Source organism: Hyposmocoma kahamanoa, unplaced genomic scaffold, assembly GCF_003589595.1.
Source record: "Hyposmocoma kahamanoa isolate Upper Pololo Valley unplaced genomic scaffold, ASM358959v1 62, whole genome shotgun sequence".
Classification (NCBI taxonomy): Eukaryota; Metazoa; Arthropoda; class Insecta; order Lepidoptera; family Cosmopterigidae; genus Hyposmocoma; species Hyposmocoma kahamanoa.
In genome coordinates this window covers 5582102-5654190 of record NW_020653850.1, presented here as the reverse complement: position 1 = coordinate 5654190, position 72089 = coordinate 5582102, and the positions used below count along the sequence as shown (strand labels likewise).

Sequence of the window (72089 nt, the reverse complement as noted above, 5' to 3'; positions counted from 1 at the left end):
AACGCGCGGGCTCCTCTGTCGGTTGCTTATCCACCACGTTTCCGAAAGTGATACGCTCGACCTTGTGACGACGCGGAGGCACCTCCACGAAGCCGCTGCGATCCCGACTGTGGTTGATCGCTGTAAACGAGCGCATCGTTTTTGCGACTGTCGACAGCGCGTCGTATATCTCCTCACCCTCATATAGCGAAAACGACTCAATTTCTCGAGGTTCGGTAGTGTCGGTTAAGTTCAGCGGCTTGAAGCGGTCGTGCAGAGCTTCAGCGATTTTTGAAGGCGACTCGGTGCGATCGGCCGTGGGAAAGCCGTCGTTAGACCATATACTTTCGGTGAGAGAAATTAGGCTGCACTTCTCGGCGGACGGATCGGCGAACAAATGATCGGAAGGCGATGATAGCAAATCTTGAAAATCAATTGGCAGGTCTTGGTACTCATCATCTGGCGTGTTTTGGTCCTTAGACCACAATGCCTCAATGCTACGATCAAACTTAGCCTCGAATTTCGCATACAACTCCTCTTCCATTGGTGTGAGAACCCTTGGCTTAAGATCTTCCTTGATGACCCAGTCACTGTCTAGATCAAGGCTATCATCCCAGTCCGGAACTAGGTTTTCGTTCATTTTCATTTTAACTTGCGTTATTTCTTTTATTTCGTCAGTGACTGTATTCTCGCAAGTTCCGTAACCTTCGTCGAGTGCTATAGCACGGATGAACTCCTTGACTGGGTCTTGGGTCTCCATGTCCCAGACTCCCTCATATGTTACCCACTCAGGCAGGCTCTCTTTGCTTTCAAATGATTTGCTGTAGCTGTTGCAGCGCTTCCTGTTCTTCTTTTGACCGTGATAAGAGTTACGACGTTCTTTGCCTGAGTACTTTTTGTTTTTAGGATTCCAATCTTTTGACATTGACAATTCACTTTGCATCTTGATGTTGGCTTCTGGTGCTGTTTTGCGACACCACGCTGGCGGCGGCAGGTAGTACTGCAGCGGAGACTCTTGGCCTTTCTTCAGAGCCGGAAAAGCAGCGTAATATCGTCGAACAGCCTCAGTGTGCTCTAAGGTACACGTGGGCATGCCTACTAGAGCCACGCTTTCGTGATCTTTGATGTCTTGAAGTCTTGTACAGAGTTGACCGACGACAGTGTTAAGATTAGATTCCTGAAACGAAATTAACAACTTTCATTTATTTATTAGGCTCTTACATGAAACTATGGAACTACAAATATAATAAACATTACTTTATTGAGCAACATTAGTTATCTTTTAGAAGATAAGATTGCTTATGAAACTCTGAATACCTATTATACTACATACTCTAAGATATTTAAAAAATGCCGACCAGGACTGACGACACACTTGCGATAGGTTTCTTTAGCGATTACGTATTTCGGGGATAAGACATTCTATTTCAACTTTATTCTTTACGCATTAATAGCCGTTTTAATTTGTCAAAATTTGTGGGATCACCTTTAACAAACTTTGTGCTCCTTGGTCTCTAAATACCACCTATGAGAAAATGTGATAAATGGTAATGTAATCCTATGGCTATGTGTAGCCAATTTTGTTAACATGTTAAACGCTTTATATAAACAAGAAAATTATTTTGGTGAAATAACAATGGCATTACAATGAAATAATAAGTAGAACTTCTATGTAGTACAATCAAAACAAAAACATACTTAACTACTTTATAGTGCAAAATAAATAAGACTGGGGCACATTATATAACAAAGAAGGGCAGAGAATAATGTTTTCAACTAATAATATTTTGTTATTTTGATTATTTCTAATGAAGATGTTATAATAAAGAAATACTATTAGTTTTTTAAACAGATCTTCTCCACAGCCCTCTGATATACTGGGTCCAACAGTTCCCATCAAAACTCAAGCTAAAATTATTAAGTCACAAATGATATGAACTATTCTACTTCAACCAGTAACAAATAGATACTTCCATTTGAAACACACAGCAATATTATACATAAAATTATTATGTAAATAAATAATAGGCAACTGAACAATGGAACAAAGGAGGAACACATACTCTCAAACTAATGTGCATTCAATGTAGGGAACTGAAAAACTTATAAATTGTGCAATATTTCATAGGCAACATACATAAAAAATCTGTATCTAAACAATTATAGTAGCCATTATTTTGAACATCACAAGAGGCACAAATAATTATTGTCCTTATTCTTTTTCAACAAGAAAAAGAAGAATAGACAGTTTCTCCTGTATCGTATAATATGTTCTTGAGTGAGCACAATGGCACTGCCGTTTAATTCATAGATACAGCTTCCTTCACTATATGCAACCTATGAATCAATACACGTAACAGATGCACAGACCTTTTTATAAGGATTCTTATAATGGTTTAAAGTCTTCATTTTGTTCCCACTGACACGGTCTCTTTCCAATGTTATTGAGCACTGCATATCCTCTTGATGCCAGAAAAAACCACAATTAGTTTAAGCAATAACTTTCACTAATTATAAATTGCATATTAATGTGAAAATGATTACTTAATCGTTTTTAAATAATTAGAGTATGTGATATTTGCTACAGCTGGCTCCTTACTCATTTTAGTCAACAACAAACAAAAAGTCAGAATGGATGTCCGAAGGGCAAAGGGGTTAATGACCTGTTTACCCATAATCTTGTCTCGACAGTCTGTGTGAGGTAGTCTTGATATTGGAAATTGCAATTTTATACTATTGTTATTATGTAGAGACTAGAATGATTGCAACTCACCTATGAGAAGTGTGTAGGTATCAGATGACAGAGTGTGGAGTCTGGGATTCTCTGGAAGTGGCAGGCCAGCAGGCGCACGCCTGGCTCCCTCTCTTGTGCTTACGCATCTTGCCCTTGATAGTATCTGTCGCTATCGAACACCAACATTGTGCTCGGAAATCGTAGGTCCATTTTTCAAATGCCTTGGGCCGTGTGATATAAATCGATCCTTTTTTTTGGATGCTTTTTTTACTAATACATCCTTAATTCTTTGGCCAGTTCTTTGCTAGTAGTTTAGTATCTTGTGATGCAGCGTTATTTCGCACTTATATTACATGCAATCGCATTGTCACTAGCTACAACTAAAGACGCACTTAGTGCACCCCTTACTTCTGAAATGCAAAGGAGTTATTTGTGGTTATGTATAACAGCATGTTGAAATGTTTTCAAACAAAGGTCATCGAAATCGCGAAGGCCATAGAACTTAGAAGAAAGCCATGCCCGTCTGTCTCGCCCGCGCTAAATGGGTCGATGGCGCCAAAACGTCATCGACTGATGGTAAGAAATAAATAAATATGTAGCACGGACGCGTAATTTACTATGAATCCGTTCAGCACCGTATCTTTTGTTATCAGGTAACAAAGATTCCGCGCATACCACAAATCTTTTACGAGAATTTTGTACTGAGTCATACTACAAGATTGCTTCGAAACGATGCAATTTCACAATAAGGCGACAGTGTTACATGATGCACTTTCACTGAGGACGCGGGGCGGACTTCCGCGTTGGCTAGTTGAATTAGTATACATCAACAAATAACTCACCTTTTACAGTTTATTGGGGTAAAATTTTCATGTTACAACTTTATACACACACTCCCCACATGAGAAAAAACATGGCAGCCGTAATGAGTGAGTGAGAGTCCAATTTTTATTATTTTGTGCAACTCCGTCAAAAGACAGAAATGACGTCTTTATCAACCAATCACTTGTCTTCGCGTTTCAAAATGTTCAAAGATGGCCGACGGAAAGCCCGTGATTATATTTTTGCGCGTCATGATACGTCGGATATTTCGATCTGTCATTCGATTGGATAACATTAAGAAGCTATGACCAATCAGAGCACTGTTTACTAAACCGGATGTAATACTTTCGCGCCATCTGCTGGCGCGAAATTTAAAAGAAGGGTCAGACCGTAATTTTTTTCCGAGTGGAGACAGCATGGGGTCCTGACGGAACAAAATAGTAGAATACTTTCACATAAGTGTTTAGCGACTGAATAAAAAATATCATCTTATTTATTCCCAAAACTCCAAGTTCAAAAAGTTGTTTCGGTAGCGAATTCTTAACTTGGTGTTATAATTATCATCAGATTCATGTTATGCTTTAATTAGGTCTAGGTCCTAGATTCCAGGATGTCTTTTTTCATGTCTGCAAGCAGCTTTTGCAAGTCTATAGGGTAAATTCTTATGTAACAGTAGTTAGCGGCATTAACATTATTCAGAGGAGACAAAATTAGGCTCAGAGGATAAATGAAACACGGCATTAAATACGATTTTTATATTTATTTCGGCACCTAATGCATCAGTTTGTTTGGTGCGCAGACCACAATCCACATTATTAAAATAACCAATTAACAGTAAAAAACCGTTCCGAAATTTTCTTTACAGGAACATAGACAGCGCAATAGCTATACTGATCGTTTTTAATGTTAAAAATGGTGTACAAACGAAAAGTTTAAGTTGAAATGTACAATATAAACAAAATAATATAAATTAACTATTACACAATGTAATGGTGGTTGTTGATAGCCTAGCTACATTAGATGCGCGACTCAGCGTTGTCTATGGGATAAATTGCACAGAAAATGATATCGTGTCGTGCCAAAGACAATAGTAATAATAACACAATGTTGCATTATCATGCAACAATGTTTTAATACTTAAAACCGTAACCCAAGTATAATCAGACCAAACATCGGGATATTACTAACTGGGTTTACTCAAAAACAAAAGCCGACCTCAACAATTTGTGCAAATATTAACAATAAAAAATAAAACTTACAACTGAATAGCGATCACAGAAATGCATAAATAATAAATCTCTCAAATAAAAACCGGATAAACAACAGAAGAATGAAAAAAAAACAACTTTGTACGGGACCGTAATAAGTATTATTTACATTATACGCGTTTGATTATTCAGTATTACAAAATGCTTATTGTCATTAGGGTTATAAAGTTATAGTAGTAGCGTAATGTCTACATAAGTATGCGTATATGTAGTATTAATAATGAAGTACTTTACACAGCAGCGACATGCCGACGTTCCCGATTTGTTAACAAACCAGAAAGAGCGTAAACTGCTAACGAATTAAAGAGACGAACCGACAAGGGTCAATATTTATTTACACATTAGCTAAGGTATCTATCAATGTGTGTCGGGTCGTTTACTAGACTCTTCTGGTTTGTTGGCGACAATGTCTTCGCTCTTGGGCAGTGGTCGTTGTTCTCCGAACTTCTCAACGGCCTTTTTCATTTCCCGCCTCTTCTGTGCCTCTCGGATTATGTCGAATAAACTCTGAAATAGTTTAGAAATTGTAACAAATCGTACCCTTATTGATAAAGTGATTAAATTCCAAACTTTCTGGGACACTAACAATATGAAAAGTTCGTGGAATTACATATATTTGCCAAGTTTTATTATTTAGTTAGTAGTTTTATTATTTAGTTTTTTATAGTTGCAATCGGTTACTGGAAAGTGCGTGATACCAGTTCATCCCCTACTTTACCACCCTTAGTGGAATATTTCCTTCAAATTTAAATGGGACCAATACTGAAGTTATCTCTTTCCAACAAAAAAATAATCATCAAATCGGTTCACAAATTCACAAATTATCGTTGTACATTAAAAAAAAATTTAAAAACACTAACTAAAATTACAGGTTTGTATTGAATCTACATGAAAAAGTTTTTAATAATTTTGATTTTTTCAATGACTGTGACATTTGTTATAAAATAAATGGACCTGTATAAAATCAATCTCCCTGACTAGCTTAATCATACCGAAATTTTTAAAAATGGACGTAATGTACGTTAATGCTTGTGACGGGTCTTGCTTAGTAGTCAACATATACAACCACATATTTCTTCCCACAGTCGGTAGTAAAACGACGACATGCGATAAACACGACATGTTTTCGTGGCTAGATCCCACAAAGTTCATGTCGTGTACAAGACGATTCTCATCTTTTCTATAGCACACACGTCGAATTTTTAAGCGTGTACACGCACCCTTAGCAAACACCCACGCACAATAAGAGTGTCGAGTTGCGGACACCAACCCGTTACACCATACCATAAAGAGGAAGCAAAGCACTTCGTGGTAATTAGTAGTATACCAATAACATAAGGATAGACTGTTTCAGACTTTCCTGTCAGACGAAATCCTGTGCAACTTTGTTCAGAGACGAATGAACAAATACCCAATGTTACACATACCTTGCCAGAAGTTTCACTAGTCTTGTCCTGTTCCTTGGCGGCTGAAGCGGCTTTGTTCAGCGCCTTTTGAATTTTGCTCTCCACCTCGAGAATTTCTTCCTTGTCCAACAGCTCAATCAGCTCAGACATTTGCTTCTCCGAGAGGTGTACGTGTTCGTTGCCTACTATCTCTAATATCTGTAATGTGGTAAACACCAATGTGATTTTTTTATATATATAACAACGTACAGACAGACAGTCCACCTCAATAAAGGTGGTTAGCAGCCCTATTGAATTATTGCTCCATGATACAATACACACACTTCCCGTCCTTTTCCAATTTAAATATTAAACTACTGACCTTCAAAACATCATCAATTTTGAGTTGACCATCGAAGTCATCATCCAGCCTTCCAAGTACATCTTGAATCAATCTGAGTTTAGCCTCGTCAGGTACTTTCTGAAGGCTCTTTATGGAATGCATCAATTCGTCGATGTGGATTAATTTCTCCTTGGCCTTCTGTGGTTCAGAGCTGGCTTGTTCTAAGGTGGATTTTAGAGCTTTCTCCTTAGATTCTAGTTCGACAAGGGCCGCATCCAATTTGCTTATCATGTTATTCACTGCGCGGTATAACCTGGAAAACATTATTGGTAAATATTAGAGTTAAACAAAATATTGAATAAAAGTTAGAACTGGCTTTTAAAAAATTACTCAAAAATATACATTGGTTACCCGCCACATACAATGATTACTTACGAAGCTATGCCTCATTGATCTATTGGAAACGTTACGGTGGCAAGATACATATGCCTGAAAGCATTATCATCCTTTTGGCTTCACTGTACTTCATGTACAAATAAACTAAAGTCACAATTACAGAATTTTTGTAGAGACCACAGAAATCCATACATAATAATAATATGCCAGACTACACCATAATTGCCTTCAAATTAAGGAATAATAAGAAATAAACATTTATCATTTAGTAGTAGAAGCTGTATAATAAATAACCTTTAGTGTAAAAATTTTGTTCCACAATAGGCACACCCCGGACACACCATACAACAGTCGAAAATTATTTACCTATTACTACTACATTCAGCAAGGCGCTATCTGCACACGCGCAAATGTGTGGGTAACTTTATTAATACCTAATACCCATAACTTTCTTGCATTATTACGTTACGTGATCAGAGTGGCAACATAGCGAAAATGCTAACGCGAATCTGTCATCTATGATTCTACTAATAGAATCCAAAATCCAAATAATTACACATTTTTATTATGTATTTATATCGACATAATATCATATTTTTCATTAATTCACTAACTAGAGAAATATTGAAGATTTATTTAAAAAATATTTTAAAAGCCCTTAAAATGTTATATTTTGGACATGTACATTTAATTAAATAAGGTAACTAATATATTTGAAATTGGGTGTCCAAGTCGATCATCATTATTTAGTTAATAATTAGGTAGATTCACTACTTACGTAATATTTATCGGCAATACAAATTGAAAATTCGAGAACCCTTGTCTACGACGTCATGGCGCCTCATTATATTGATATAATAAATCAGTATTTTTTATACATACATATATTACTCTGCAGTAAATAAATGAAGAAAACAATAACTGAATGAGTCCCAGACATTGACTTACAATTATAGTCCCAGACAACATTTTTTATGCTTACTTCGTTTCATCTTTCGAAAAATGATGATAAACAGCCGTACACAGCACAATTCACGGCCATTATAAATAGTAATGTAAAATAATGTTTTATATTAACGTACAAGTTTCGTAATGAATAAATGAAAACGATATTCAAATATCAAAGCCGTCTTCGCGCGAAAACGGGTCGCCGGCATATCAACCCGAATCTTATTATAGAAGCGTATACGGTAGAAGACAATCCCCTTAAATTAATTAGCAACTTAGTGAAGACGACAGCCACGACAGCCAGTCTGTATTTTTTCTTCATATTAATGTACAGCCACGCTAATGTAAGAGTATCAATTTGACACTCTTGAGACGACAATATATTATCAATAAGTTCTTTGCTCCTAAATTTTCGATACTGTGTACTATAGATGAGATGAACTTCGTTAGAAAAAACAAATTGCATTTGATATACATTTTGCTGTTGCTTATCAACCTGCGTTGAAACTACATAATAAGCCGTTCAACCGAAGTCTAACTTTGATAGATGTATGATCTCATACTAATCGTTTGTCATTAAGTCATTATAAATGTTTGGCGAGAGATAAGATAATGTGATATTGTTGCTAAATGCATAACCGACGCTTGGCGTGGTAAGATAGTAACTGATTATATTTTTACTTCCGCTTTTTTGTGGACTTTCATTAAAATTTGTGCAGTAAATGAGTATAATAAGATTTTCATTGTTTATAATCTGATATGATTATTTTTTATCATTATTCTCTGTATGTTTTTAGTGGTCATTTAGACTTTCCTGCAGAAAAAATATGATAACAAACCACACCGAGCTGAAAAGAAAACGTAGGAAACTTTCCACGTGTTGAAATAAGAGCTAGTAATAAATACCACTTATCACCTATTCCGCTAGTAATCTCCAATGTGTGGTTTGATACAAGATTTAGTTTCGAATAACAACCTGACCTTACACAACCCGTATTTGTATAGGGTAGGCTCTGTCAGTGCCAGCAGCACCTGCAGGAAGAATTCCGGAACAGTACCTAAAAACTAGACAATAAAGGAAATAAATGTAACCATACCTGCGAGCACCCTTAGTCAGCTTAATATCGGCTTGTTTAGTCTTGACAATCTCCTGCATCTCTTCGACATCTTCGCTATACTCCGACAGCTCCGCCTTCAACTCTTGTATACTCTCCTTCTCTAGCAATAAGGACTTCTTTTGCTCAGCTGTAAAAGAAGTTATTTTTTTAATAATAGGCGATAGCTGTAGGTGTCGCAATTACCGTTATTACACTTATTACTTATATTAAAACCGGTATTTCCGGTACTAAACTTAAAATTTCAACTCGCTTATTATCAAATGTAAGCAAATTACACTTCAAATAATAATTATCATGGCGCTGCTCTATTAAATGCCAAAAATAATGTATTGTTTCTGTCTTTCGCATTAACTTTACAAGCGTTACAATACTTTAATCAATATTCAAAAATCAAAATTCCCGTCAATCTAACAAAACAATTCCATCAGGTAGGATTGTACACAAATGTTAGGTCAACTTAAATTAAAAAAGTTCATAAAACGCCAATTCACCTTAGAATAATAAAAATAATATTTCAGGCAATAACACCAGACATGAGGGGTACTCATATTTGGTATAATAGTAACAATATGAACTCTGAAGGCACCACAGTTATTAAACTATATTACCTGAAGAAAATAATTACGTTTTTGTGTAACATTTAAGGCCTTGATGCACACTTGTATTATTCATAGCCTTTGACCTTGAATTAATTATCATGATAGGCAAACACTATTACAATTATGCTTCATGCATTAATTTAGCTGAATTGTACATATAATAATACTGTGCAGGTACCTCTTCTACAATACCATTATAATTAATTAAAGAAAAAATACATAAGGCGATTAGTTGCTTGTTGATTAGTTACAGAGATATATTCTGCCCTATGATAGGCAGTGTACCAATAGAGATGTTAACAGTACCTTTGCGAATATTGCTGCATTTATATTTTAGTATAATTATGATTTTAACGTGAAGCTATATACAGCTTTTAAATCTGGAACTGTTTTTATCATTATTACATTTTAGTTAAGCTAGTGGTGTAAAAATCGTTTTATTTCTGTTTGATAGATATTGTGTACATACATTGATATATAAGATACAAGATAAGCTTATCAATGTATTGGATAAAGTGATCTATTTTAGTGTAGTTCCTAAAGGCAACAAAATGATGATTCTTTATTTGTCTCACTGTACAATTTTATTTGTAATCAAAACCTTAAACGGGAAAGTAAAAAATGATTTTGATTTATATGAATTTTTTATTTTATTTAATGAAACCAAGTGACGGAACGAAAAAGTCGTGCGCCTGGTGGCAAGCGACACGCCTGTCCAGGACAGTTGCAATACCACTCAGAGCGTCAAATCGCAAAGATTTGAGGGGCTCTGTCACCACATGCATCACCTTGAGACATAAGTTGACAAGTCCCATGTGCCTATAATTTCACCAGCACCTTACTCTTAAAAACCGGAAAGCAGTAATGTTTATATAACTGTTTGGCAGCAGAAATAAGCAAGTGGACAGTACTTCTCTGAACGAACTCTTTTATGAGGAGCTCTACTGGTACTAGAATTGTGTTTTGAAAGTGGTCTACAACATCCCCCAGCAGTCCACTCTTGCAAACAAGATGCCCATGGCAGTGAAAAAGAAAAGTGCATGCATGCAACGTTAATGGGATTGGGGTTCCACAAAAGTGGGTTTGTTCAAGCAAGTGGTGACCAAAATTTTGACTATGCCTAAATGGAATTAATCACATTACAGTGATAGTACATATATGTATACAGTCACATAATACTTTTTATAGACACATACATTGCCTATGATGTAATATTTATGTTGTATCCAATTTCTATAACACAAGTGCAATGTGTGATGTTGTGTAATATTTATTATTTAAACATTTCACAACAAACAAAGTTAGATAATGGTAAACTTAACCTGAGTTTTTAAATGTAAACTTAACATGAGTTTTTTTAAAGTTCTCGCTATACAATTAAACAAAGTGAGTAAGCGTAAGAGTAAGTGAGTAAATATTAGGTAATCTGTGGTAGCACTGTCAGCTGTAAAAAAAAACATTTGGAATTGATGTTTTTGTAAAAAAAATATCCATATTAAACAGGCAGGGGGTTTATGCAAAACAGAAAATATTGGCATGTGGTCTACATGACAAAAGTTTGAGTCTATGCTATGAATTAACCCTTGCACGTCTAACAGATAAAAGTAAGTGCCAGGTTACAGTCGACCATGCAGACGGCACAGTAGGCCCAGTACAGGTCAGCAAACTTCAAGTTACCTTGAATGGATGATCTTGAACTTTAGATGGACTGAAGTGAAATGTAAAGATGGATTGGTGCCAATTTCTATAACGTAAGAGCAGCAGTCGTGCCAGACGCTGAGCCGGCGCGTTTGTCAACGATGTCAGTGTCATTTCTACATAATTTTTTGTAAAACACGTCACCTAATGTAGCTAAATAAGTGACGCTATCACTTTGATTTTAAAGGGCATTGACCATGAGTTAATTTTTTAAATCTTAGAATATTGCCTACACTTTTTACATTTAAAGAATGAGAAAATACATACATTTATATAAACAAGAGAAATATATTATTTCTCAATTACAGTGAACAAAACGTGTACAAATTTAATGCAAGAGATTCTGTAGTATTATTTCTGTGGTTAAGCAACAAAATCTTACCCAATTTTTCTAAAGCATCCTCAATAACTTCAATGTCCTTTCCTGATAGGCCATCTTCAGTTTTGGGCTTCGGTGTATCTGTTGTCAGGACAGGGGCAGGGTCTGCCATCAGAGGGACATCATCGAAGATAGGAGCTTTGTCTTTCAGTTCCTCTTTTTCTCGTAGCTTAGCTTCGAGTAACTGCTTCTCCCTTTCGGCTTCTTGCATCTCTTTCTTCTCTTCCTTGATCTTCTCTTGTTCAAGTTTGATCACATCAGCTTTAGCCTGGAAATTATTTCATACATTTTCACATTGTAGTACACATACAAATTCAAAACAGATGAATTGTTATAAACCATTAATATTTTAGTTCCATAATGTGTGTCTATTAAAGGTCAGTCTTGCAGTTAAACAGGAAAAGTAAGTAATACCCATCATACTATGTCTACACTAGGTGGTTATCATCTTGTCATTGAATTCATACATCCTCCTGAATACAAAATATCAATTAGTGTACCCTAAATAAGTAACAGTAGCAGTCAGTAGATATAGAAAATGAACATTTGTGATACTAATGACCTTTTTACTTAATTGCATAGTGGTCAATGGTCTTGAACATCCAAAGGTGCTGATAACTGCTTACAGTATTAAACTCTGTAGAGAATGCACTAGGCAGAAATGGTATCAGAACGATTAGAACTTTACTAGGGCACTGTGGCTTGAATAGGCACTTGTCCAATCTTGGGCAGAGAGAGTGCGTAGAGGGTGTAGATTCTGCTATGAGGCAGAAGAAAATACTATGCAGCTCCTTACCCAATGCTGCCCCTTGATGGGCGTGGAAACTCCATACTCGGAAGGCACAGGCCAAACCAGAGGACATCAAAACAGTTGAAGCCAGGAGAATCCTTCAGTTTTTTAACACTGTTGGTCTTGGCTCATCAATCAATTAGCGGTTCCCGTGATACGCGAGTTACATAGATCCATAATGAAGCCAGCACTAATAATAATAATGTAAAAGAGTGCAATCATACCTTGAAATCAAGTTTGCCTTCTAACTCTCCAATAGCAGCCTTTGTCTGTGTAGCAACTTGTTCAGGCAAAGCAGATATAGTCGCCTTGAGTTTGTAGGTTGTAGGAACATGGTCCGGCACCATAAGCGCTCGTGAGAGTAGCAGTAGTGAGGGTGGCACTTTCTCGTTTAGTGATAAATCCAACCAATTCCTCAGTTCCTTCCTCATTCGCTCCTCAGACACACCATATGCCCTCATACCGCGATTCTTGCATGCCTGCTGCAACTCACTGACGTTTAAACTATCTACACCCTCTTTTGCTATCGTCTTGTCATCTGCTTTCAAGGATCGAAGTTTCATCTTCAAATTAAACCGTAACATAGCACTTGTACCAATAGATGATGTATTCAGTACTCTACACAGTGCAATCAAATGCGGTCTCTGTAAAGAATCCAAGGTAATGTCATCCTCAAACAACTTGGAGAACTTCATAATCTCCTCACTAGTTGCAACATCTCCCGACGTCCTTATTTTATTAAAGAACTGTGAAAACTCCTTAGCAAGTTGTGAATGTCTATTACTTGCTTGAGGAGCCATTTGGTCCAAAGTCTCTTGGAAAAACTTTGCCATTTCAAGTTTCACTTTTAAATGTTGCTTGAGTTTAGCATCCTTTTGATCTTTGCTCTCAAAAGTGGATGGTAACATGTTTGGAAACAGTTTAATAAAAATTGGAAGAGTAAACTCCAAAAATGGGACAATAATGAAGATTATAAATGGTACCATCCTGAATATATCACCTATAGTGGTCACCAACAGTTTGTGCTCCCTACGTGTTAAAGACACTCCTCTCAATATTTTAAATAGAAGAGGGATGGATATCCTTATTTCAAGGACAAATAGTCTAAAGCCATGGTAGTAATGTCTAAGCTCGTCCATGATTCTTTCCTTTAAACTCTTCTTCTGTACTACTTTTTTCACACCCTTTTCTTTTTCCTCTATATCCTTCTTGATGGTTTCAACAGCGGCTTCAACTTTTGACGATGGTTTAAGAGGTTGTTTGTCATTGAAATATTGGCTTGTTGAAAAAACTCTGAAATGGGCCTGGTTGTATAATGTGTAATTGTAGAAAGGCTTCTGAGTGATATCATGGCGTAGTCCGACAGGCTGAGCTGTGTAGTACGATAATGACCTTGACAGGGCTATGTATGGAAAATTTTGATATTGTTTGGTCTCCCACAGCAAGGCTAGAATAGAAAGAAAATATAGATTATAATAATAAAAATGGAACTGACTGCCTAGTTTCTGAAAACAAGGCACTCAATTTCACGGTATTAGTGTGCAATTTTAGTTACACTAAGGAATATTGAACAGGTAAAAATGTTTAATAATGTCAAGTAAGTGCATAAAATCCAAGGCAAGTTTTGTAGGTAAGAAACTAATTCCAGGGAAATATAATGTGAGTGGTTAAACATAACTATTTCTGGTTATTGCAATAAACATTCGGCAAGTTACATCAACCATGTGATGATCGTGGTATTATAAACAAAGGGGCACAGCGCCACAGGTTCACTTTCACATTCACATTTGTGTGATTACGATCAACCAAGCATATCGGTTATTATAAACACCGTTACATAAATAATTTTCACGATGAAGTCATGAAATAATCAATCAAAGATCGTCGATTCTAGGGGTTAGAAATATGAAATGTTTACAGAAACATTAAAGCACTTACTTGATTTTTTTATACACCGATAATTATTCAGTATTAATCTGTTCATCTTGAATGTTACAATGGTTCTCTATCCCGAAAAAAACGGTAAAAAATTTACGAAAACAAAATCAACCTTCTCACACCATGACAGACAGACATGACAAAACGAACCAGGGTTGCCAAACTTTTGCGAAGTTAATTCGCCAATTTATGTGTGTTAAGTAGTCGATATTCGCCCAAGCCATAAAATCCCTAAAAATCAAGGAAAACAATTCTACAATTCTGCTTGCTGCCGAATATAGGGGAATATATATGAACTCTCTTATTTCCCTAATTCCCCACAAGTAGAAATACTCAAACCCCCAAATGAGTTATTTTACAACTCCATTCCTTACAAAATCCCCAATCAAATTTGTAATTCCCCAGACATTTTATTAAGTAGCCTAAAATCGCCTTTTCCTATTTCAAATATAACATAAATATCGCCGAGTCGCCGATCACTTTTTTAGTCGCCGCGCGACCCCTCGAAGTAGCGTAAATGGCGAAAAAGCGCCTGATATGGCAACACAGGTACGAACGACAACGGCTAAGTACAACAACTTAACAGATTAAAAATATTCCCGATTCGATGATGATTGGAAACATGAAACTAGTTGGCAATGGCTAAGAGTATTTTTACACGAAACGACTGGTAGTCTCACGTTATTTATAATAAAATCGTAAAATAATTTTATTCATTTAGTCTGTCAATTAATCGGGACACAAGAATAGAGCGGTTTAAAGATATATAATAACAATATTTGTTATAGATTATTGTAGGTAAATTGGATTACTTAGGTTTTGATCGTAGAAAAGTAACATTTATTATTAGTTAAAATAAAGAATACTACCCATTGAAGATTTTTGGGTGATTTATTAATCTCAGCTTGTTTTGCTGAGTGTAGATTACTTTACATGCCAATTGTCTCGAGACGTAAACCTTGATATACATTGTAATTGCAATATCACTGTCATCGGCCAACTGATAAATTAGATAAAATCTTTAGTAATTATAGTTTTATTCCCCAAAAATCGTATCGTAGCAATATGGTTTATGTCGAGAGCAAACGTCAAAAATAACCCTCAAAACTGGATAAGTCGTCAACAACCTAATTACTGTAATTACTCTGGGCAGCTGTTTTCATTGTCGACTAGCGTGGTGGTGGCGATTACCGCTGCAACGACCCTTGTTTCCCCTTCCGCAACTGCCGAAATTCCGCACGCTTTTTCACATTTGTATCCGTTTCTGTTTCCGCAACTTTTATAACGGACTTTTTATCGGAAGTTTATAATGTTTATAATGGATCATACGTGCGCGCGTATTGCTTGGCGGTGAGGCGCGTGGGTCTTGGTAGTTTTGTATAATTAATGAAACTAAACAACTAGTCTCGTATGGAAGTATTTCGTTAAGGTCATTAGTATTTACGCTTCCGCTTCCGCATCTGCCTCCGTTTCCGTTTCTGCTAAGATTTACTTTTGACACCTGTTTCCGTTTCATCACTAGGAGCGTAACAGTTATTTAATTTGGCAGTGTAAAGTGGCTGCAATAATACATACCATAAATTGTAATGTATATTATCGCTTAGTATATTCATATACCGTATGACGGTCTCAGTGTTTTAGTTATTGTTCTAAGGAGTTACAATTTCGCGATTGAGTTGCCAATTTTTGATAATTCTTCCAATACTTTCTTCCTTCTTGAGACAGGATATCATTGTCGTCGCAGTTGTTGTTGTTGTGGAACTTTGATGTGGGGTCTGGATATTAATAATAATAAACTAATAATAATAATAAACTAATAAAAATAAAAACAAACGGAATTTTGGTACGGTGACCAACAGGATAGGGTAGGTAGTATATTATAGGTAAATCTAAACAATAAAGGATGGAAATTATGAAATGAAAATGAGATGGTAATAGCTGAAAATAATGACAAGGGGATAAATAATAATCTAAATTTTAATAATATTGTTCCTTATGAAGTGAGCATTATAAACAGTAAAAGTTATTCCCAGTGTTGCCAACGTAGCCAGTTTTTAGCTATATAGCTTTATTCAGATTTACGAAATTATTAGGCACAAAACAAAGTATTTGATAGCCAAATATTTGAGCTCTTTTAATAAGAAAAGTAAAAAATTGTAAAAAAACGAAAACAAAGCTTAACCTTCAATATCACAAGATGATAATAATTTGATTGATATTGATGATAAATAATTTTTCGATTTATAATTTGTAAATTTAAGAAAAATATGTATTTGAAAACGCAATCTCATAATTACGTTTTTGTTCAGCCACTTTAGGCAATTTTACCCAGATTTAATTTCTTGGAATTTAACAACTTTTTTTACTTAGGTTTAAATACTTCCTTCTTGGGCAAAGTGGCAACACTATTTATTCGTCTCTTTTTTTATTAATGGTTTTGGCTTAGATAAAAGTCTTTTGAGCCATGTCTTCATTTCATTATCGGAATCAGTAATATTTTCCATTGTAGTTCTAATAGATTGTTTTAATTCTCTTAAATAACTTAGTTCACTTATTCGGGTTTTTTACATAGTCTTTTAAGCGGCGGTAGTCAATATTTATGTTTCATCTTCTCATGCTCTTAAAGTTCGTATTTATGCTGCGTGTAGGCTGCATAAAATAGGATTTTATGCTCTAGTGCATAAAATAAAATCGTCGTTTAATCCTTCTTCGTCCTGAGTTATCTCCCTTAATATTTCATAGATGGCACTATATTCTCTGTGAAAATTGCGGCTTTTGTCATTGGTTACAACAATTTTAATGTGAAATACTTTCACATATTATTTGTAGCATTTAACGTTTGGTGCGAAACGCGAAATAGCTGATTGGTTTATTGATGTTAAATTTTACGTTTGAGCTCTAATGCTATATTTAGCACTTAGCAAGTATTATAATTGTAGTTATGTTGTAAATTATAATTTTTGTGACGTTTTATTACGATTTTGAGCTAATGGTGGAACGTTAGCAAAATTTCGTCTGGTGAAGCGATTTAAATTAACATATAATTAAGTACTTGGATTTATTTAGTTAGTTTACCGTTTGTTTAATTAATAAGTCTTGTAATATTGTATATAGAAGTACGAGTGTGTGCGTTATTATTAATTATTATGAGTGTAATTTACTGTAAATAACCAGTGTAAAGTTTTGTGCAAATTGTAAACAGTAAATTGTTAAAATATGAAGAGATGCTTATTGATTTATCGTCTATAACCTGTAACACGTATGTAATAGTTACAAAACAAATGAAGTCGGTCGTAACTAACCATAAAAAACTGTAAACTATTCTATGTTAGCGCACGTCAACTATTTCAGGTTTCTTTCCGTTCGTTACAATATCACACGACCTTGAGTTGCTAAAAATTATAATTTTAGCACTTTAAATAGCGCGCTATAAAAATTTAGCTTTTAGCGTGCTATGCGTATATAGCAGTTAATCACATCTCTAGTGAAACATCTCTAGTTTGTGCGCGAACCTTCAGTGGCGCGAACCGACGATCAAGTAACGCGGCTTTTGGAAATACATGGTCCTATTTAGATGAATGTACTTCGGCGTTATTTCAGTATCAATAGTAATTATTTGGCTAAAACTGTCGTTTGGCCGGCAAGTAAGTATTATTTAATTTGATATTTTTAGTGTATAACCTATATTTAAAGTATAATTTCACGAAGGTAATGTTTGTAGCCATGCTTTTTGAAGGTTAAGCTGATGTTGAAGCGTACAACCAACGCGCTTTTCAATGTTATAGTAACTGCGTACAATCGAATCGATATTTAGGGCGCTAGTAATTTTTTGCCTGTGCTATCCTGGCTAAAATGATATAGAAGTACTCACGCGTTCCTCCCTTCACTACGACGGCAGCGGTGTGGGTGTGAGTCTTCTTTGTGTTATAATAACGATAAAAATGAAAAGAAATAAATATAACATTTCAAGTACAAGTTGCATTTTTTCAGCGACACTGACTGCTAACATCGACACCGATGACACCATGTAGCCAGTTTCGTTTCAGTCAATATGCGGGGCATTCGTTATCATTGTAGATTGATAACACAGGCAGAATATTGAACACTAAGATGAAATGAAGAAGTAAAAAAATTTACAGATAATTGTTTGATGTCAGCTATGAATTCAAAAGCTCATACAGGCGCTAAGCGAATAGTCTGGCTGGATATGGAGATGACTGGTTTGGACATAGATAAAGACCATATTCTAGAGATAGCATGTCTGGTGTCAGACTCACAGCTGAATATTGTAGCAACAGGACCGAATTTGATTATTCATCAGCCTGACGATGTTCTTAATAATATGTGTGAGTGGTGCATCAATCAACATGGTGAGGTACGGGGTTTTGTACAATATTTATTCATTATGATTAATAGGGCGGCTTTATTTAGGGTCTATGCAGTCCCTCATCACTATGACCATTAACTCATCTATTGTAATCACCACTAATTACAGTTCAGGGCCAAGGCCAACAGCATTGAAGAACTGAAGGACTTTCCTAGTTCTGTCAGTTTTGTTTGTTTGAAACTACATACGCCTATTAGAGGGTAGCACTGGTTGAGGAAATGCAGAGGAGTTTCACCCCCCACATGGCTGAATCTATTATACACTCACTATTTTCTCTCTGCTCAATTTTTGACAGTTGCAGCCCTCATGGAAGAATGGCATAAGTAAAGATATGTCAAAATTGTTTATTGCTTCATTAGAAACAGAAAAACCACACCCTCTCCTATTCTTCTAACACTATTGACAGTATTGGTATTGGATGTACTTCGTCAAGTCATAATGCCCTTTTAAGTGTCTAGTCGGCACTCTGATGCCATTCCTTTCCAGTGACAGAGTTTCTCTACTGTAGTAGAATGAGCTTTGTCAGCCTATCTATTGTCTAAGTCTAGTGGTTGTATAAACAATATTTACCTATAGTATTATTATTCTAATTTCAGAGTGGGTTGACCATGGCTAGCAGAAATTCAAAAATAACAGTTAAAGATGCTGAGGAACAAATTCTCAACTTTGTAAAAGCTCACGTGCCGGAAAAGAGGTGTCCTCTAGGAGGCAACAGTGTTTACATGGACAGATTATTTATCATGAAATATATGCCAAGACTTAATAACTATTTACATTATAGAATTATAGATGTAAGTACATTAAAGGAGTTGGCCAAAAGATGGTACTCCAGTGAATATTCAAGAGTACCTCAGAAGACTTTTAAGCATAGAGCTATTGATGATATAAAGGAGAGTATAGAGGAACTTAAGTATTACAGAGAAAATATTTTCAAAAATATACACACTGAATTTGATAATTGACATGCATTTCCATCTTTAATTAATTTTTGTGATTAGAGAGTACTTTAATTTATGCTTAATTAAGGCTAGTCATTTGTAATTACCTCACAAACTATTAAATCAGCAGAGAATAAATAGAATATATTTTTTTATTCATTATGCAATATATTGCACATAATTCCTCCCTACCATCTGTAAATATGTTCCATCCTCATTCAATTACCTTGTAACATGTTAGGGAGTTTGTCCTTTTTGAAATCCTTTATAGATAATTACGGAATTGTAAACTTAATATGATTGCGTCCGCAAACCTCTGGTGAGTGACCAGTGAGAGTTAAGTTACTCAACTTTTATCCAATTGTATAACATTGTACCTTTATGTGCTTAGTGTGTGCTATATGCGTATTCCAGCGTCACCTGGAGTAAAGTGACTAATACCTATATTTTTTTAACTCACTCATAGTCCCGCACTAGGGAAACCCTGTGTCGCGGGTGCCGTAGACACACACACATATATAGACGATCGCAAATTACAAGTCCAAGAAGAGAAATAAATGTAGGCCGTCCAGGCCGTACAAATATTTTTCCCGGCCGGTACCTCTGCGTGGCAGACCAACATACTTATAAATAAATAATAATTAGCAAACTATAAAAAAAAGAAAAATGAATATCATGATAGTAAAACATCATGATATTCTTTAAAAATCAATAACATAACATAATCGAGTTTCTAAAATTGACATATATTTACATTTACATATATTTACATTTACATAATAAGTCGTAAGTACTGTGATTTTTGCCAGCCGTGGTTTTTGCGCGGCGTGGTCGAAAGTCGTAGTGTAAGTTGCCAAAATAGATATGTAATATTTTTTGTAGTCAAGTATACCTAAATCTCCACCCGGAGCCACTAAAGAAAAATTCTTACGATGACGTTATAGTATTTAATTTATAATTTTTTTTTATTACTGATTTCTAATTTTGGTGACGCGTCTACAACCTGTGACTGAAACTTATTTTCATGATTGAAAAAAATCAAACCATATATTGAAAAAATACTGGTACACCCGTATTCTCAGTGCATATTACTGTCCATAATCAAATAAATGATTAATTAAATGGTCTAATATAAAGTAATATCATAAGAAAGAGCTTAAGGAGAGGCGGATCCATGATTATTATTAAACGTAACTTAAAATTTAAAGAGCGTAATGATATCACAGATCTTTCTACTGAACGAACTATTGAGATTTCATGTGTGGAATTGGATCAGTTTGTCGTCTTATGTGTATATAGGCCCCCTCTGCTAATTTTAACGAGTTTGAATTAATTATGGAAGACAGTTTAAAGCGGATTTTTCCAATAAAAAAAAACGTAATATGTGGAGATTTCAATGTAAACCTGTTGGAAAACTGTTCTACTTCTGTAAGACTCATTAATTTATTTAAAAGTTTTATCTTGATTAATCTTTTCTTAGAACCAACTCGCATCACTGCCTCTTCTATTTGTATTGATGACATCTTTTGTAACACAGACGCAGTGTCTAAATCAATAATAAATTGCTTAAGATCAGACCATAGTGGCCAGTTGGCTTCTTTTAATTGTAAAATGAGCAAGAAGGTAGATCAATTTCTCTGCAGACCGATTACCACAGAACGAATCATTAGATTTCAAAATAATATCGGCAATAGTTTAAATTCCCTACCCCATATATCGGAGGTTCCAAACACTTTATATAGCATGATATTTGGTTTTAATTAAAAATGAATTTGATAATACCTATATTTAAATCGAAAACATTAACTTTCCATTGAGATACTAAATTCAACGACTGGGCAACAGTAGGTATTCATAACAATAGGTCTCGTTTGTATGAGCTATATGCTATGAAAACTTATAATACTAATTCCAATTTCATAGAATACGTTAGAATTTATTCAAAAATATTTAAGAAAGTATGTGTAGATGCTAAGGTTAAGTTCCACAGCGACAAAATTAGACAATCGATAAATAAATCTAAAACTACTTGGAGCATAGTAAATAAAGAGTCAGGCAGTGTTAAACAACACGATAGAGATATAGTTTTAGAATTAGACAGCAAACTTAAAAAATGGAAAGATAAAGTAGCCCAAGCTTTTGAATCGTTCTTTTCGGAAATTGCTGTGAACACTACAGAATCATTAAATTCCTCCCCTTCACTTGCTATTGATCTCCTAAAGGAAAATGTTAACGTTTGTGGCAGTTTATTTAATTTCCGTCATGTTAATCCACAAGACGTTATAAAAGCTTCTAAATCAATACATGTTAAAAAAACTGAAGATCTCTGGGGCATACAACTAAAGTTATAGACTCAGTTATTGATCTAATTTCCCCACATTTAGCTGTAGCTTTCAATAGGTGCGTTGACGAAGGTGTTTTTCCCGATTTAATGAAATACAGCAAGGTTATTCCCTTATTCAAAAGCGGTAGGAAAGTTGATCCTAGCAACTTTAGGCCCGTTTCAATTTTATCAGCTTTAAGTAAAATATTCGAAAAGGTTATGCTGACTCACTTACTGTCCTATTTCGGTAGGAATCATATTTTTCATAGTGAACAATACGAGTTTACTAGTGGTAGATCGACTAGCGATGCGGGGGTAGCGTTACTAAACCACATCTTTGATGCTTGGGAAAGGTCCCAGAACGCTATTGGTGTTTTCTGTGACCTCTCAAAGGCACTTGATTGCGTTGATCATATTACTCTTATTAGGAAGCTGAAACATTACGATGTAAATGGCAAGGGGTCGAAACTTGTCTCGTCATATCTCAACGGTAGAATTCAGAAAGTAGACATAAATGGAGTGATTTCTTTAGGTTCTCCGGTAAAAATGGGTGTTCCGCAGGGCTCAATACTTGGACCTTTCTTATTTCAGATTTATATTACTGATCTGCCATTCTTTGTTAAGGACCATTGCGCAATAGTGTTATTTGCTGATGACACATCCTTGCTTTTTAAAACAGACAGACGTGACATTAACTATGACCATATTAATGATACCCTCTCTAAGGTAGTTTATTGGTTTAATGCTAACAATTTATTGCTTAATGCCAAGAAGACAAAATGTGTTAAATTTGAATTACCTAACGTAAAATCGACTAGTCCAAGCATAGAAATAAACGGAGAAAAGTTAGACCTTGTTAATAAAACAGGCTTCTTGGGAGTGACCTTAGACAGTAAACTTCAAAAAGAGCAATCCCTAGAGTTTCTTGTTCGTTCTTCTCAGGGAGGTCAGCGCAGTGAACGAGGAGTAGCATAAATGTGACGTTTTCAAGTGTAAATTTATTTTACCTATGGAATAAATCATCTTTGACTTTGGCTTTGACTTTGGTGACATGGGGGCCAAAACTGAACAATTTTTGTGATCATTTTACCGAGGAAACAAATAAGGTTTCAAATAATGATGTGTGCATTTTGAATGTTGATTTTGGGTACCTTTGATATGCTATACCTAGTTAATGTTGGCTTAAATTAAGTAGTGTTTTTTTTTAAATAACTTTGCTAATTTTCCAGTTTTGGTGACACAATTTTGGTGGTTTATCTGTGTTCACCAAAATTAGAAAGTAAGTAGTATTTTATGTCTTAATAACACTGTTATTGGTTACAAATCCATAATGTTGGAAAACAAATTAAAGTTCATTTAATTTGTAAATTTTCTGTGTCGGTAAAAATATTTTTAATCATGCATAATAATGACTTTTTCTATACAAAATGTAAGTGCGCATTTGACCTTTGTCTCACCTGGTGAACAGTGACTATGGAGCAAGCACACCTAAATATTGCCTATTCACTCTCGCCTTGAAAAAGCCCAAGTTATTCAGGGAATAAGTCTACAAACAGGGAATTTCACTCCATAGCCGTTTGCCATATAAATCTGGAAGCGTAACGCTTCATGCGAATCTTTGGCATATCCACAACATGTAGTACTCCATACACGAACGGACTTGTGCTTGGTACAGTTGAAGCAACTGTCCCGGTGCAACGTAACGCCTCACTCTGGAAAGTCCTGAGTCTATGTATGTGCTGAAGTTCAAATTGGAGGACAGGTTCATCCTAAGTAGCTAGAGATAGTCGGCTTTCGGTATATGTAACGAAAAGTCGGAGTCAGGCCAAAGGAACTCCGTTTCTCCACAAAAGAATGGACACGCCTGTGTTTTGGTAGCGTTTTGACAAGATTGGCATCGCCCTAATTTCAGGTTAGGCCCTCGCCGGATTCCGTTTAGACAATCACTAACTAATCTACAAGTCACGACAGGCAACGGTTGGTGAGTACAAGTTCCACAGTCTTGCAAAGAATGGTAATGACTGAGATAGGTCTACAGATGATAGGGTCGGCTCTGCTTTTGTTTTTTTTTCTCCAATGTACTAATTTTGTTGAAAATGTTTAATTTTGGTGATCAAATAAAATTTCATTTCCATATACATATCTTTAAAACGACTGGTTATTTAGAAGGGCCGCCCGTTAGATATTCGTTTTGGAATTAATTTGTAATATAGTACCAACCCATAATATGTACGTAAAACACAAAATTAAAAGTTGTCACCAAAATTAGGATTTTACCTGAAAAAACCGTACCTGTTGAAAATGTCTGAGTAGGGCTAGCACGACTGGGCGCGACTTGCGCGAAAGCGACATAAAGCACAGATTTCTATGCGAGAATTGGCAATATCTCGCGCTTCATTTCGCTCTCGCGTAAGTAGCGCACTGTTCTACTAGCCTTACTGGGTGGACAGTAAACAACGTAACTTTCAAACGGCGGACCGATAAGTTACTTTTTGCGACTAGAGCCGATTATTTACCGGACTAATTAAATTTTAAAGCTGCTATAATATGATGAACTGCTCATACACTATGATTGAGTTTAAAGAAATAATACTTGCTAGATTAAAATCCGCATACATAATCTAATTACTTTTTAGTTACTACTTTGGTAACACAGAGACCTAAAAAGTACTAAGTCTTGACTTCACTGTTGTAATACTTGATTCATTTAATTATTGCACGTACTTTAGAAATGTCTGAAATTCCCCTGCCTGTACCTATGATATCATTGGATTTAAACCCTATACAAACACCTGAATTGGAGAAGGGTCGTTGAGGACGTGCCGTCTACAGAGGAGGCCGTTGGATGGAGGCAAATGACCTTCGGTTCGACAGGGTCTCTAAATTTATCGCTGTCCCGTCACGTATTCGCTGTCGTGAGAAAAGCCTATTTAAGAAAATCAGACTCGTAGGTTAAACACGGTTGGTGGCTTGTTTTGTACATAGGGCACACTATAAGTTTCCGGAATTGGCCACTTACATAAACAATATTTAAAAAGTAATTACAACATTTGAAAATGGAACTCTTTGGCTGTAGAATACAGTTTGTTTCATCGGACTGTCACTTGTTTTTACATTATGGCTTCATTTTATAAATTGGTTGTCTACATCACCATGGATTTAACTCGTAAAAATTTTCGTAGTATGATTTTCTACAACGTCTAAGTGTAATTTAACAGCTCAACGGAGCTTCGTTCGGCTTCAAACTGCTTTTGACGATGAAGCACCAAGCAAAACGACTATTTATAGCTGGTTTGCAGAATTCAAACGCGGTCGTGTGAATCTCAGTGACGAATTTCGTGATGGTCGCCCGTCCACTGCTGTGAACAACAAAAACATCAATGTTGTGCGCCGTATGATCAAAACAGACAGGCATGTGACATATCATGAGATTCGGGCATCTTTAGGCATAGGCATGAGTCAAATACAATCAATACTACACAAATATTTGGGTGTGTAAAAGCTGTGCTCTCGGTGGATCCCACACAATTTGACTGAGGTTCAAAAACGGGTCGCGTCAAATTTGGTGTGGTACATAGTAACAGGTGACGAAACATGGATTTATAGTTACGATCCCAAAACAAAGCAGCAATCGAGCGTATGCGTCTTTTGAGATGAGCCGAAACCAACCAAAGTGGCGCGGGTGGAAAGTGCCTCTAAGCGGATGATTGCTTCTTTTTTTAATAAAACTGGACACGTGGCTACTGTTGCTTTGGAGAATCGTTGTACCGTGATTAGTGATTGGTACACGACTATTTGTTTGCCGGAAGTTATTGACAAACTCCGTAAATATAACCGTAAACGCCGTAACATCTTGCATCACGATAATGCCAGTTCTCACACGGCCAGACAGGCAAATGAATTTTTGAAGGTGAACAACGTTGACCTTATGAGCCATCCCGCGTACAGTCCCGACCTGGCATCTTGTGACTTTTATTTATGTCCAAAAATTACGAACCAGTTACACGGTCAACGATTTTCATCACCTGTAGAGGCTGTCGAAGAGTATGAAAAATATATTTCAGAGATTGTGACGGAGGAATAGCATAAATGTTTTCAAAATTGGTTCATTCGTAAGAAAAAGTGCATTAACGCTAACGGAGAATATTTTGAGAAACAATAAATTCATTTCTGACCATTTATAGTATTTTTTTCTTATTCATTCCGGAAACTAATAGTGCGCTCCACGTACATACGTGCATTTACGTGGACTTGAGAAGCATGATTTTACAAGGTAGGTATATCTACGTCTGACTGCTGAACACGGGGCGCAAATATAGGTACTTTAGGCAATTGTAGGTCCGTTGACGTATAATACTTAATTATTTAAAATAATACATGGTAAAATACGTATGAAGTAACTGTATTCCTTAATAAGTGTCTAACTCACCCAGTACTACCCCCTAACGGGCGTACGTAGGTCTATACTGGGAAGGCACATGTCACACCACCCAGAGGACATTAAATCTGTCAGAGCCAGGAAAGTCTTTCAGTTATTCAATGCTGTCGGCACATGTGGTTTTCTTCCCTGGTTGTCGGCCTTGGCTCTGCTCTGTAATTAGTAGTGATCACGATAGATCAGTCAATAGTCGCAGTGATGAGGGAATGCGTAGGTTCTGAATGAAGCCACAATAATAATAATAGTGTCTAACACTTTATTTCAATTTTGTTTTGCAAGCTTACTCTTATAGTTGAGAACCAATGTAAGCCGTGTGTTTCCACTCAGCATGACACATGGTGACCACAGTAACTGTACCTAATGTCCTGGGAAGGCCTAATTATCTAAGATTGACTTTTTTGTTATATATAGTTGAATACTTTTTATACAGCTGATGCACTTCCAATTGGATTTTAAAATATTTTTTTACTTATGCGTCTGAAAAAATCGGGTTCAAAGACACAAAACTGTAGTAATAAGGACACTTTTTAAATAATATCTCCCGTTCCGCTACAATTACTAGAACGTCACGTAATCAGTTTTGCGAAACTAAATTTTCTAAACGGACCTAACAGACACTTCCTGGCGTAGCTTCTAAAGCTGAAAAGCTATTTTCAATTTTTAATCCCTAAGCCAATTTTAAGCCTGTTACATGTAGGTACACTTTGAATGCAGCTGGCAGTCGGTAGTCACCTGTCTGCTAGCAAATCCGATGCCGTTGGCAGTCAGTCGCATTGGCGGTTGTGATGCAGTTGGGTCCATTGTATCAGAAACGTTAGCGGTCACAGCTGTGGGTCACAGTGATCGCTTCCTAAAGCCGGGTACTAAGTAGCGAGCCCGAGAGACTAAGCCATTACTGCAGATAACAAAAGTTTTTGATGAAAAATATGTGAGATAAAAGCTTTTTAATTTTACATGAAAATGGAAGTTGCAATTTCGTGTATATTTCAAACGGAGATAATGGCGGCTGAGAGTAGTTTTGTACACGCTTCGCAACTGAATTATGGATGGAGCTTTGTTCCATTCTACTGTTGTCATATAAGCAACAAGTTCATCATTTATTAACATTGTTACGTAGATATACGTACAGGCGTTATCAAAATGTGAGCTATTTCAGTTGGCGAACGGAGGTTTATCAACCATTTATAATTGCTTCTAAAATAAAAAATCTTTTGGTTCCTCATTCAAAACAAGCGGTCAGTCGGATGAATCTAAGACAGGTACCATTAAAAAATATACTTGGGTACCTACGGTTGTCAGTTGAAATGGAACTAGGATTTGAACGTGGGGTGGGCACGGCTGAGCGCCGGCTCTTGCCTATGCAGATAGGCAAGGCGCTACCGCCCTCTAGTAGGCACGCGATCAAAATGGTATACTTACAGTTATATTTTCCACAGGGATCAGAATTTCATGTGCAAATAGAGCAATTGTAAATGATGTTGGTAAGCAACAGGCCATTTATTTCGTTGTCGTCGCGAGCAGCGCTCAGTGCCCCCTGAAATTCTGCACCCCAGCACCATTGGTAAAGTCGGCACTGGCACGGCTTCGGCCCTCTGTTCAGCATGATACACACAGCGGGGTGCGGGTCGAGCGCGTATCGGGTTGGGTCGGGATTACGGCAGGTCTAATGCCGTGTATTTATATGGACAGCAACGCACCACGCCCGGGCGCGGGATGGGCGCACGCTCTCTATGTGTTTCACGCTTTATTAGTACATCTAATTTTACAGAACCATTTATTAAAATTTTCCTAGCCCATAATATACATTTTAAAGTTTCTTTAAGATTATTTATTTCCAAATTAAAAAAGGTCTTATACTAAAATTTAGAAAGTATGGTACGTACATGACCCAGTCTGGGTTTACCAAGGAGACTTAAAAACTAATTATTAAATTACTAGGTATACTCCATACTCAGTAAAAAGAGATCGACGTGAGCTTTCCGTGAGTTATGACTTATGTTTCAGTGAAAAATTCGTTTATAGAATAGTATGCTTTTTGGATGAGAGAGATTAATTTATTGCGGTGTTTCCTTGAAAATTGCGTCCCGTAATGCAGGCGCAACAAACAAAACTATAATTATCTACGCCTACGACACGAAATGTCAGGGTCGCCATATTAATATATTTAAGTTAACGCAATTCTCAACAATAAGTATGTACTAAGAATATCTTACGGGTCTCTGCCTATAACAATGCCCTGACTAAGTAAATGTAAGTACTTTAGTGGCAAGCATAATAAACCTCCCATCACATATTCAAGAATAATGGAATAATTCGTACCCCTGACGTCCCGAATAAACAAAGATAACAAAAGAGAGGAAAATTATTGAAATTACTCCTTTCATTTAGGTGCGGATACCTAAAATGTTTAGATTAAAATCTAGTTGTCGTTTAGGATCCGAACCCGCTGCTGCTACTCACAAATGGATAATTTTCAGGTTAGTTTTCTCGATGTAATTGCGGTAATAATTTTTTTAATTTAAATGGTTTAAGATATTATCATGAAGTTTTATTTAAAATAAACTTGTGTTAACTTACATAGTTTTATTTATCAAAACATTTAGAAGGCATATCATAGGTAACGTCGTTAACGACGAAATTCCGTTAAGACATAATTTTAACAACATTTGAAATATTTCCATTTCACACTGATTCATTTGGGTGCGAATTGGTTAACGATAAGTTGATAAGTCAGATCTTCTCTCTCTAGTCTGTCCAATTTCGGTGGCATTTTTTATTATTTAAATATTCTAGACTATTACCATGAAGCATTATATAATATTCGAGTGTAGATACCTGAAGTATTATTTGATATTTTGCGATAATATATTCGAATACTTAAATATTAAAAATTGCCACTGTAATTAGGTACACAAAACTAACCTGAAAATTACTTAAATACCAAATATAATACTAATTGCATCGCTACTAAAAGTTGCCGCTTGTTACTCTAAGGGTCGTATTCTAGAACTCTACTCAATACTCAAGTCAGGACTTGAGTATTGCAGTGAGCACTGAAAATCATACTCAAGTCCTTGCCACTAGAGTCGTATTTCCAGTGCTTGAAATCATACTCAAGTCTGCTCAAATCCTGACTTGAGGATTGAGTAGAGTTCTAGAATACGACCCTAAGTAAAACACGTAGCTATAATCGAAATGAAAATGCTCAAAGTGACCATATTAAAAAGAGTTTTAGGAAGTTTTCACGAGAGGGTAGATCGCATATTAGTTAACCTTTCCATCTTCTTAAATTTAAGACATCGGGTTGTAACCGCATATTCTTTTCAGATTAAAATTTAATGGAATACAAAGATGTCTAGAATTAAATATTTTATGTACCTAGTGACGTCATATTTTATAATATACTACGCATACCTGCTTGTATAATAATTACAAGTAACATATTTTCAGTACCCGACCTGAAAACTTGTTATTATCCCCACGTGGCAGTACCCGTACCTACCTATGTAGAAAATGAGTAGGTGTACACGTAGGTGCGTGTGCCCAAAGTTACCAAATATATGTAGGTATAGCTAATACATGTTTTCATATCTCGTTAACATTATCAATCAAAATAAGTAGTAATTCAAGTAAAAAGAGGATAATAGAATATTCAGTATGTAAAAAGTGTTCCGATAAAATTTTTAGTTCGAGGAGCCTTAAGGACATTTAGTGCGGCATTGAAATTCGTTGATGCCGAGCACGAAATATCAGAATTCAAGTTCTTATAGCAGGCAGGTAATATCGTGAAGGAACATTTCGAGAGAAACTGAAATATTTATGAGATTGAGTCGGCCAAGGCCGAGAATATTCCTGATTCAGGTGGAAAAGATTTTTCCGAGCTTTTAAACCCTAGCTTAAAAGGTTTGACAGGAAAGCTCTAACAAGATCTGTTCACAGGGCATTCTTAAATATCACCGAATAGGTTTAGAAAACTACATCAAATTGAATCGAATTAACTAATTTTCTTAAATTCAAGTTGTCCCGTGTAAAGTTACTTATAAATTATTAGTTGTTTATTTACTCATAAAAAAAACACTTGAAAGCTTACAGTGTTTACATTACCGAAACGCTTACAAGTTAATCTGATTAAATTTAAAAAATGCAAAAATAAAATTAACAAAAATGATATTACGTAATTAAATTGAAAAACACTGCGCACAGTATGCTACCCACTCTACAGGACACGAAAGCTCGAAAGGTAGTTCACGAACAGAAGTATCCCGCGCTGGATAACATACTGTTTGTTAAAGAATATATCTAAATTCTGATGCGGCCTGCGAGCACGTGCACCCAAGTAGCGCAACGGCCGACCAGGCCTAAGTGCGCCAGCGCATCCGGGTTGTGTAACTGATTCGTCAGCAACCGGACATAATGTATCAGCAGCGTTTCCTTTTTTCATAGTACAAGTGTATCCAGCCCCACCATGCCATTAACAAAGAGAGACGGAAAGAAGAACGGATAATGCCCATAGAGTCGTTTATAAAGGTAACGTGCGAATTTACGCAGGATTCTTTCCAGCATTGTTACATATTTTGCTTCAGAGGGATCCCATATTATATATACTTCAGCCGACTGCGAACTAAGGACTTATATAGCGTCACAGCAACTCCAGGATCCTTAAACTGAGAGCCGACTCTCATAATGAACCCTAGTGTTTTACTGGCTCTGCTACAGGTTGAACTAATATGCTGTCGGAAGTTCAGACTTAAATCCATTGTCAATCCAAGATCATTAATCGTTACGACTCTCGTCATAGGTGTGCCAGCCAGGTCGTAAGTAATACATAACGGCGCTCGGCAATTTCAGTCTGCTTTATGAACATTTGTTGGGCATCAATTGGGAGGATTTGTTCGAAGTGCGAGACGTTGACGAGAGCCTACGCAATAAGAGACATTTGTATATTCGTCGTAGTATACTAAAGAAATTATTAATTGTATCGAAAGAAAGTACTATCATCTGAAAAAAAAATCAAAATGAAGAAAAAAAAAATTTACGGGGAAATGTACAAATATTATAATGCACGTAGTAGGCATCTGGGGGTCTACATTGGATCTCCGTCCGACATCCGTCCGAAACAATTACTCACAATCACGCGTCTTTTCATTTGGTCAAGTATTGCTTATTTGGGATTAATTGTTTCGGACGGAGATCGAGAGTAGACCCCCTGATACGAAACGCAAGTCAAAATCATATCAACCATATCGAGAGGGTTATCAAAAGCGAGCCAGCAAAGTTCTGGAAATATATCGGGGAAAAACGGAGTAATGGGCAACCTTCACGTCATTATGTTCATAATGGCACCTTATCTGTCCAAGAAGGACAGGGTGCAGTGGATGGTTTTCCATAGTATTTTAGCTCGGTATTTCATAATAACGTGTCGCGATTAGATCCTGAGTGGACGTAGCAAAACGAGAGCGGGTTGGATGCTTATTGTGTGTCGATTAATGGACTGACAATAAATGAGTTACGAGTGGCGGTTAAAAAGTTGAAACCTCATTCAGCGGCGGGTCATGACAAAATTCCTATATTTCTTGTGAAGGATTGTTTCGGCCCTGGAGAGCCCTCTTTTATATTTCTATAATTTATCCTTAGATACTTGTAAATATACAGAATACTGAAAGACCTCCAGAGTGACTCCAGTTCCGAAGGGTCGATCTGTCGTGGATGTTACGATGTACATATCAATAGCAATAATATCAGTGTTCGGCAAGATCTTTGAAACAATGATTAATAGGCAAATCACGCGACAGAATCGGCCTCGCCTCGTTGACTGCTAGCACGGATTTAGGGAAGAGTGCTCAACCGCTACAAATCATGTAAATCTTGTTGATTTCGTTTCGGCTGGGATGGATTTAGGTCGGCACGTTGATGCAACATACTTTGATTTAAAAAAAACATTCGATATTTTAGACAACGACGTGTTGCTATAGAAGATGGCATTTTTCGGATTCACACCAAAACTTTTGCAGTTTCTCTTATGTTACCTTCGAAATAGATGTAGAGCCGGGCTTCGCTGTGCCACGGAGTACCTGTGGTGAGGATTTAACAGCGATGCAAACGCGCGACTGCATCGATACAAACGCGCGATTGCATCGATGCAATCGCCTATAAATCCCAAGTCTGCCGTCCGCTAACTAAAACGCGGCCAAGGGACAAAATATTTTTTTGATATCTTAAAAACCATAACCCAGTTTTGGAAAATTGAAATTGTTTAAAGATATTTCAGCTACACATCGTTAGGGTAAGTTCCGATAAGTTGAACACGTTAACTAATTTTAACTGTTTTTAAAAGAGAATTTTGTGCTTTATCTTTTGTTATTTAAAACGGATATTTGACTATTTGTCACTTAGCCGCGTTTTTACTGAGTGGATGGCAGAAGTGTACCGATGCAATCGCGCGTTTGTATCGATGCAGTCGCGCGCTTGCACCGCTGCTAAAAGTCGCCGTGTGTAACTGATCTTAGACAAATAAAATGTTTAATATACTTCATGACCCTTAATCTCCTTTCAACTTTCGTTTCGCGTTCCAGCTGCTGCCCCCTCCCATCCGCTTAAGACGTCCTTGCATCGCAAAGATTCACGTTCGTCCCGGCTGTAATACAAATTTATTTTTTAAGTCTTTCTTCTAGTGCAGTGCAGTTGCGGAATTGACTCCATTCAAACCAGCCAGTCTCCCGATCCCTTCCAAGTAAAGGTTGATAGCGTTGTGGTCACTAATCATTTTATTATGTGCATTCATTGACTTACAAATAAATGGACGACGGGTCTAATACAAAAACCACGAAAAAATGTCCCAAGTCAACCTATTCGAAATTTAAATTGTAATGTCATCGCAGTATCGCGCTGTCAGTAGAACAAATGAAGACTAAAGCGGAGTGTCGCGCTCTGTATACGATTTTAGCGCCTTACAAGTGCGGACACTTTTTAGCGCGGACCCGACGTCCATATAATTGTAAGTCAATGTGTGCATTTTATATATTTACATATGTGTTTATATCCTCCCGGACACATAATTCGAGGCACCTTGCACCTTGCAAAAATGTCGCAAAGGGCTAGAATACAAAAATAGTGTTATCATCGAAGAAAAAGTTTTCCCCGGTTTTGCAAATTCAAATTCCCAACAAGGACTTATGGAAAAGACGTTTAGTATACTAATTTCAAAATTGCATAATAGTTTTTGATCAATCAAACATTGTTTAAGCTTCGGGCACTTAACACTGAAAATGCGTGGTGGCTCGAATTATGCCTCCGGAAGAGTCTTTATGTTATTTATTATACCTACATAGATTATATAATCTATGTATTTATAATACTTACGTAGATAAGTGTCGGTGAAAGAGAGAGTAGAGCTCGTGGTGAAAGAGTTTGTCCAAGGAAGTACTGCCACTTTATATTATATTTAATAATGCCTTATCAATTTTCGTTTTTTCATTTGGTCTTATTTTGCGAGGTAAATACGAGGCCATTGTTCTCTGCCTAGATGCCCTGATAGCAGGATCCACCAGGTTAACCACCCTTTCACGACTAGATCCAGGTGAACTGTCACCACCAACTCCACCATTATTAGTACGAACAAAACTTTGTTCATCACTTTGTGCTGCTACGCGAAAGAAATTCACTGTGAATGCCTACATGTTTCAATTTCAAATGTGGCTTTAAATTAGTAATCGTGGTTTTATACGATATATTTTTTCTACATATTTTACACTCGGCGATTTTATCGTCCGGACTTCTTTCATAGTAGTCCCAAACAAGATTGTTGGTTCTCGACATTATCACTAAAATTAATTTATAATTATTTACATCTATTTACAACACGGGTTGTGTTGGGTACACAATGCACACTTTAAATTTATGTACATTTATTAAGCACTTATTATTTGGAAAGTTTATAAGGCCTTAAAAAACAATCACAGCAAATTTGTATCAGCTAGATGCATGCAAGCAAAACATCGAGTTAGGGACGATTACAAAACTTTTCTAATTTGTCATTGCAAACGGTAACAGTACACGTATCTAGGTATGTATATTACATAAAAGAGCTGTAATCCAACCGAGCAAAATAAACGAAAAAATTGTATAAACATCGCGCCAAATGTACTACTTAACTAGGGTGGATGCACATGTTCGGGAAATCCCCAAACGTTTATATAAAAAACTTAAATGTATTATTATTATCCAGACGAAATTAAAATACAATCCAGTAAATAAGTGCAACGCATATTAGTTGCATAATACGTATTCAGCGCCCAGCATGCGAACTAACATGACATGACCAAACATTTGAGAAACATAGATGGCGGTAGAAATGGAAAACCAGCTTATTTTTTTAACGTTAACACGTACGTTTAAAAAGCGTGCTTGTAAAAGCGCTTTTCACTTAAACGCTTTTTAGTTTAAAGCTTAAAAAGTGGTTTAGAAAAGCGTTTAAGCGCATAGACTTTTATGTTAAAAAAAGCTAGCAACGTTATTACGTTATTGAGTTAATTTGTTTAGGAAACAGGTGGCGCTGCTTGAAACTTAGACACGTTGTAAAAAATGAAATTGTTGATATTGATTATAAAACTGACCGACGCTTACGCTTAAAATAATAAGCGTGCTTAAACGCTTAGTTTAAAAAACAGACTTTTTAAAGTGCTTTTCGTTTAAACGCCCACCTCTAGATACCAATATCATAAAAAAATAAAAAAAACTTTGATCTCTCTGCCTTGGGTTGGCTGGAGAGATCTCTTTTGGAGATAAGTCCGTCTTTGATCACCTATTCTATAAGTAATTTTTTTGTTTTATTTTTAATGCGAATTATATGAACAAAATCTGTACTACTTGGGTGTACTAAAAATAAATCGTTAATAACAAATCACTCATAACACATCTGTTCCAAACATAAGGCTTTAGCGGTATATAGACGGATATATACCTAAGTTATTCACGAGTTTCAGTACCGGTCGTCTCTCATTCAAATGACTTGCATAGGTTACTCAATGGATCGGTTAGATATCATTCCTCTATTTTTATCATCAAACCAAAACCAGCTCGTGTAGAGATCAAAAACGTCTTCAGAGTATATACGCTTCGTAAATCTGTTCAAGGTAAACAGATCACGTTGCTCATGTCTTTGTGGGAAGAGCAAAATTTCACTCATGTGAGTAGTCATGTAGTGATTACGACGTATGCTAAATGTAAGTAATATAATTTTTAATAAATACACCAAAAAAGAAAAAACATTTATTTGGTCTCAGTATCTCATGTGAAACATAAAGTAGAGCTTAACTTCTAAGCATTGAGAGTCGGGTAATGCATGTAAAACAACCCGACCCTGCTATTCAGTGGGGACAGAGAAAAAAAGCAGAGTGGATATACTACACTAGTTAGTACAGCCGTGGTAGTTCGACCTATCATCTCTCAAGCAGAGGCCGTGAGTTCGAATCCAGGCTCGCATCTCCGGTTTCTCGGAATAAATCTGAGAAATTTAATTTGAAATCTAAAATGAGCTTTTGAACGGCTCGGCTTTTGAACGGAACGGTGAACGAAAACCTAGTGATGAAATCTGTACGTTGAAGAAGGTTCACAACCCTCGGAAAACGTGTGAAGTCTTGAATGATGATTCCACTAATTTGGTAGTCACGTTGAGGCGACAGACGCTAGTTTGAGTCCTACTAGGTACCTAGTTTCCTTAAGTACACACTTGACCGCAACCAATCACCTAATGGTATCTGACTTAGACGAAGTATTGAGCACTCTGAGGTTATTTGATTCCAGTCTGACCTTGCTCTCCAAATGACCCCGGATTCGGACTTCGTCCGTGATGTCGAGTCCAAGTATCCCAATACTTTTAGAGATGGTAGTCAGTGTTCTGGAACTTTGGCGTTATTACAAATGGAGATTTTTAGCGGTGAACGCGCAAACTTGTGTCTTTGCGGGGTTAAATTTTTCAAGACTCTATCAGGCCCATTCTGAGACTTGCTCCAAAGAAGTCTCGATTTTGGACACAAGTTGCAATCTGTTTTGTTCTACTTGCTGGAACTTACCACACAATATTTGTGCAACCTGTATAATAGACATCCCTGGTACTGTCATTCGTATAGCACTAAATGTTACTAGCTAATAACATATCATTGATATGCAGGATGAACAAGGTTGGCGATAGCACAGATCCTTGCGGAACGTCGGCGTTGATGAGCATGGTGTCCGAGCACAGTCCATCCACAGCGACTTTTAAGCTCCGTTCAGACAGGAAGCTGGCGATCCAAGTGCACAGCCCTTTTGGAAGCCCGTTAGATGGTAGCTTCGATAGAATATTAGTATTAGTAAATTCGTAATAGTAATAGTAAATATAGTAATAGTAAATAGTAATAGCAAATTCGGCAGTACCTACACAGGTTCACTAAAAAATTTACGCACTATAGCATACTAAAATATGCCATTAATTTTGGTGTTACACTAAGTTTTGTTATTCCATATTTTTTTGTTCTCAAACTAATATTCGCCTCTGATTCGCCGAGATTTTAGCTGAATGATTACAGGAAATGCAAAATTTTTTGACAGTCAAAAGCATTAATCATTTTGGAAACCCACTCAAACGAAACAAAGGTGGTACTCGAAGACGAGCAACAGTTTGTCGAAGAAACAGGTCACCGTCACTTGTTGATCGTCTATTTTATTCATCGCTACTCTCGCAGTATTCTTTCCACTTTCATGATGGACGTTTTTCCTTGTTTTTTATTTGCGTTGGTAACTGCTATCAGACAGTTATAAAAGTGAAATGAGCCATATCATAGAATGAATGTGATGTCTCTAGTTTAAGTGACGTGAACGATCTAAGACTACTATAGTAATAGTTCGGTAATCGATATTATTAGTAACTAAAACTTTGATAGATACTGTAAACATGGCATAATGGTTTTACTCGTCACCTTGTGCTTATACATATATAAGAAAGTTATTTTATTACTTCGGTATCACCAGAAAATCTTTCTTAACACTAAAGGCTGGCGACTTTCCTAGTTCTGTAAAAAACTCGTATATTTGGCGTATCGCCATTACGTCGAGGCTAAAGTGCCTATTCTTGTGAGTGGTGCATGGTGTTCCACAGGGTACCTTTTAGCCTAATTACTCTCTTCACTGTTGGTAATTAAAGGTTTTATGTACCGCTGTCTCAGGATCATGTTTTTGTGGAGGCCTTTTGAAGCATTACATGATTACACATAAAAATATCTTCGAGAAGAAATTATTTCTGAAGAAAGCACATTACAATTGAGTCTATCAGCGCAAGTGGTGTAATGAAATGCATATATATAAGATAAAGAGGGATTTAACATTAGCGAAATTATTGTATATATATAATATGCGACCAAGATAGTAATAATATTTACTCATTATGATTCTTTATTCACGAAAATGGCATCCAAATATTAAATAATTATGTACTTTACACCCACTTAATGTAATATTGTAGAAAAAAATTAAACGTTGTTTACACCACTTTTACGCTAATAGCCTCAATCATGACGTCTAAGAAGTATTTATATTACACATGGAACATGAAATTTTGAATCGAACTTATAACTTATAGCTATTAATATTTAATTTAGAAAAAGAAAAAGTAAGTTCAGTTGCGCAAAGAGGATGATATTTTCAAACCGTGTACGTACAAAAAGTTGGTACGATTTATTATCTACGAGTTTATATCCGGCAATGTTGCAATGCTACTCAAAATGTGTGCAGTCCCGAACCAGCATGGAGCCAGTGTGGTAGATTATTGGACTTAATCCCAGTGGCGTATAGCGCCGTTTCCACGTTACAACTTAGTCCCATTTATACCATTAATAGTATAATTCAATGGTATAACTGGTCCAAAGGGTTCCTGCCGGTCTTGGCCAACCTTAAATTTGGTACCTCTCTACTTTCACGATTACAAGAGTAGTCCGTTCCGGCAGTCTCGACTCGATTGTTTTTATGTTCCACTGCCGTCACCACCTTTGTGTTGTTTAGGATATTGTTTTCTCAAATAGTGGAATTTCTTTTCTAATTTTAAGTAAAACATATAATTTTAACTAGTAAGGGCTTGGCCGCGCTCGCCGCCGCCCCCATTGCTGTGCCGTCTGGAGCCATGGTCCCCTCTGCAACCCCCACGCTACACCACTGCTTAACCCTCTCCTTGGAGGAGACCCGTGGCACCTAATATTCCGGACCTTGCGAGCACAACAAATCACGAAAATGCGAAAGTCTTTATAAAAGAATATTGTATTTGTAAATTACATACAAGATTTGAAGGGAAATATTTTGCATTTATAGCACGATATCACTTATTTAGTATTTTGAATTGTATCACTTGCATGACCTTGTTTCTTAAACGTAAGCGCATAAGAATATCAGTTTTGGGGCAATCGGTTGTATTCTCTTTGCTTAAGATTTAAGTACGAAAATTTGATATCCGAAGAGTAACATAAACTTGGATGATAAAAATGCATGGTTTAAAATTTTGGAGGTTACTTTTGGTGTACGCCTACTCTGTCTCAGTCTTCCACTTTATCAAAAGCGTATTTTAAATCTTATTAAGGTGGCAAGATATGTAACCATTTTTCGCAGCAAAGTGAATCGCACGTTGACTGGAGTGATTCTTTAAGCGGTACACCGGAATTGTTTTGTTTCGTAAAAGCCTACGCTGTAATGGTGTGTTTACTTTACCAAATTTACCTGCCTTTCATAGGATCCTTGTAGGCGTTTCATATCAATCAGTGTCAGAAATGATACCTACCGCTCATTTAATGACGCATGTTTCTATTCTCACATTATTTTCTGGAATGTCTGGATTTCGTGTTAAATATTGTGTTCAAATTACTGTACTAAATATATATAAAAAAAAGTGGAGAATGAAGGGGCACACAAAACACACGTTTGTTTGATTTAAATCGTTACCAGGTAGTACTAATTCTGTAATATTAATAATCGACCCAAACTACATTCTAATCTTGAAGTGACTAACCTTTTTTTTTTATAATATTTGTACCAATAAGGGTGATTTTAGTTTTAAGGGACTAGGTATCTTAATACTAAATACGAATACGGAATCGTATCGGATGGAATCCTAATACGGAATACTTAATACCTAACAAAAAACCTAAACATTTGTTTTGTTTGATGTATTTATTTTGTCTGTTGTGTATAGGTACTTCGTTTTCTAATTGATGATCTGCTGGATTCGCAATTTTTGGTAACGCACACATAACGCACACACTCAACATAGCCCCGCACTAGGGAAACCCTGTGTCGCGGGTGCCATGGACACACACATAGACAACCACAAATTACACCCAAACTCACGAAAGAAATAATTGTAGGCCATACAACTATTTCTCCCGGCCCGGGAATCGAACCTGGGACCTCTGCGTGGCAGTCCGGCATGGTAACCGTTCGGCCACGGAGGTGGTGTAATTCGTATCTACACTTGAGGGCAACAAACAATTTGTATCACGTTTAAACTTTTTGTGTTTCTTGTTACTACGTAAATATAGAAAGTCGTACCTATATCAGCTAACAAATACATACATTCTTTGTAACAATCGGAGAACATCAATTAATACCTATTTATCTTGGATAGTGTTGTACTGGTAAATATCTTAGTTCAATATAAAAAACGCTTTGTGAATGCAAAATGGCAAATGCTTTGTGAATGTGCAAGATATTCACAAAGCGTTTGCTGGTTTTTAGTTAAATTTATTCGGCGTCAAATTGTCTCATGTCCAGGGGCTTTTATTAAAACCATTTTGGCATGAGTAATTCAACTTTTAATCGAAAAAAATAAGCTAACATTTTGGAAAAAAATGAGGGCTACGTAGAGCAAAAAGTAAACATAATAATGCCGTTCTCAGAATTCTTGATGTTTGTTTAGAGCGTGAAGGCAAAGCATAAACGCTAACAAGATAAGTTACTGAAACATGGTGAAATATTCTTTGTAATCGTATCTCTGGAATCTTTACATTCGTTTTAGGCTATTTTTCTTAGATCTATACGAAGTTACAGCGCTTCGTATACTTGTTGTAACCAGTCTGGTCTCCTTGTCCATATGCGTTCGTTTAAGCACAGCTATTGAAAGCGGGAGTACCTACCTATATAATTCATTTAGCTATGTATTTCAGTAATCTTCTTAACCATTCTCATAAAACGCGAGGTCGTGACGTATCCAAAGTAATGAAATGGTAAAATAGTAAAACATCGTCACATCACAAGGCTATTATCGTGATTATGCCTGTGGTGTTCTCAGAATTAATCTTGTCGCTCCTTAGATTTGTAGCTGGAAATTTCTCCAATGTGAATGGTTCGAAATCATTGAAATTACGTGGTTAAACATGCCTAACGAATAGAAAAGTCACTAGGTACAAGGCAAAAACACGTCAAGCTTAACACTTAAGACTTAAATCAAACTCTATGCCGCTTACGATAAGAACGGTCCAAAGTACAAAGCGTCAAGCTTAACGTGCTCTTGACTGTACAACGTCTGATATTGGCTTGAGGCCGCTAGAATTGTATTCCTCCCTGAAACTTTTGTCAGTTCTGCCTATGAATTTTCCAGGTAATTATGATATTAATACAAAGATTGAACACAAAGAAAAATTCCTTCGCTCGGACTGGATTCGACGCTGAGGACGACCGCTTTACCAATTGAGCTACAGATCGAGTCAGCAGACGCAAATCAAGGCACAGTAGGTTCGTTAGACCCTTTCATCTGAGATTCCTTGGACCCAGGTGGATACGAGCCAGTGCCTTGCGAATTTTTCTATGTGCTTGTTGCAGATCTATGTTTTTGGTTTTTAACTAAGCCGGGTCGAAGGAATTTTTCTTTGTGTTCGATCTTTGTACCTATTAATAATTATAACAAACTTGAGTAGTAATTTCACAAAAAAAATAAATGAATATCAAGGTAGTAAAATAATGGTAATATTAAGTATTATGGGATGCCTCATCGATATATGCATATTTTTGAGTGTTACCCAAATTGCCCACTAAAGGATTGAGGAAGGTGAAAGGGAGGATGTCCATAGATTTGCTTTTATGACTGATCAAAGGTAAAACCAGCGAGCCGTCCACTGTTCACACCGAAAGAGGTCAGTACCGATTAAGTGCTTTCAGAATTATTCTACGTGTAATATGAACAGGCAGCATTAATAAACAAAGTAGGAATGTACAATCTAGAAAAAGAGTCACAGATATTGGTAATAGGTAGGTATCTGTCGTGAGATAGAGCCAAAATATCATATACTGGAGGTCGAGACATGAAAACCGTAAATTAGACAGAGAAAACAATAAATATGGGAAACCACCAGCAGGACACGGCATTGAGAAATACAGAAAGTCTATGATCAAATTTTAACCGGTATCAATCATTTGATATAATGAAAAACTAAAATAGGTACAGTTACGTGGAGGATATCTAAAGTAGGTACGAACAGAATTTTAATGAATTCTGACAAATAGCTCCACGGGTTTAGGTGAAGAAGGTGTTGGCCCGATACGGGTTTCGAAATTAATTGTCCTTGAGGAATTCTTTGAATTTTTTCCGATTTTCTGGTTTCATCGCGATATTTTTATTTACTATTCCAAGCACAATTATCTAATTATTCAATATGAACATTAATCAAACAGACATAGAAGTCGAATGCAAATTAGGTGCGTAGGTTAGTAGGGACTAGACATGTGCCGCGCCGCCGCCGCCGCGCCGCTTATGAACTTGACCGGCGTAAAATCGGCGTGGCAAAATTGGTTCTATTTTATATAATGAAGTGTCATCTTCTTAGTTATTTTAATATAATATTTCCATGTAATTCAAATCAATTATAGAGTTTCTACGTATATCCTAGACAGATTAGACTAGATTTAAATTAAGAGCGTTTATTTCTAGGGGATTGTTTTTTTTACAAACATAAGTTACTTACGGTGTAAATAAACGCTGAAAATGAATTCAAAGATTGATTTAAACAATGTTTTAGTGTTATTTTTTTAAACAGGTATAAGGTTTCATATGCAGGTTAGTTTTATTTATCTAATTTCGGTGGCAAACGTATCTATTGGGAAATAATTAATATTTCAGGATTCTACACTTAAGTGTTAAATAATACTTCATGGTAATATTCAATAATAAAAATTTCCACCGAGATGGAGAAAATTTACATGAAAATTACCCATAAAATATATGCCACGCCGATTTTACGCAGATCACGCTGCCCGTGCTGCCGCATGTCGAAAAACACCAGACGACGCCGCCATCGATTTTACGATAGGCGCACATCTCTAGTTGTGATCACGTTCATTACATTGGAGCTTTAGTGCTCTAGGCATGCCAAGCCACTAGCCAAGTGTGGTAAAAGTTGTACTTTTTGGGTAGATTTTTATTTATTTTATTTTTTTTTATTTATGATAACTTGTTACATTATTAATTCATAATAGATAGACTTGGCCATTGGGCTGTGGGTATATAGTATGAGGTACATAAAGGAACACAATATAAAACTACAATTTTTTAACTAAATTTAAAAAATAAACAAAATCAATTAACATATTATATGTATATATATTATATATAATATACATATATATATTTAATTACTTTGTATTTATTTTTATTGAAATCCTTTTTTATTTTCAAAACTATTCATTTAGAAATCCTACAATAGCATTTAAGTCCAGTTTCAATACTGTTATAGTTCAGACTAGTTACAGAATTCAAAACGTACATCGACATCACAACTGCTTATTCCTTTATTAAATATATTAAATTTAAAATTGGTTACTTTTTCCATATTATTGTTTCTAATATACATAATATTCTCTAAACCATAAAACTTGAATGCATCTAACATAAGACTTTAGATCAATTTTAAAACATATATAACAATTACGATTCTTATTTTCTACAATACATAATTTTTTTTTCACTTATAGGTAGGTATTTCTGATTATAATTTCCTTCGTCATTGGCTCATTGACGAATTACTTTTAATAATTTTGTTGAACAGTTTGTTACCTACGTTGAAGACTGCCTTGAAAACGGCATGTTCACGTTAAAAACGCTGGCCTAACACCCATTTGCTCAAACGTCCATTAACTTTAATGCCCCATTAAGTAACGTGCTGACTCTAGTGTTGCTTCGATAAAGTATTATAGTTGATGACGCTTTGGTACTTGGTACTTGGTGTAACGGGCTGGTGTCCGCAACTCGATGATGACGCTTTAAAAGATCTTATCTGTAACTCGCTGTATGATATTCGGCACTCCTATACAGAAAAGGCCTTTTAAATGATATTGGATTTTACTTATATTTTTGATATCCCCGCTAAAGTGTTCCGCGATTTAATCCCAAAATTAAAAAGGTTCATACGAGATCATAAAAATGCATAAGATTGATAAAATAGGAAATGAAAGTAGGTCGTACTTACGCAAAGAACTTCTTGCACTCGGGAACTTTTGCGAGTCGTTAGGAACTTCCAACTTATCAAGTGATAAGTTGAAGACGAATTTGCGGGCCCGCCGCTTCAAGAACATAAAAATATATCATCTTCATAACTTTCATACCTATTGTTCCTTAGATATTAAGAAATTGCCTTAATTAAACCCAAAAATACTTAGATTCCTTCTAGGGTTTTTCAAATTTATAAAGTGAGTTTTCTCTTTTTACCTAATTTCGGTGGCGACTTTTATTATTTAAGTATACGGGTATAGTATAGTGAAATATTAAGTAATATTGTAAGTTACACTCGAATATTAAATAAAACTTTATGATTATATTCTAGACTATTGAAATAATAAAAATTGCCGCCGAAATTAGGTACAGAAAACTAACCTGAAAATTACCCATAAATTAATATTTATACTCAACGCGCATAAATATAACGACTGTTTTAAAATAAACATTTTCGTAAAAAATGTGTTTACTTACATAGTTTTATTTATCAAAACATTTAGAAGGCATTTCATAGGTAACTTAATTAACGACAAAATTCCGTTAGACATAATTTAAAAAACGTTTGAAATACTTCTACACTGATTCATTTGGCTGCGAATTGGCTAACGATAAGTGGGTAAGTCAGATTAGTTTTCTCTACCCAATTTCGGTGGCATTTATTATTATTTAAATGTTCTAGAGTATTATATTATCTATTATCTAGTTCCATGCTGATCTGGAACTAAAAGAAAAACCTTACTTTTATTATCTTTCTTTATTATTCTCTTATACTTATTATCTCGCGCAAGTTGTAAAAGTCGACTGAGGTATTGAGTTTAATAGTGTCCTATATGTAGGTGACAGTCTGGCAACCTGTCATTATGGTGCACTAAGTTACACAATATAGTATACAATGTTAGCCCAAACATTTGTCAAATGTGGCTTTAGTTGCACTGTGTCACTTAAAGCTCTGCCTACCCCTATATGGGAACCCAAAGGCGTGAGTATATGTATGTATGTCTAGAATATTATCATGAAGCATTATTTAATATTCGAGTGTAAAAATCTGAAATATTATTTAATATTTCACGATAATATACTCGAAAACTTAAAATAATAAATATTGCCACCGAAATTAGGTAAAGAAATCTTACCTAAAAATTACCCAAAGTCCAGGTGTCAGGAAGTTATTTGAAAGTTAATTTAAGATACCTAGTGATATGGATAGTTGTGATTGTGTCACGAGATAGTGAATAAAACAGAAAAAGCCTAAAAAAACTGAAGAATAGTACTCCCAAAGACGAAACATAAAGGGAGTTTGTTAACCATTTTGTTATGCAAACGATTAAAAGTTTCTAAATACGGACGTAGCAATATTTTCCTTCAACTTTGCGAATATCTTTGGTGTTTCCTGAAGACATAATTGCGTCTTTATCTTGTTACATAAAAGTTTCAACGTCTTTTAAGCTCGGTTCTTTTCAATATTCGTTCCGAAGTATAGTCAGAATAATCATTGAGTCTACTGTCTAGAACTAATTTTTACTTTTTTAGGTACGGTCGCGCTCCATTTTTTCTATAAATTTTTACTTAACTGTTCGTTAACATGACTTAAATGTATGTATATTTTTAACTACCAGAATTGTCTAGAAGAATAAAAAACATATTATCACAACACATACTCAGTACACAGGTTGATATACCCAAAAACATAGCAACATGAAAATCGTATAGTGCACGAAAGCAAAACTGAAACTATTTCGTTACTGTATACTTTATAGTAATTTGGCATATTTTCTATCAAAACAGGTGGCCCTCGAATTTTCTTCAAAATATTTTATACAGTGTAAGATATATATAATATTACAAAGTAAGTATAAAATAATTAGGAAAATACATTCGAATTATAAATAGAGTACATAAGATAGTCCTAAAAGGAGATAACTTTTATTACCTACTGTACTTTATATTTTTACATTTAATACTACCTATTGTTACATTGAGTATTATTATTAAAGTTTTGATTTATTTATTTTATCTACATAAAATATATACTTTACTTCACTTCTAACGAATCCTTAACGAGGGATCACATAAATCCAAACTTGATCTGGAATTTTTATATCTACATAATATATTTGAAAAGTAGAGTTCGTGAAAAAAGGGATATTAATTTAATTCTCTCAGCCCCACTCGAATCGCACGAATGTTGTCATTACCTGCACGTGAAAAGTTCCTTTTAGATAGCTTCGCCGCAGGTACTGCGCATCTGTCAGTTGTTCCAGCTGATCCATTGCCACTATTTCCCAACTTATTCTCGCACGAACACAAATTCGTTGTAATGGTTCCAGCGGTTCTCCTCAGAATCCACTCCTGGCTTGAGGTCGGTCGCTCCGCCGGCGGTGCCGCTGCCGCAGCTCGCAGTCAATTTGAACCCATTTTCTTGCAGCATGTCGAACGCTTGCTCGATGAACGAGTGCTTCAGGAAGAATCGGGACGTGTACCGGTCCGCCAATCCGTGGTCGGGATCTCGGGACTCGTTCAGCGTTTCCCCAAACACGTCTCTACACAACGTCACCTTGCCGCATACCAAAATTCGCGACAACTTGCGGAACTTAACATCTGCGAGGCCATCACGGCCAAAAGCAAAGCTACCTCTGTAACCGACAGTGATGCATCCTTTCTCGCGATTCGGCGGACGAGGATCAGATTCCTTGACGGCGTTCTCGAGACCCGGCAGCCGGTAATGTTTGGCTTCCCGCGCGAGTCTCTTGTGTTCCCTGAAGCACTCGGGCAGCACCAGTCCGCCGTCACGAAGGTAGTCAAGCACGTACCGGAAGAGGACGCCGTCGCGGTCGAAGAAGAAGCGGCCGCGGGCGTCGCGCGGATGTTCGGCGTTGGCGATGGCTTGCGCGGGTAGTGAGTCGGGTTCGCGCAGAAGCGTTTCGCGCGTGGTAGCGTAGTGCACGCCGCCCACGTTGAGCTCGAGCACGTCGGGCGGCGCGTCCGCCATGGTTGGGGGCTGAGGGCGCAGTGCCGCGGCGGCTGCGCGCCTCCGCCCCCCCTGACCCACTTACCGCGCGTCTCGGCGCCGCGCGACCCATCAATAACGCACGCCCGGGTTACTGACTTGAACGTAATTATTTCCTACCCTTCTGAGCGAAAACTCCTCCGTAAAAGCCTTCAAGGTCAACGTCTATTGTTAGCTAACAGATGGTTTATTATTTCTTGATAATCGGAAGAATGTTCTAACATTTCAGTGGTTTCCGGCGTTTGCGGCGTATATATAGGCGCACACGTTATTATAGTGTGATGCACATAAACTCCAAAGGCTTTTTATAGAAATCTAAACAAAGTTGTTTATTTATTCTGTTGAGAAACTTCGTAAATTTTACATTGTTATGTGCGTGGTCTCCAAAGGATTAATTTAAAACTTTTTAATTATTCCTCTCCAAAGTTAGAAACTCGACACGTTAACACGCATGAAAAAGTTTGTCTAAGCTGTAGCGGACACACACGCCGAGGATTAAGGTTAACCAAAGACGTATAAAGCACATCAGGTTGATGTTGTAAAATTTTACAGATTTTGACTGGCCTGGATACAGAGCTAACTATTGTGGCAAACGCACGAAAGTGTAAAATGCTGAACTTAGTTTTCAAGAACAATTTGTTTATGAGCGGCGACAAACTCGCTTGGAGTCTTAATTGTCCAGCGTTTACCGTCATCACCGCGCAACATTTCTTCAAATATTAAATAATCATAATAATCATTAACGCGACAATTTTGACTCATTATACGTGTAATGAGGAGACCCCTTTTATTACAGCCTCGGGAAATAAGCTTTTTGTTTTCGCGTTGGTGGCACGACGCCGTGGATGACGAAGGCAAAATGTAATTAAAATTTTATGAACACAACTTTTGTTAGGCCTTTTCTCGCTTAATTAATCGTTAATTCATGAATAAAAATAGGAATTTCATGTTCACCGTATATTTTTAAAATAATAAATAACATAAATATGCAAATATTCCGGATTTGTAAATCCTTTATTGGTATAAATTAGACGTGAAATGATTATAATAAATCTCGAACCATTTACAATTATCAACAAGGTTTCAGATATTATAAAAGGACTTATTGCTAGAATTATAGCAGGTAGGATACGTATTTCTAAAACTTTGAGATAAATAAACACTTACTTAATAACATATCAAAACTATAGCAATAATTATATTGTCGTAACATACTGTTTAATACCACATAGGATTTTCAAGATTCCGATTTCTCTCACAGGAACAATATTTTCTCGAGATTCCTGGATATCAAGATTTCCTAATTTCGAAACCTTCGAAAGTGTACTCGGCGATTTCACTTCCATTCCTGTAGATCACTCTATCGATAATACTGTTTGGACTGCCCGTTGATCTGAGCCAGATCACCCTGAAATGAAACATAGGCCATCTGACTACATGTGGTGAAGAATCGTCAGACGTTGTAACTCGCCTTTGTTCACCGTTTCGGAGATTTCATTCTCAATTTCCGCACATACACACACAACCAAGCAATTAACACTGCGTCATACACATTTTGGAACAGACCACGCATTCTGAAATATTTTGGGGCAGGCGAGTAATGACCCATTCTAAGCGTGAAAATAACAATAAAGTTAGTATTATTTAGAAAGGTATTATTTGTCGGCCACTCACACGTGCTCCATCGTACTAGTTAAATATGCATGTAGTTTTTTTTATAACATCAAGTAACGGGACGAACAAGTCGTGCGCCTGATGGTAAGCTACATGCCTGTTCGTAACAGTTTCAGTATCACTCAGAGCTTTAAATTGCAAAGATCTGAAGGGCACTACCAGGTTCGTCACCTTGAGACATAAGTTGACAAGTCCCATGTGCCTGTAATTTCACCAGCACCCTTACCCTTCAAAACCGGAACACAGTAATGCTGACATAACTGCTTGGCGGCAGAAATAGGTAAGGTGGCAGGTTACTGTGTAGAGTTAGACAAACAATATTGTTTCTGACAACTACGCTGTAATAACATAAGCCCATTAAAGCTTCTATTATTTTTGGTAACTCCTCACCCCCTGATACTTATAAATATTTCGTCTTATTAGCAGAAAATATTTTTTCCCGATTGCACCACTATAATAATAAAATATATACATAATCTACGTATGTTAAGGCAAAGGTCTTGCTCGAGTCGCGTTTTCCTAAAGAAATACGTGCTCGTCTCAGGCAAATTGATTTAGTCAATAATATTGTTGAATGGGTACCAAAATTCTCCATTTTCATGCACTGGTAATGCATGACGGTAGGGGCAAAAGGGAACAAGCCTTAAACTTATAATTCAAAGAAAGTTTTTTTGTATAATAATTAAGTGACGGGACAAACAAGTCGTGCGCCTGGTAGTAAGCCACACGCCTGCCCATAACAGTTGCAGTGTTACTCAGAGCTTTAGATCATAAAGATTTGGGGGCACCGTCACTGCGCCTGTCGCCCTGGGACATAAGTTGACAAGTCTCATGTGCCTGTAATTTCACCAGCACCCTTACCCTTCACAACCCGAACTATTACTGCTTGGCGGTAGAAATATGTAAGGTGGCAGTTCTTCCCTTGACGAGCTCTTTCATAAGGAGCTCCACAGCTACTAAAAATCCCCATTAGCAAGAAAGATTGCGCGATACCTCTTTTTACACTCTGTAGAATCGATAGTGATTGAGCAGTAGAGTTTTGTACTTTAAAGACTTTGAAGAAGTCCAAGGACAAAAAAATGATAGCACGAATATTACGTTCTCCACACATGCACGTCAATATGAAATCCATAAGGCATTATGAGATTTGGTTGAATGGTGATACTAGGTTTTACCCGCAAATCTACTTGTGTTTGGGACAAAAGGCATTCTATCAGCTAATATTGTGAATAAACTATGTACAGGAGTTTTGCGACATAGAGTAAAAAACATACAATCTAATAATAATAATGTTCCAGGCAACCACATCAATTACCTGGTCTCAAATTTGAATTCCATTGGAATTCCTTGTACTATGAGTATCTCACTCCGGGGCTCTACCTAGAACACCCAGACCAGAATTAATTTAGAAAAATTAATTTACTAAACTGGACCCACCGCGACCCAATGTCGTCAACATAAGCGTGTGAATATTAGTGAGAATTCTTTAGCCGGTAACTTTGTGTGCGTAACAATGCAAAGTAATAAATAATTGAGGTTATCAGAGCAAAAGTGCTATAACCCAGATTATTTCTTTTTTACTGTTACTTTAAATGATACTAAATTATATAATTATTTTATATTTGGATGCAATTTTCATGTATAACAATAATAATTATTAAATATTATTTTGCTACGTTTGTCTATGCTAGTTGTTACTCGTAATTTGAAATCGTGTCTAATCAAGGACTAAATTTAGCACGCTTTCGAAAATTAAGACAAACACAATTAGAATAACAAGAATAAAAATATAATAAAACCATTGACTTACAAATAAATGGACGATGGGTCTAATACAAAAACCACGAAAAAAATGTCCCAAGTCAACCTATTCGAAATTTAAATTGTTATGTCATCGCAGTATCGCGCTGTCCGTAGAACAAATGAAGACTAAAGCGGAGTGTCGCGCTCTGTATACGATTTTAGCGCCTTACAAGTGCGGACACTTTTTAGCGCGGACCCGACGTCCATATAATTGTAAGTCAATGAATAAAACGGTCATTCTCGGACTAGTGTTCACTGCCCAATTTCCGTGCCAATTTTTGTTATTTAAGTATTCGATTTTTCATCATGCAATGCATTATTTGATATTCCGAATATTATATCGTGAAATATCATTTATTAATTACACGATAATATACTTGAAATTTAAATAATAAAATTTGCCACGGAAATTCGTTGTGAACGCTAGTCCGATAATGACCGAAAATATAAAATATTTTTTTATCTGTGTTTGACAATTGACATAATTCAACAGCAAAGACACGAAATTGATATTTTTTTGGGAAAAATGACGTAATAGAAAAATCACGTCGTATAGGAAGTTGCCAGTTTGCCAAACATATTTTTCGATTTAGCCAAGTTATTATTGCAGGTGCGAAATGTAAAATTGAATTCAAATTAGTTGCGAAATAGCTTTCAGAAACCAGAGGTAAAAAGAACGGGCAATAGTGATGCCGTCACAATTGACAGTGCTACACAAGCTACGTAACTTTAGTAGCAGTAGAGCTCTTTGTGAAAGAGGTCGTCCGGGGTACTGTCAATACAACACCATACCTATTTCTGCCGCCAAGCAGTAATGTGAGCATTACTGCGTTCCGATTTAGAGCATTACTGGGTTAGGTGGGTGCCGGTGAAACTACAGGCACATGGAACTTGTTATACATAGGGCTCACTATAAGTTTCCGGAACTGGTCACTTACACTACATAAACAATATTTAAAAAGTAATTACAACATTTGAAAATGGAATTCTTTGGCTGTAGAATACAGTTTGTTTCATCTGACTGCCACTTATTTTTACATTGTGGCGTCAATTTAGAAATTGGTTGTCTACATCACCATGGATTTATCTCGTGAAAATTTTCGTAGTATGATTTTCTACGACTTTAAGTGTAATATAACAGCTCAGCGGAGCTTCGCTCGGCTTCTTTTCGACGACTATTTATAGCTGGTTTGCAGAATTCAAATGCGGTGGTGTGAATCCCGTCCACTGCTGTGAACAACATAAACATCGATGCTGTGCGCCGTATGATCAAAACAAACCGGCATGTGACATATCATGAGATTCGGGCATCTTTAGGCATAGGCATGAGTCAAATACAATAAATACTACACAAACATTTAGGTATGAAAAAGCTGTGCTTTCGGTGGATCCCACACAATGTGACTGAGGCTCAAAAACGGGTCGCGTCACTTGGTGCAGTGCTATGCTTTTCAGATTCAACGAAGGGGCGTCAAATTTGGTGTGGTACATAGTAACGAAGAAAAGACGAAACAGGGATTTATAGTTATGATCCCAAAACAAAGCAGCAATGTGCAAATCGTGTGCGTCTTTCGAGATGAAACCAACCAAAGTGGCGCGCGTGCAAAGTGATGTGATGAGATGATTGCTTCTTTTTTTAATAAAACTGGACACGTAGCTACTGTTGCTTTGGAGAATCGTTGTACCGTGATTAGTGATTGGTACACGACCATTTGTTTGCCGGAAGTTATTGACAAACTCCGTAAATATAACCGTAAACGCCGTAACATCTTGCACCACGATAATGCCAGTTCTCACACGGCCAGACAGACAAATGAATTTTTGAAGGTGAACAACGTTGACCTTATGAGCCATCCCGCGTACAGTCCCGACCTGGCATCTTGTGACTTTTATTTATTTCTAAAAATTAAGAACCAGTTACACGGTCAACGATTTTCATCACCTGAAGGGGCTGTCGAAGAGTATGAAAAATATATTTCAGAGATTGTCACGGAGGAGTCGCATAAATGTTTTCAAAATTGGTTCATTCGTATGAAAAAGGCATTAACGCTAACGGAGAATATTTTGAGAAACAATAAATCCGTTTCTGACAATTTCTGACCAAAAAATACTATATATTTTTTTCTTGTTCATTCCGGAAATTTATAGTGCGTCCTACGTATATGTCTTAGGGTGACGGGCATATTGCCAGTGGCCCTCAGATCTTTGCGATTTAAAGCTCTGAGTGGCACTGCAACTGTTAGGGATAAGACGGGACATTTCGTTCTTGATATCATGGTACTCGATACCATAATTGGTAATTTTGCTAAAATGCGCCACTGACATCAATTATTAATATTTCGGGTGCAGCCGACTTGCAGAAAAATTAATTTTCAATAAATTCATTCATATAAGAGATTATTAAGTCAAACTGTAGTGAACCTTCCACATTACAAACATCCGAAGCATATAAGGATTGTATTTCTTAACACTCAGTACCTCAACTACACTGGAAAGCTGAGCGCAGTGGTATTGATAATAAAGACACTTTTGAGTATAATGCACACCGGCCTCGCGCCGTGTTTTGACGCTCACATTTGCATAATAATGAAAGGCAAGTGAGACGATCAGCGCTATGCAATGCGAATCTGTGAGTCCGTACACGGCCCGCGGCGGGCGCGCACACAAACAAGCGCGCTGCTACGTTTGTTTGGAGTTACCATACCTGTTTTATTATACTATGCTTTTTATCTAGAACACACAACTTCAAACTGAAAACTTTGTAAAAAAGGTAATAATTTAACTCAAACCAGAACTGAAGAAACTTACATTTGGTGCACCTTTTGCGGAGGCCCCTGCATGTGTCCGACTACGGTTCCTTGTCTAGTGTTCTTGCACCACCCTCGCACACCGAGCTTGTCAGCTTGCTCCTTTGTGTACTACAATAAAGCAACATTTATAAAAAAAAAAGTTAATAAAATATGCCTTAACTGGACATGAAGTTGAGGAAACTAGTGTGTTCAATCGTACAAGGCGTGCAGGCCACCTCAGGGATAGTATACTATTTGTGATATGGGCCTCAAAACCTACGCACGAAGCATTGGCGACCTCGGTAGTCCAACGGTTTCTAGGAGGTCCCGGGTTCGGAACCAAATTGGGAAAAAACTTTTCTAAATTGGTGCTAGTCTGGGTGTTCTGGAACGTGCCCCAGAGTGAATTCTGGTGCTCTGGTATTCATAGCACAGGGAATTTCTTTTAGTTGTTTTTCTGTCGTGACAGGGAGTCTGGAGCTCCAGTAGGTGTTCTTGGCATTCCAGTTGTCACCTACTATAACGCTGCTAACTGCAGCCGAGACCTTACTGCATGAAGTTGATAAAGACTCCGGCATGCAGATAGTCTCGGCTGCATGAAGTCGGTTTCAACTACATGTCGATAATGTGTGAAGTCGTTATCCGAAACTTCTTTTGTATGAAGTTGTTAACCGACTCATGCTGCCGATATTGATTGCATGCAGTTAATGCGTGAAGTCTTATCAACTTATGCATTCGGGCTTATGCTTAGCAACTCATGCAGTCGGGTCTCGGCTGCATGAAGTTGATTAGATTTTACGCATTAAGGCAAACATGCAGTCAATCTGTAAGCAGCTTTATAGTAGGTGACAAAGTTCCAAAGGAAATAAAGTCCTTTTGGTATAGTCCTACTCTACATCAACGATTTCCCACATGCTATTGGTTTGGTTATATGATAATTGTATACAGTTTGCGGACAATACAACCCTTATAATAAAATGCTAAAACGACTTTTAACACTGATATAAATAAAGCTCTGAAAGACGTAATAAGTTGGATGGACATCAATGACTTGAATATTAATATAAGTAAAACTAAAGCTATAACATTTAGATCTTATAACTCAACCATTACAACATTGATATTGTAGATGAACTTGACACATTTAATTTTCTTGAGTTAATAATCGACAAGAACCTTAACTGGAAGGAACAGATCAAACAGATTTGCATGAAGTTAAATAGATTTGTCTACGCTCTACGAAGACTAAGGCAAACAGTCCCTCTACAAGCTGCATTGTAGGCCTATCACGGCTATATTTCGTCCGTACTCAGCTACGGTCTTGTACTGTGGGGCAACTCAGTAGTCATAGAAAGTGCTTTCAGGGTCCAGATGAAGAGTTTTCAAGCGATTTGAGGTGCGTGATTCGATGACAGTTGCAAACTGCTGTTCAAAAGGCTAAACGTTTCGCCTTTGCCATGCGTGTACATTAGGGATATTTGCGTATTTGTCAACTTTCATCATCAATATTTTAAAACACGAGGTGAAGTCATTCAATGGCAAACTAGTGCAAAAATTATGTATCTTTACTACCAACCTCACTGTCATAATTTATAAGGATAACTGCTTCACAATGTGTATTTTGACACATTGCTTCCATAGTAATAAAGAATTACATTATTATCATTATATTAATTTGAAACTATAGAGACTAAACATTAAATCCCATTAACATTTGTCATAATTTATAAGAATAACTGCTTCACAATGTGTATTTTGATACATTGCTTCCATAGTAATAAAGAATTACATTATTATCATTATATTAATTTGAAACTCTAGAGACTAAACATTAAATCCCATTAATATTTACACATCATACCTAATTTTACTTAAGACCTATGTAATTACCATATTCTAGCAAATAAACATATATTCTATTCTAGTGCACTACAATATGTTGGCAAAGCTGTGATCATTGTTTATGTTTATGTATGAAGTATTTGGTTTTCATATTTTGTCATGTGAACAGCTAAGGTAAAGAAAGATTTACACATTATTTTTATTTGTTCTGTATTTCCCAAACAATTAAAATAGACATATTTTAAGCCAGACTGAAACAGACATCTTTAAGGAGACCATATACCAACCATGTCCACATTGTCATATTGCTTTATGCATTGTGGAAACATTAACTTTTAATAAAAATAATCTTGATTATTAAACATGAAGATAGAACACACAGAAAAATTCCTTCGACCTGACAGGACATGAACCGGCAACCACACTGTACTGTAGCATCAACCTGCCAACTGAGCTACAGCTCGAATCAATAGGTCAATGAAAATTTTCTGTATCTTTGTTTTGGATTTTTCAGTTTCAAAAATCTGTAAATTACACCTTGTGAGAGTTTTATCAACTGTCAGGTGGAAGGAAGGAAGGAGGTTTTCTTTTCGTTCAATTTTTATAATAACAAAGTAGTGAAGTTGTTTCACATAAAATATATGAATTTCACAGTGGTAAAACATTGTGAAATTCAATATAAATAAATCAATAATAATCATCTTGATTTTTGTTATTAGTCTTTACTTCATAATTTAGTGAAGTTTCAAAATCAGTAATAAGGTTTTGAGATTAAGTCATTACCTTAAGAAAGTTAATTTTATCTCTTTTGAAGAACAAAACTTCAAAATCAAATGTATCTATGGGAGCTTCAACGGAGACCAGTACATGTCCAGGGGGACATTTATGTTTGGTACACAGTGCACCCATATTCAAGTTCCTTTTTAGTTTTGTCACTTTATTATTCTATAAATTATATTGGAACAATAACTTTTTACTACTCATGATTTTATGAGAGAAAAAATTAATTGTGGAGAATAATTTTCGTCATTGGTGCGAAATTCTCAGGATTCTTATTTAAAAAAAAATGCACCTATTATAGAAACATAACCTCAATTTGGAAAATAAGTTGGTTTGAGTTTGAAACAAAGAATACTTCTATTTCTCTGTGACATATGTTCATAAATAGAAAGCAGAAAATTACTTTGGGCATACTTACTGCATACCTTTCGAAAGAATACGCCTTGTACAGTTCCGAAAACTTCAAAATCCACAGCTTCCAACGACATTGCTGCAGCCGGAGTATGAATTCTTACAATATTTGCAACAGTCGCCAGAATGAGTAATCGAATCATTAAAAAACAACGCGGGTTTTACAATAACGTTTCGAAATTATTTCCTTTTGCATTGCATATTACCTATTTATCTAGTCCACAGACAAGTTAAATTTATGTTCGGCGATCGCAGCAAATGCGCTTTAATCTTTGGAAACGAAATAGAGCAATACGTAGTTTATGTTGCTATCTCGGTTTAGCAAAATGAAAAATCTCTGAAAATGAAGCAGTCGTAGTGTTTGCGTTTCGTTATTGCAAAGTGACGAACGAATATCATATTTGTTATTAAGGGAAAATAAAAAATCTGCTATTCAATTTAGAATTTCTAATACCAAAACGCTTTTTGCTTTTTGACAACTGTCAGTCAGCTAAAAGTTCGTCAGAATCAGTGAGCAAGTTTTGTTTATTTTCGCGTTAAATTACCAATTATAAGTGTTAATACGAGTTTAATTTTGTTGCAGAAACTTACGACATCCTTTTCTATAATAGTTTTAATTATGGCACTCTTCTGTGGCGGAAAGTATGTTTATTATTATGTAATCGTGTTGGGTAGGTGAGGTGTAATGTTGGTAAAGAGAGTGTAAATAAGGATCAAACGTTGCAGATTGGGTGGCAGATCGGTGCTGTCGACTATTGGTAGAATTCCTTGCATTCTGAGCAGAGCTCAGTACGCTCAAACGGCCGCTGGAGTGCCGAAAATAACGATCCAAAAGGCCGAGCCGCCAAAAGAGGAACATTATGATAATAAAAATGAGCGTCTTAAAAGGCCTTTATCACCACATCTTTCTATTTACGCGTTCCAGATGACGAGTACTTTGTCAATTACTCATCGTGCTACAGGTAAGTTCACAATACCTTATGTAAATGTGTACAGGGTCTCCCAAAACTCAACGATAACCTGAGAACAGGCTGTTGCCTAGTTTGTAACAACCCAAAAAAAAAATATTTAAAAAATCAGAGTCATGGTTTTTTTGCGATATAAGCATTTTAATAAAAAATCTTGAAAATGTACGACCTGTACGCCATTTTTAAGTACTTAATTTTAAAGCACCCCGTTCTCCACATTTGAACCCCCTAGAGTTTTTTACAGGGGTTGTCTGATAGAAAAAGTTTAAGCAAAACAGTTATCAAACGTTGCCAAATTATGATGAAGAATCACGGAAGCTGTACAACAGATAAATTTACGACAATACGCACGATTGGTGAAAAGGTCATTTTTAAGGTGTTGCCGTGCATGTATTGATGCCAGTGGAAAACAGTTTGAGCTCTTGCTGTAGTCTACAGACTAATAATTACTTAACACATTAAAATTATAATCATTTATTCATTACTTTTATTTCAATTCCTATATCTGTTGAGAAATGTGGAATATTGAGACAGTTTACCTCACTCAATCATGCTTACCATTTTTACCAGTCAGTCTAACTCCGACTACATGGATATGAAACCTAAATTGACTTTAGAGGCACTGAAAGTCATTTTTACTTAGAAAAGGTAACCTTTTTAAATTGGCTTCTTTTTAGAAAAACCAAGATAATTTTTTCCAAGAAGCATGACGTGGAAGGTTCCATTTTAGAATCTTGATTGGTTGTGCCAACTTTTGGAAGGAGTTGCTATGGTAGTCTAGGTACATATTTTTTACAGTATGGGATGTCAAAAAAAACCTTGAAAAAAACATTGCTACAAATTTCGAGAAAAAATTAAATACATTATTTTTTTGTGCTGAAACTTCAGCAATTCGAGTTTTCTTTGGAACTGTGTTCATTAGCTGGGCTATTTAGGTAACCGTTATAAAAACTAGAACAGCAAAATTACCAAATTGGTAATTGTTATACTTAAAAATGATGTACAGGTCGTACATTTTCAACATTTTTCATTAAAAAAAACATGACTCCGATTTTTAAAATTTTTTTTTGTCAGGGTTGTTACAAACTAGGCAACATTCTGTTCTCAGGTTATCGTTGAGTTTTGGGACACCCTGTATATGTATTACAGCCATGATTCTATTACAATAATATTATGACTATTTCAAAGTTGGAACACCTAGTGAAGAAATTTTATGTATCATGTCTATAGACACTTATTACTTTGCAGTTAATGCATTATTTGTACTTATGTTTTATTATTTATGTACTATGTATGACATTACTACCAGAAGTTTATAAATTTGTAAAACTGTAAAATTCACAACTCTTGTTTATTAAGTGGGCTTTGTAATATTGTAATCATAATGTGCCTATAAATGTCAGCTCAGTTATAAGATAAAATTGTTCTTGTTCAGAAGGTTTTATGTCAATAAATAAATAAAGTACACTCATAGCCCCAGATTAGGGAAACCCTGTATTGCGGGTGCCATGAACACACACATAGACAACCTCCAATTACACCAAAACTCACAAGAGAAATAAATATAGGTCAAACAAATATTTCCCGAACTAACCCCAGATGTACCGTTCAACTGTGGAGGCAGTATTATTTATATGTTATAATCATTGCTTTAACATTTTTTTATTAAAAATCATTCTTTGTAGGTATGGCACTATCAGCATATACCTTCGGCTTGGGAATTGGGGCCCTTGTGTTGCCAAATGATGTTTCTCACTACATCGCTCTTTTAGAGAATGTTTCTCCGGCAGTACTTTTTCTGGCCAAATTCTGCATTGCAGCACCATTTGGATACCATTTTGCTAATGGAATCAGACATTTATACTGGGATACGGCTAGAGGCCTAACACTCAAAGAAGTCTACTCAACGGGATATGCAATGCTTGGGCTGGCTACTCTCATTACCATAGCAATAGCAGCTTTATAAATAGAAAGGCTTATGTGTACTTATTTTATGTATTAATTTAATTTATTGAATTTGTAAGTGATGTAATAAATTGTTCACATCGGGCTTTTTGTTTCACTAATAATTTACCATACTCGTAAATGAACTTGTATGAGGACTTAACATTTATTGGCATTCCTTGTTCCAGCGCGACCGTAGTCGAATTTTTTAAATTTGATTACTCTGGTAAAAAGTAGTAATTTAGTCAGTCTGCTTTTTAAAAGTCATAAGGGTATTTTACTGTTCATGCTGGAATAAGTAAGCTTATTTCAGCGGCACCATTCCCAAATCTCAAGAATTACACCACCCAGCTTAGATCTGATTGCACAAAGAGTTGTCATTTAGTCGATTCTTATTGTAATAAAGACAAATAATTTAAAAGAAACAGAATTAATTTTAAACTTTGCTTATATTATGCACACAAACTGAAACTTAAAAGTTAACATTCGGTTTGCCGGAAAGTGCGCGAAACTGAATTCATGCCCTAGTTTGCCACCCATAGAGGTGGAATATTTTCTTCTAATTTAAATAAATAAATAAATATTAGACAACATCACATACATAGCTCTGATCCCAAAGTAGCTAAAGGACTTGTGATATGGAAATCGGGAACAACGACGGTACCATAAACAACCAGAATCCTTAACAATATAGAAAAATTAGTTTCTACACTGACCCGGTGGGGGTTCGAACCCGGAACCTCAGAGATGGTGACATTATGAAAACCGGTGTGCAAGCCACTCGATCACGGAGGCCGTCGAAATGGGACCAATACGTAGGTACCTACTCTTATTCCAACAAAAAAGAATCCTCAAAATCGGTTCATATTATTTTTCGTACGATATCAACGAGCGAAGTTATATATTAAGTTTATAGGTTGAATTTCTGTCGCTGCCGCTGTTGAAGGAAGTACTTTCTTACAGTTTTTCTAAGTGTAGATATGCGAACCAGTTTGATACAGTATCGTAATGTAGGTACCACGCCATGATTTACTCTCTAAATCCGGTGATAAGGGTTAGACATTTAACTTTATCCGTTAGGCGTTTGTGTCTGTTAATTGAAGGAGCGATCGATGAAATGTTAGTGCCTCAAAGATTGTAAAGAACAATCGATTAAAATAAAATCATTTGAGCTCAAATACAAAAAGAATCATTTGAGCTTAAACACAAGGTAGTTGCTGTAGTACAGTGTTGATTTTCGTGCCATTTCCATCATCAGATCAGCTCTAGGTCACCATGACGTTTTATTTTCATTGGAATTACATCTATGTGTAAAGTTTGATTGAAATCGGTTAACGGAAAATGAGTGAAATGCAATAAACTAGATTCATTCCCCAATTTGCCACGCTTAGAGGTCGAAATTTTTCTTTAAATTTGAATAGTGCCACTACTGAAATACCCGCTGTCCAAGGAAAAAATAGTAATCGAAATCGGTACAAAAATGTCGGAATAATCGCATAACATACACACACAAAATACAGTTGAAATGAGAACCTCCTCTCCCTTTTTAAAGTCGGACAAAAAGGGGCCAGTTTACCTTTTGATTAGAGTCAGTAATTTTTTTTTATTTTGGGTTCTTTCTAATTTGCAAAAATATTTAATAGATTATGTTCTACCTTATCGACGCTAGACAATTTAATGTGAACCAGAAGCAAATAATTCTTCCAAATTCTTCGCACACTGAAAACATGTACATACAACAAAATAAATAAAAAGTACTTTAAATGAGTATTTTATCATTTTTAGTCAATCTTATGTCGATGAGATGGAATATTGGTGTGTGTAGACTACGGAACGATTAAAAAAACATTAGCATCTTTGAACTTAGTTCTAGACATGGGTAATCCCGAGTCCGATAGATGATCCAAATCACCGAATCCGACTCCGCTGTGGGTACCGACTCCTCTTAATGAATCCGACTCCTCTTATCGGTATCGGCTTAATTCACATTGAGTCTCACAACTCCAAACGTAAATCGCTCCGGATTAAATTCAATCAATGATCGAGTTTTTAATGTATGTCGGTATAAACATAGATTTTTTCATTCCACTGCGTGAAAAGTATTTGAATTGAGCATTTTAAGATAGGTATTTTAGTTAACTAAAATACCTATCTTACCTATCCCGTGTTGGTGCGATTGAACGCTTTTAAAGATAGTTAGAGAAGACACACAAAACCTTAGCACTTACAATCATCGAACTCAGCCCATATTCATTCTTTGGAGGTTGGTGGTTGCGAACTCTGCACATGAGGTACTGGAAGTTGGTTGACGCGGGCTGAGTAAATTTCCATCGCAATATTTTTTTTACTAAGTAATTAATAGGTATGGACATTTCGCCTGTTTACTTTCTGGTTAAAATTATCCCAAATGAAACTTCGCTTTTTTCGCATCGATTTCATGTTTTTTTGTCCTTACCGTAACAATTTGTAAAACAGTAAAAATAAAGTTTCAATAGAAAATCGAATATAGGTATACATAAAGTTTACGAATTAAGAATGTTTATTTACACATAATCTGAACATAACACAAATCTAGTAGGCCACAATCACAATTCGTCCAATATTTACACAAACCAATTGTAATGAAACATAAAAATAAACATAAATTAAAACTCCGGGAAGCAAATTACTTAAACTTTCGCAAATTGTAATTACAATACGTTTCCAATAACTCAAACGTAAACAAATACCGACAAAATTATAATGTAGTTGGAAAAAAGCTCGAGCGAGCTATCAATGTTATGAATTACATGATGGTCTTAAGAGCTATAAGCAGGGAATAAAAAATAACGAGAATGGACACTCCGCCCCTCCATAGTTTTAGATACCGCACCACGCCCCGCATATTGAAGGTCACATTGACTGAACGGCAACAAGGCTGTTTTCGAACCGTCTTCGCGCTAAGACTCGAATATAGTTTTCATTTATTCATTACGAAACTTGTACGTTAATATATAACATCGTTGTACGTTACTATTTATAATGGTCATGAGTTGCGCTTTGTACGGCTGTTTATCCATCATCCAAACGGAATAAAGAGAGGTAAGTAAAAAAACTTATGTCTGAGACTCATTCGGTTATTGTTTTCTTCATTTATTTAGTGCAGAGTAATATGTAATACAGATTTATTATATCAATACAATGAGATGTGATATAGTAGGCAAGGTTCTCAAATTTTCAATTTGTATTGCCGATAAATACCCATATGTAATGAATATTAATATATTTAATAATTATTAACCAAGTAATGATAAAGTTAGACTTTTAAAAGTGACTGTCCAAAATATAACATTTCAAGTGCGTTTACTTTTTTTTTCATAAACCTTTAGGATTATTCTAGTTAGTAAATTAATGAAAAACATATTATTATGTTGATATAACAACCTACTGCACATGTCGAGGCCTATAAATCAAAGGTAGCTAAATCCAAGTCTTGTCAAATATTCAGGAAGCCACAAAAATCGATAACTTTTTCAAGGTATCAATAATATTCTATATTTTAAACCAGATTTATAAAGAACGAGCATATTAATAATAATCTGAATTTAAAATAATAAAACTCCCTCTATATTTGAGTACAGAGTGAAAATAAAAACGCATTCAGCTGTCTTTCATTCCAACTATCAGACATGGCTGTATTTGATTCGGAGTAACTGGATATAACTGAGTTTGATATTGACAGGCACCATTTTGAGTTCTTCCGATTAGTGATGTTCTTATACGTTTGATAAAGTCAGAGAATTAGACTCAGTGTCGTATCCCAGAATTCTACTCAATGCTCAAGTCACGATTTGAGCAGACTTTAGTATGATTTCAAGCACTGGAAATACGACTCTAATGGCAAAGACTTGAGTATGATTTTCAGTGCTCACTGCAATACTCAATTCCTGACTTGAGTATTGAGTAGAGTTCTGGAATACGAACCTTAGGGTCGTATTCTAGAACTCTACTCAATGCTCAAGTCAGGATTGCAATTGAAACTCAAGCACTGGAAATACGACCCTAATGGAAGGGACTTGAGTATGATTTCGAGTGCTTTACACCATACTCAAATCCTGACTTGAGCATTGAGTAGAGTTCTAGAATACGACCCTAAGAGAACGGACACTTACCGCCCCTTCCTAGTTTTAAATACCACACCACGCCCCGCACATTGCTGGTCACAATGACTGAACGACAACAAGGCTGCCAGCGAGCCGTTTTCGCGCGAAGACGGCATTGATATTTGAATATAGTTTTCATTTATTGATTACGAAACTTGTAAGTTAATATAAAACATCATTTTACGTTACTATTTATAATGGTCGTGAATTGTGCTGTGTGCGGCTGTTTATTATCATTTTCCGAAAGATGAAACGAAGTAAGTAAAAATAACGTATGTCTGAGACTCATCCAGTTATTGTTTTCTTCATTAATTTTCTGCAGAGTAATAATACATGTACGCATAAAAAATTCAGATTTATTGTATCAATGATTTCGCGAATTTTCTATTCGTGTTGCCGATAAATATTACGTAGGTAGTGAATATATCTAATTGTTAACTAAACTTGGACAAGCAATTTCAAATAACTTGGTGACCTTACTTAAAAGTACATGTCCGAAATGTAACATTTTAAGTGCTTTTAATATATTTTTGAAATAAATCTGCAATATTACTCTAGTTAGTGAATTAATGAAAAATTTAATAATATATCGATATAAATAACTAATAGACATGAATAATGATTAGGATTCTATTAATAGAATCATACATAACAGATTCGCGATAGTGCGAGAAAGTGATGGGTAACCCTGCCACTTCACGCACACATTTGCGCGTGTGCAGATAGCGCCTTGCTGTATGTAGTAGTAGTAGGTAAATTTTGTTTATTTTTTTCGACCGTTGTATGGAGTGTCCGGGGTGTGATAAAGTAAAAACAATTATATTGTTTATTTACAAATTTTAATAAATTTTCAATTAAGTAAAATAACTGCTTTTTTTGTTTATTTATTATTTCTTCCTGTTTTATATCCTGATTATATTCTTAAGACTGGTAATTCTTCTACCATTCCTTCACAAAAATTTTCTTCTAAATCATGATTTCCTTCAACAATTGGTCCTCTAATAATACCTAAGTAAAATTGTAAGTCTTCTCTTTCTTGCCATTCTAATCCAAAATGTTTTGCTAACAATTTTTCAACAACGTCTATTTTGGCCTGCGTCTCGGGCGCTCCCGTTGAAACGGTGGTAGGTTGAAGAATGCTTGTATTTTTGCCCGTTTTACAGACGTTTATGAAATGAATACGCAGAAAGTCCCCACAACTAAAAAAACCACTTGTCTCAATCGCGCAATATTGTAGGTAAAACAGATTATAAAAATGGCACCTTTGTTTTCTATGGGAAACAGGCGTGTTTTGTATGTGTGTATGCGGTACTTTTTTATTGCACCTAATACCAACTATTAGAATATTATGTTAATTCTAACACTAATAATAAATACTAACATAATATTCTAATAGTTGGTATTAGGTACTAAAAACGTGTAGGTACATCACTAACCTTTTTTTCTTAGCAATATTAGCTTTCCAATTCTCAGGGTTTCTTGTTATTTTACGAGTCTTGCCCGCACTTGCTCTTGTTACTTACAGGGACCTCCACGGCTATCCAAATTCATATTGTAATGATAGAATTGTCACGTAATTCAATAGAAGTACAAGAATAATGCCAAAAACTGGACGACACATTCGCATGAATTGTATGGCGGCGGCCATGCTGTTTTTTCGAAATCTTACTCTGATTGACTGGCTGCAACTCTTAGCGGCAACGGCGGTAACTCTTAGCTGTATTTGATTCTTACTGGTTGGCATGTAGCTGTTTTTGACGCCAATATCGGTTTTTGAACTGAATTTGCTAGGGACCTAGCTGCATTTGTTAGTAAAATGAATACACCAAAGTGTGTCCAATTAACTAAACTAGATGGCGCGATAGTTTACTCATTTTACGACGTTAGAGGCGTTCAGCTGCATTTGATTGTATAGGTGTAATTATTAGGATTTTATTAATAGAATTATAGATAACAGATTCCCGTTAGAATTTGTGCTATGTTGCCGCTCTGACTACATACGGGAACGTGATTGGTAACCCTGCCACTTCACGTACACATTTGAGCGTGTGCAGATAGCGCCTTGTTGTATGTAGTAGTAGTAGTAGGTAAATAACTTTCGACCGTTGCATGGAGTATCCGGGGTGTGCTATTACTATACTTACGAACGACGGAGCGTGAGCGCCATAGTGCACGACTTGTACGACCCATCACTTCATATTATAAAAAATAAAATTTTTCCTATAAAACGTGTCGGTAATTGTGTTCAATACAAACATTTCTAACATTAAGATGCGTCAAAAAGCCTCAACTACCTTATGGAGCTATCTATTCATACTCACGCTCTTAAAGCAAGCGACATCACTCGCGTCTTGTTCACAGTTTAGCTTCGGGCGGATGTCTCGACTGAATGCGAACACTGACATCGCTTGACATATAGCTAGACCCATGTTGGATAGTTACTTACACAAAGTCTTCGGGATAAACGGAATAGGGTAATGTGTCTACCCTCGCTATGGGAAATTCAAATTATTCGCTGTGAACTGACGTAGTTTCATAGTTAATATGGCGCTCACACATTTGTTTAAAAGTTAAGGTGTTAAATTTATTGAATTGATATTTAATTATTTTTGTGAAATTACTCCACTAGTTTGTTATAATTATTAATAAAACGATCGAATACTAAGAAAAAAATTCCGATCGAAAGAATTTTTTCTGAGTGTTCGATCTTTGTATTAATAATTATAACAAATTATGGTGTTATCAGTCTGCTTAATGTTTCAAAATGTGGCTAATTGACTGATAACCGGTTATAGTGAACCATGACTTTTTTCAATGACGTCGATGTATTTAGCCCTCTTCAAGTTTTTTATGATACCAACAGACGGAACGAACAAGTCGCACGCCTGGTGGCAGCGACATGCCTCTCCATAAAAGTTGCAGTGCCGCCAGGGCTTTAAATCGCAAAGATCTGAGGGGCAATGCCACTTCGCCTGTCACATCGAGACACAAGTTGACAAGACAATGTGCCTGTAATTTCACCTTTCAAAACCGGAACACAGTACCTAAAACTCATATTACTGCTTGGCGGCAGAAATAGGTAACGTGACCAGATAATAAAAAGTAACTGTGGCAGCAGGTACCTACTTCCCTGGACAATCTCTTTCATAAGGAGCTCTACTGCTATTTTTAGTAAGCTACAAGTTTTATTGGTTTCAAAAAAAATGTTTATTCAAAATACAGTCGACATAAACTACAAACTGAGGTTGGGACCAACCTATTAGGTAATTAAATACTTGTATTAGGCGGTATGCTATCGTCTTTATGGTGAATCCTGCCATAGACTATGCATGTCAACAAGCCATTGTACCTACTGACTGTGTGTTAATGTGCTAATTTCTAAATTGGTAAGAATGCATCATACTTATAGTATGATCAGTACTGGTAAGTATATGAATAATTCGCGATAAAAAGTTATATATACCATTTTCAGCAAAATACTTAAGCTTTTCCTTCAAGGCTTAAGTCAGGTTAAAACGTTTTTGTGCCCCATAAGTAGGGACTTATGGACTAAGGTCTGGCCGCTCAAATACGAGCTTTCTCTGTGATTGCTTGCTTAGACCCAACCACGTAAAAATAACGAAGTTCATCGGGGTTTCTTTAAAAACTGGCTGGTTGGAAAGCTTCCCACGGGGAGCTGGAGAGTTAATCCGTCGTTAGGTTGACGCCATAAAATTGTTTTAGTCAAACTATTTAGGTAAACCACTGTCTTGTTTTCGTACGAAAGTTTTTAAATGTAGGCTTGTGTTTTGTTTCTGTCAATTCTAATTTATAATTTGCGCTACGCAAAAATGGTAATATAGTAAAAATGGTAATATATAAAGGCAGAAATTTTTGGTATGAGAATAAATTCGTCCCAAACTTTAACTGCTCTTTAGCAGTTTTTGCGAATTAATTAAAGTCATTTAAAAATATATTTGAAAGCAACTCTTAATGTTATCCTTAGTGCCTAACCGTATCTAAAGTGGTCTCACGTAATTAAATGAATTCCACGCAAATGCTAGATAAATAACAAACAAAAGTAAATTCTAATTTACGTTAAACATTTTATTTTAACGTTACTTTTATGAATGTTATTGTCCCAGTTTGCTGGAGCAGTTGTTGTCTATTTGGAAGAAAATTTGCATTCTAAGATTCCATTGGGGATTCCCAATGGAGCCCTGCTACCGCAGAGCCTTTTCAAATATTATAGAAATAGAGATATACTCGTATTTGTTTGTAAATATATACGACTAATATTTTTATATTGATCATCAGCTCGTATTAAAATTTTTCCCGTATTGAATCGGTCTTATTGCGCGACTCGAGCGGCAGTTTAATTCGAAATTAAAGCCATTTGAAAAACGTATATCGTATAATATACATGTTCTATTTAGTTCAGCTGATATAAAAAAAATCATTGGTATATGTAAAGTACCTATTGAATACAAGAAAACCATTGTTTTCTTGTAAAATTACGACGTAAGCTTGTTTTTTTTCTAATGTGAATATTTTTATGAGCCATGTTTTTGTGTATATTCTCAGTTTTTCTATATATTTTTCTATACACTTTCTCTGTTATGCGGAATGAATCCAAGCCATTTGAGGTTGTATCTTAAGATTTTTCTTATAGTTCAATGTGTTGTGCCAGCAATTAGCGTACAAATATTAATTATGATTGTATACTTTACTTTTTACACTGACTCACACTTTTACACACATTTTCATTTCATACACTTTTACACATACTTGCACTGAGACATACGTAGGTTAATTAGTTCTTAATCTGTAGTGATATAAATTTTAATAGTTAAGTACCAGTTTAGTTATTTATAACATTCACTTATTTTATTTTTACTTCTTATTTGTATTTTTAATAATACTTAAAACTATATTAGGATTATTATTATTATATAAGAGCAAACTGTTACTAAATTAAATTAGAAGAGCGGTGTTTCCTAACACAGGCCCTTTCAAGCCTAAAAGGAAACACCAGCCCCTGTAATATGCCTCTTGAAAGTAACCAATAAAACATTTTTATTTTTTTTTATACTTGCATTATACAATTAAAAATAATCAGTTTATGAATTATACAACATTAAAAATAATAATAAAAACAATAAAAGTAAGATATAATAATAAAATATCAAGGAACACATGTCAAAATAATTAACAAATAGGTACATAGAGGGTTGCAGGCTTAGAATAATAACGCATGCAGGTTTCAAAATTTAATTGTCAAAAGCACATGTTCAGTATAAAAACAATTTGTCGCAAGCAATTCAAATAGGACTTATTTAAATCTAGGTGTAGGTAACATTTTTATAAACATAAACAATATATTCTTATTTTTATTTGGTTTATGAAAGGAAACATTGATTTTAAACTTTCATGTAGAAGATGGATAAAAAATCTCGACAATAATGTTGGACCACCGCTTCCTGAGAGGAGACTTTAATATCTTTATTAAGTTGTCTACTTACATAAGATACCTCCATACCACAAACGGGCCATTAACATCTCTTTTCAAGTTCATGTTCCGCTATCGGATTAAATCCCTGTTAGTTATCTTTTGAATAGGTTAGTAAAGTGGAAAAGGGTTCATTGGGGTCGAAATGATCAGGATCAAAGGGATAACTTTATTCCCTATAAAGCAATATAATTAAACAGTTCCTTATTTCTACTGTTTCAAAATGTAATGTCCCAATAAAATGCTTTAAAGCTATAATAGGTTAAAGTCACATCATATTAGCCAAGATTAAACTTAACTTGCTTTGTTTTTGCCCTTGTGTGTTGGTTTACATTACATTACATTAGTGATGTAACAGGCCCAGAGATATTTTTTTTTAGAAGCAGACTTCTGCTTCCGTTCCGCGCGCTTTTTTACTTCTTTTTCCGTTTTTGTTTCCGCAACTTGTATAACGGAAGTTTACACCGTTCGTGATGGATAAAGTCGAATGCTTAGCGGTAGGGCGCGATTTTTTAGCAGTTTTGTGTTGTTAAATTATCAAACTAAAAACAAGACTCGTTTGGAACTATTTTGTCAAGATCTTTATAGTATTTACATTTCCGCTTCCGTTTTTGTTTCCACTAAGATCCATTTTTAACATCTGTTTCCGTTTCTCTTTCCGTTAAGACACTTCCGTTGCATCACTGGGTATATCCATTAGAATGAGGTACATAGGTATCTTCATCAGAATGAGGATGTCTTTAAAAATGACCGGATTAAAAGTATCGAGAATAATCGGACATGTATGAAGAGCGAAAGCGGTTTGTCGTGCTAGGAGGTTTATGGTCTCTGCCTACCCCGATGGGAGGCATGATGATACGGATCGCGCGTAAGATTGTTCTGTATTTGTTTCTACCCATTGAAGTATTTATTGTCGTTACATTTACGATAATTCGTCACTTTTCGTGAATGCGATGAAATAACAAGTTTCCGATAAAACAGGGCCGATGGCGAAAGCAATGCCGAATTTAATAGGAAATAAGGTAAATGAATAAAGTACATCTTGAGTGATCTTTTAAAAGTAAAAAGTGGCGGATTATTAGCATGTTTATATATAATTTTACAAGACAAATTGCCATTGGATTCATAAATAAATAATGTTGTCGACATAACACAGTTCTAGAGTGTACGCCATAATAAAAAAATTACAACATTCGTACGTAGAAACCATTACGTAGAAACGAAACAGTAGATGGATTTATTACATATTTATTATAATTTTGTTTTTTGGTGACATACGGTATTTTCAGGAAATGAAACTATTTTCCGTACCTACATCGCGTAGATATACAAGTTGTAATCAATTCACTAAGTGTGCCTAGGCGATTATTCCATAAATATTAGAGGTGTCAAAAAGCTCTAAGCTGATATCAGAAGTAAATTACCCTATGAGTAAATCGCCATCGATAACTTTTTAAATTGTTACCTCTTACCGTAGGAAAACTGCTTCTCTACGTATGTCGTATTAAAATGTATGGGAGCGTTTAATATGAAAATTTTGGAAATTTCTAGTTTTACTTTTAAAATGTTATTGTTATCAATTAATTCATTACGTGACGTACTTTCGATATCAGTTTAAAGTTTTTTGATACCTCTTATATTTATGGAATAAACGCCTAAAGATTACACACTGTATTCGTTTTTTCAAATAAACCGTTAGCCGTGCGTGTAAACGTTGGTTTATTTGAAAAAATAAATATACGCGATTGAGATCCTAAAAATAATTTCGTTTCGTATGTGTGACAATTACGAAAATCTAACAAATCTATATACGACATTTTTATTTCATGAAAATATCGCCGACATTTTTGTAGTCTTTATTTTGCAGAAACATGCTGTTAAGCATTGACTTACAAATAAATGGACGACGGGTCTAATACAAAAACCACGAAAAAAATGTCCCAAGTCAACCTATTTATACGTAGTGACATGTAAAGGAATGTGAAAAAGCTAAAATGTTGAATTTAAATTGTAATGTCATCGCAGTACTGTCTAATTTTGCTTGCTTCGCTGTCAGTCGAACAAACGAAAACTAAAGCGCGAATGACGCTCTGTATACGATTTTAACGCCCTATAAGTTAGGACACTTTTCAGCGCGGACCCGACACGTCCATATAATTGTAAGTCAATGCTGTTAAGTCATAGATCTATACACAAAATTGAATATGTGTGTATTAATGAAATCTATTAAAATTGCATTGTTTTCAATTATTATTCCGCATTTTCATGAAGAAAAATAAATAAAACGAGCTGAGTCGTGATAGTCACGTTGTGAATTCGGAACCATAGTCTAGTGTCAACTGTTAGTTTCGCCAAGGAGCATATAGATGGCGCTTTCATAATTTTACGGAATAAACATCGCTTATTTTTATTTTACGAGAAATTATTTCCTATGTGCTATTAAATAAAAAATAAATAAAATATTGGAGAGATATATGTAAATAAATAAGTTCAACCTAACTTTTAATTATTACAAATCAATATTAAGACAATAAAACTGAAAATAATATTTTTTTCCATTGCATCCGTGTAACTATTTTATGATTGCTAAATTTGACATAAGAGCAATATTACTTTAATGTTAAAGTCGCGTCATAGTACAAACTGAGTGAATGAATAGTCACAAAGCTGCCAATATAACATCATAGTTTTAACATTACAAATAAGCTTACTTTAAGCGCGTTATGGCACGAAAAGTCAATGTAAGGTTAAAGTAATATTGTTTTGAGAGGCTGTGGTAGGCCCCTTGTTTTTCAAATCACAAAAGCTACATTTATATCTCATTTAACTCGATTGTCAAAGAGTTCTAGCTAGTGCAATTGAATTGTACTCGGATGCTTGTAACTAAGTTAATCTGTAATCGAATTGCAAACAGGCATATCCGAGTTCCAGCTAAGCTGGAAGTTTTAACACATAATTGATTAATTGGTAGCGGCGGCCACCGATCTCGACTTCGTGGTCAGACTCACTGCCGAGATATCAAATTGTATAGGTTTGAAATAGTATTTGGCAACGTTGTTTTCTTGTTGAGTTATTTATAACAGTTGGATAATTTGTAGGCAATGAAAAATCAATGACTGATGAATGATTTGACTGAATGATTTTCTATGGGCACATATTACTTAATAGTTACAACCGTAACAGATACATCATCAAAACTCATACAAAACCGAAATAAAAAATGAAAATACTTACGCCTACTATAAATCTGACTAATGA

At 35.8% G+C, this 72089-nt stretch overlaps 6 protein-coding genes across 9 annotated transcripts in view; 2 read left to right on the top strand and 4 right to left on the bottom strand.

Annotated features, from left to right (window-relative positions):
* Positions 1-3681, bottom strand: part of LOC113229420 — a 6274-nt gene extending 2593 nt beyond the window's left edge. For 2 of the 3 annotated variants that reach the window (XM_026462999.1, XM_026462998.1), the window contains exons 1-4: positions 3556-3681; positions 2753-3123; positions 2350-2441; positions 1-1156 (exon numbers count right to left, since the gene is read on the bottom strand). The exon at positions 1-1156 is cut by the window's left edge. In XM_026462999.1, the coding sequence (XP_026318784.1) occupies positions 1-1156; positions 2350-2436 (1243 nt within the window). In that variant the 5' untranslated portion in view covers positions 2437-2441; positions 2753-3123; positions 3556-3681. The remainder of the gene's footprint in view (positions 1157-2349; positions 2442-2752; positions 3124-3555) is intronic. The other variant, XM_026463000.1, reaches the window with a different exon arrangement.
* Positions 3682-4296: 615 nt separating this feature from the next.
* On the bottom strand, positions 4297-14457 carry LOC113229437 (mitochondrial proton/calcium exchanger protein). Its single transcript, XM_026463021.1, has 7 exons — positions 14398-14457; positions 12684-13906; positions 11673-11937; positions 8973-9120; positions 6571-6844; positions 6231-6407; positions 4297-5310 (listed from the first exon to the last, which is right to left on the bottom strand). The coding sequence occupies exons 1-7, from the start codon at positions 14441-14443 to the stop codon at positions 5161-5163; spliced, it is 2283 nt and encodes a 760-aa protein (XP_026318806.1). The 5' UTR covers positions 14444-14457; the 3' UTR covers positions 4297-5160.
* Positions 14458-17925: 3468 nt separating this feature from the next.
* LOC113229683 (probable oligoribonuclease) lies at positions 17926-19852 on the top strand. Its single transcript, XM_026463364.1, has 3 exons — positions 17926-18041; positions 18537-18772; positions 19381-19852. The coding sequence occupies exons 1-3, from the start codon at positions 17972-17974 to the stop codon at positions 19744-19746; spliced, it is 672 nt and encodes a 223-aa protein (XP_026319149.1). The 5' UTR covers positions 17926-17971; the 3' UTR covers positions 19747-19852.
* A 26149-nt stretch (positions 19853-46001) lies between these two features.
* Positions 46002-47685, bottom strand: LOC113229732 (BTB/POZ domain-containing protein KCTD16). The gene is given in 4 exon segments (XM_026463414.1): positions 46002-46991; positions 46993-47054; positions 47056-47106; positions 47680-47685. Coding segments are annotated over 4 exon segments (840 nt in total). The 3' UTR covers positions 46002-46270.
* Positions 47686-47929: 244 nt separating this feature from the next.
* LOC113229513 (acylphosphatase-2-like) lies at positions 47930-61512 on the bottom strand. 2 transcript variants are annotated; one of them, XM_026463134.1, is made up of 3 exons: positions 61430-61512; positions 53276-53385; positions 47930-48398 (listed from the first exon to the last, which is right to left on the bottom strand). In XM_026463134.1, exons 1-3 carry the CDS (start codon positions 61487-61489, stop codon positions 48281-48283), a joined length of 288 nt encoding a protein of 95 aa, XP_026318919.1. In that variant the 5' UTR covers positions 61490-61512; the 3' UTR covers positions 47930-48280. The 2 variants fall into 2 exon arrangements, with proteins under 2 accessions (XP_026318919.1, XP_026318918.1); XM_026463133.1 differs by lacking the exon at positions 61430-61512 and adding an exon at positions 56304-56446 and having other exon boundaries at positions 47935-48398.
* LOC113229512 (succinate dehydrogenase cytochrome b560 subunit, mitochondrial-like) lies at positions 56776-59320 on the top strand. The gene is made up of 4 exons (XM_026463132.1): positions 56776-56799; positions 56873-56931; positions 57016-57251; positions 58943-59320. The coding sequence occupies exons 2-4, from the start codon at positions 56909-56911 to the stop codon at positions 59221-59223; spliced, it is 540 nt and encodes a 179-aa protein (XP_026318917.1). The 5' UTR covers positions 56776-56799; positions 56873-56908; the 3' UTR covers positions 59224-59320.
* Positions 61513-72089: the final 10577 nt, after the last annotated feature.

What these genes read in the sequence shown, in the direction of transcription:
- LOC113229512 (XM_026463132.1), top strand. Translation starts at nt 56,909, where the DNA reads ATGGCACTCTTCTGTGGCGGAAA. An exon ending in GCACTCTTCTGTGGCGGAAA is followed by an intron (nt 56,932 to 57,015) that starts GTATGTTTATTA and finishes CAAACGTTGCAG; the next exon opens with ATTGGGTGGCAGATCGGTGC. An exon ending in AATTACTCATCGTGCTACAG is followed by an intron (nt 57,252 to 58,942) that starts GTAAGTTCACAA and finishes CATTCTTTGTAG; the next exon opens with GTATGGCACTATCAGCATAT.
- LOC113229683 (XM_026463364.1), top strand. Translation starts at nt 17,972, where the DNA reads ATGAATGTACTTCGGCGTTATTTCAGTATCAATAGTAATTATTTGGCT. An exon ending in AACTGTCGTTTGGCCGGCAA is followed by an intron (nt 18,042 to 18,536) that starts GTAAGTATTATT and finishes AAAAATTTACAG; the next exon opens with ATAATTGTTTGATGTCAGCT. An exon ending in GCATCAATCAACATGGTGAG is followed by an intron (nt 18,773 to 19,380) that starts GTACGGGGTTTT and finishes TTCTAATTTCAG; the next exon opens with AGTGGGTTGACCATGGCTAG.
- LOC113229437 (XM_026463021.1), bottom strand. Translation starts at nt 14,443, where the DNA reads ATGAACAGATTAATACTGAATAATTATCGGTGTATAAAAAAATCAA. An exon ending in TCGGTGTATAAAAAAATCAA is followed by an intron (nt 13,907 to 14,397) that starts GTAAGTGCTTTA and finishes TTTCTATTCTAG; the next exon opens with CCTTGCTGTGGGAGACCAAA. An exon ending in GGATGCTTTAGAAAAATTGG is followed by an intron (nt 9,121 to 11,672) that starts GTAAGATTTTGT and finishes CTTCTTTTACAG; the next exon opens with CTGAGCAAAAGAAGTCCTTA.
- LOC113229513 (XM_026463133.1), bottom strand. Translation starts at nt 56,432, where the DNA reads ATGATTCGATTACTCATTCTGGCGACTGTTGCAAATATTGTAAGAATT. An exon ending in AAGGCGTATTCTTTCGAAAG is followed by an intron (nt 53,386 to 56,303) that starts GTATGCAGTAAG and finishes GCTTTATTGTAG; the next exon opens with TACACAAAGGAGCAAGCTGA. An exon ending in CCGCAAAAGGTGCACCAAAT is followed by an intron (nt 48,399 to 53,275) that starts GTAAGTTTCTTC and finishes GTTTCATTTCAG; the next exon opens with GGTGATCTGGCTCAGATCAA.